This window comes from Pipistrellus kuhlii, unplaced genomic scaffold, assembly GCF_014108245.1.
Source record: "Pipistrellus kuhlii isolate mPipKuh1 unplaced genomic scaffold, mPipKuh1.p scaffold_m20_p_17, whole genome shotgun sequence".
Lineage (NCBI taxonomy): Eukaryota > Metazoa > Chordata > Mammalia > Chiroptera > Vespertilionidae > Pipistrellus > Pipistrellus kuhlii.
The window spans coordinates 8,137,525-8,208,563 of NW_023425482.1; the positions used below are offsets into that span (position 1 = coordinate 8,137,525).

Below are 71,039 nucleotides of genomic sequence, written 5' to 3' on the forward strand. Positions count from 1 at the left end.
GATATACACTGAGTGGCCAGATTATTATGCTTTCAGAGATCATAATAATCTGTCCACTCAGTGTGTACATCCTTTCTGGCTGACAGCTGCTCACGGGGCTAACCAGCCCACACTTCCTGCCTGCTGGGCCAGTAGGCAGAGCATGTTCTGTGAATCTGGGACAAAGCCCTCCACCCAGAGCTGCAGATATGGGCAGTTGGAGAAGTAAGCCTTGAGGGATATAGCATTTGCTATATCTTTCTTTAGGGAATTATTACTCCCAAAGCCCTTTACAAAAGCTTCTATCAAACCTCATAGGCCCCATTCACAAGTGTGGACACGTGACCCATGTCTAGCCAATCATAGTAGCTGATTCCTTGGCTACAGTGATTGGCTTCAGGGAGTGGGCATGTTATTCAAGCAGGCCCAATCAGAATTGTTCCTTGGGATTTTTATACAGTTTCTGAAAGAGAGTTCTCTATTTTCTCTGTCACCAACTGAGTAGAATGTAAGCTCAAAGTCCTTTGCATGGAAATAGCTCATCTGCGATGGAAGTGTATGTCGCCAACATGCAGTCAAACAACTGAGAGGAGAGAGACCAAGAGAGAGGATGACAGTGATTATGTTGAACCCTTGGTCCCATTGTACCTCTAATTTACATGTAAATTCCCCATCTCTCCCCTCCCCCAAAACTATGGGCTTAAGCTGATGTGATATCTTCTTCTTTCACTTGCAACAAGTGAGTCCTAACTAATGCAGAGACTATTCATATTTTAATCCCTCAAACTCAGAAGTGGCAGCATTTCAGGGGTGAAGATGTATTTGTTGATCAAGAATCTTGGTTGGATTATGAGTACGAGTACTCGAGGCAAGGCCATTCCTATGCCATTGGTAACTAGAAGGCTGAGATCAATTGGAAAGCTTCATATTTTTCTTTTCCAAGTTACATAATGCACATGATTTCAGAAAGTAGGAATGCAGATGGGGGTGTGAAAGAGAGAATCAGAGGTCACTGGGCCAGATATATACCAAGTTGTCCAATGCTGGGGTGACTGTGTGGTCGATCCTATGGGACCTCCTAGGGGCCCCAAGAAATTCATCTCAAAACTGTCCACCCAGGAGATGAAAGGGGACTCCCTTTTTTTTTTTTTTTTAAATCATTTCCTGCACCCCCACTGGTTAACAGTAGCCCACTGCTGAGTTCTGGGTTGTGCATGCGTGAGTCCCTAAAAGGCTCTATGGTACTGCATGCCCTGGTAACTGAAAAGCCCGGGGGCTGAAGGTGAGATGTACCTGGTCCTGGGTGGGTCTCCCTAATTTCGCTTTTGCACAAAGTATCTGAGGCTTCTGCAGAATTGCTAGCTGTGCAGTAACAAGGGTAAAAGGTGGGGAGAGAGGCTCTGTGACCATTTCTCATCCAATGGATTGAAGACCACAGTCCACCCTTCCCAGGGCTTCCCTGAGTCAGGATAAAGAGTGGAGCGTTGTCACTGCCACACCTTGTCGGACTTCCGTCTCTTGTAAATCTCTTTTCCGGTCGAGTGTCGCTTTCTGGGAGTCAAGAGGTTTGGCAGGCTTGAGTCTGACTATGGGTTTCCTGCCCCTGCCCTCTCCCTCTGACCCCCTCGGTGGGCTAGCACCAATACTGACCTTGCTGGGAGGTCCTCCCCCTGCCACTTCAGTCTCAGAGAACTCTTAACATTGTAAAGGAAAATCGAATTCTGACCCTATCAATTGCACCATCACCTGGGCTCCCTCCCTCATGACTGCCTGCTGGGTTCAGCCAGGCGATTGGAAGGCAGGAGGAGAGGTTGGTGCGTTTCTTCCCCGGCGCACGCCCGCTTTGGGCTGGGGTTCTGTGAGTGGCTGCTTCTTCCCCTGGACACATCTCCTGCCAGGAGATCCTGTTAAAGAGGAATTATTCTGACACTTGCTAAAGATGCAAGATAGACTGTATTTGAGACTCTTGCAACAAGGAGAGAATCTGAGCTCACCTATGACTATGGCAGAGACGCTGGGTCAGAGGGTGGAAAATCACTAAGAGGAGGCATCAAGGGTAGGGAGATCCTTGCTAACCTGACTTAAGAGGATTCTTGCTAAAGGCAGGCCAAGGATATCAAGGGTGGGGGGTTCTTTCTAAACTTAATTAGCATGATTATTTGCTAAAGCTGGGCTCAGCAGGCCAAAGCCAAGATGGGGCAAGGTTGAGGCCTCTTGGAGAAGAGGGCTGAAAGGGGCCTGACTGAAGTTCAGTTGTTCATTTAAGAAAGAGCCTGTGCAATCGCTCCTCCATGACTCCAGCACCCCCTCTCCCCCAATCCCAGGCTCCAGTCACACTCTCTTTCTCCTGTCTTTAGGCCTAGGGTGGTGACTGCTCCATTCTTGCGAGTCCCTGTGTGCCTCAGTAGGTCTTGTTGGGTCTCCTAACTCGATTCTCTAAATAGTCCCTTATTTAAATTCTCTTCAGAATTCCATCTGATGCGACTTCTCTCTGCTCTCAGCACTCTGGCTCCCTCTACTGGGAAAAATTGCCTTTCCATCCATTTATCTGTTGTTTTCCAAAATGGCTTTTAGTTGCATGCTTTCTACCTCGTACTAGCAATACAGAGAACCTGAACGTCTGATCTAAGGGGAAGATAAACCTGAACCCACAGCACTGCATAGTATAGGGGTGTTGAACTCAATCAGAGAAGGGGCCAAAATCTAAAATCCAGCCTAAATCGCGGGCTGAATGGTTTACTGAACAGTCATAAACTGACAATGTTAACCAGAAATGTGAATTTAAAATGAGTGGAACAATCTTTTCCTTAACAGTGCTGTTAACCAACTCACATGCTATCAAGCAAAACAGTAATATTGGAATGTACCTAAAATGCTCATTGTTTTGTTTTCTGGCTAGATGTCTGACACCGTTTTCCCCGGATCAATGAGTCAATGTTCGGTTTTATTTCTTGGGCTGTAGCAACCCGCCAAACAGCATGGAGGTTGTCATCGGTAATGCGTGATCTGTGCTTGTTTTTGTTCAGATTCATTATTGAAAACATCTGTTCACAAAGATAGGTGCTCCCGAACATGGATAGAATACAGGCAGCATGAAGTCGGAGCTCTGGCATTGAGTCAGGGGGCAGTAGAGGGTAGAAGTCCTCAATTTCAACATCCTGAAACCTTGATTTCAGGCCACTGTCAGACTGAAGCTCGATTATCTCCATCCGAAGGTGATGGGGCACATTGTTGACATCAACTGTAAAAGGATTGGCAAAGATGTCAAAGCCTGAGTGCTGTGTTCTAAAGTCAGAGAAGCGCCGCTCAAATTCACTTAGTAAATGGCTAACTTTGGTAGCCAACCGACTGCAAGGAAAAGTACCAGAAATAGTGGTTGAGATACTCAAACAAACGGGAAAGTGGGCAAGATTGTCCTGTTCCAGTTGGGACTTCCATAGTTGAAGTTTACACTGGAATGCTGTGATCATGTCAGACATCTTCGTGATGACTTGTTTGCGTCCCTGCAGCTTCAGATTCAGTTGGGCGAGATGCTCGCATATGTCACACATCATAGCAAAATCACATAGCCAGGCGGGATCCGACAGTTCAGGCAAGGGCTTTCCTTTACTTTCCATGAAAAGAGCAATTTGTTCTCTGAGCTCAAAAAATCTTTTGAGGACTGCGCTCTTGCTCAGCCATCTTACTTCTGTGTGGTATGGCACATCTCCATGCTCTGCACCCACCTCCTGTAAAAACTGCTGGAACTGGCGATGATTCAGGCCACGTGCCCGTATAAAGTTAATAGTTTTAATGACTGTGGTCATTATGTCATTCATGTCCAGAACTTTTCCACACATAGCCTCTTGGTGGATAATGCAATGATAAGTAATCAAGGGTGTGTGGCAGTGACTTTTTTGCATTCTTTCCTTCATTAGTCCAACCAAGCCTTTCTTTTCTCCGCACATTGAAGGTACGCCATCGGTAGTTAGCCCCACCAACTTTTCCCAGGGTAATTTAAAATTATTTATAGATTTCTCCACAGCCTCAAATATATTGTATCTCTACCAGTCGTCGTCCCATGCATGGCAGCTACATCCAAAAGTTCCTCAGTGACAGAGAGGTCGGTCTTCGTAGCACGTATAAAGATGGACAGCTGCGCTGTATCAGTGTTGTCTGTGCTTTCATCGATAGCAAGTGAAAAAGCGAGATAACTGCATGCCTGTTCAGCCAGCTGTGATGATAGATTTCCTGAGAGTTCTTGAACTCTATCTGCAATGGTGTTTCTTGACAAACTGACATTTTGAAAACTCTGTATCTGGTCTGGGCATACTTGCTCACACACTTTTAGCATGCATTGCTTCAAAAAGGCACCCTCTGAAAAACACCTTGAAGTACAGGCAATTTCTTCAGCCACTATAAAGCTTGCTTTCACTGCAGCATCAATTTTCGCTGTAGCCTTTGTAAACATTTGCTGCTGTGATTGTAGTTTGCCTTTTAGTTCTTTAACAATTTTATGCTTTTCTTCCAAAATATATTTGCCATACTTAACATTATGTTTGGTGTCAAAATGACGACGTATATTGTACTCTTTCATCACCGACACTGTCTCATAACACAATATACACACTGGTTTGCCCTCTCTAAGCACAAACATGTATTCATTTTCCCATTTGTCATTAAATTGTCTGCCTTCACCGTCAACTTTTCTTTTCCTGGACATTTTGGGATCAATATTGGCAGTAAAAGATGTAGTTTATTGGAAATCTGCGTTAGAAGGAAAAAGTTGAAAACTGCACAGGGATAGCTTGATTTGGCAGATGGAGTGGAGAAAAAAAAAAAGTCAGTCAATAAATGCCTGGCTGGGTACAGATAGCAGATTCTGTTGTGATTTTTATGCCTGCACTTTATGCCAGGAACTGGCAGCTTCTGCTGTGTATTTTTTATGCCCGCACACTCACTCTCTCCTCTGCTTTGCCACCCGCACAACCACATTGGATGCCGGACTATAGGTCACGCCTCCTGAATCTCGAGTGACTTGTTATCTATGCGCATGCGTAATAGATAGCAAGTATGGTGGCCGGCGAGGCGGCCGGCGAGATCACAAGCCTCCTATGTCACCGCGCGTCATTGTGATGGAACACAGCGGAGTGCAGTGATGACAGTGCGGTGCGGGCCACATTGCAAGGCCTGGCGGGCCGGATTTGGCCCGCGGGCCTTGTGTTTGACATGTGTGTCATAGTACAAAGCACCTGAAGATCTATAGTCAGGAGTCCTGGGTTTGAGGCCTGGCTCTATTACTTGCAATGTGTGGGAAAATGGACAAATGGCTCAACCTCAGTCTCTTCATCAATAAAATGGGCACGATAATACTGACCTGGCCAATCAGCCTGCAGCAAGCTCTGTCTAGAATTGTGAGATCAGGGAAGGAATATTTATTGAATGAAAGAATAAACGAATGGCTGAAAAAAGTAAGCTAATCAAATTTTAATTTTGAAACAAATCGTTTAAGTTGCTCTCTTGACCAACTTTCGCTTAATTGACCCACCAGATTAACATACTTGTTGCATTTCCTCTGGGAAACACACTAACAGGCTGAACTCTCCACCAATATATAATACTTCCTCCTTACCAGTTGGTCTATATGCTTATCTGGAGTTAGTCATGTTATTATTGTCATGAATTGGTTCAATTAAGTGGTACAGAAATTGTGGGAACATGAGAGTAAAAAGGAACGTTGTCTCTATGAAAATTAAGGTGAAACTCAGGAAGACTTTACGTGCGAGACTGAGGAAATTGAAATTGAATTCTCTGTGGAAACTGGGGAAGGCCTACGTGGAAGGGACTTGGGAGCCCTAGACGGAGGGAATGATTCTGCGCGTAGGTTACTCTGAAAGCAGCTTCTGGTTCTCCAGTCTTTGGAAAGAAGAGGAAACGGAGCATTGAAGCAGGAGGCTTATCCACATGGCCTGTGTGAGAAGAGAGACACAGGCCTATGTCAGCCAGCTGTGCCTGTAGAACATACACTCATATGTGTTTGGTCAAGCAACTGACATACAGTACGGATGGTTTACAGTATGTGATAGCTGCCTTCTCAGAGTCACAGTTAGCCGGTGGACAGAAGTCCTGATTTTGTAGGATAAGAAAGCTTCCTCATCTTTCTGACGTTCTCTGTCTGCTCTCTTTTTCCTATTGTCTCAGGTTCTCTTTTTCTCTGCTATTCCCAGCCCCGCCTCCATCTCTGGCTATTAACTGTCCAAATACGAAACAGATTTTCAAATTTATTTAATTCATTGCTTTTATTGAGTTAAATGGAGTATTCTCTGTTAATTAACTAAACAATATGTCTCTACCCACTGCATGCTGCTGTTATGGGTCAGTTAATGCCAACGGGATGCTTACTTTAACAAACACTGCAGACAATTGTGGCTTTTTGTTTGCATACTGTCCATATTAAGTTCTTCCTCTCTGTGGACCTGTAATAGTTCCCCTTCTCCAGCATGAATGAACATCTCAGAAAAAAATCTTCTATAGCCGAAACCGGTTTGGCTCAGTGGATAGAGCGTCGGCCTGCGGACTGAAAGGTCCCAGGTTCAATTCCGGTCAAGAGCACGTACCTTGGTTGCAGGCACATCCCCAGTAGGGGGTGTGCAAGAGGCAGCTGATCGATGATTCTCATAGGTGTTTCTAACTCCCTATTCCTCTTTTCCTCTCTGTGAAAAATCAATACAATATTTTTTTTTTAAAAAAAATCTTCTATAAACCTGAATGTATATTTGAGATGTCATACTGAAAATGATGGTTTAAAGGAATTCTGTGATAGATTTTTTGTTTTGTTTCTGGTTTGTTTATAGTAAAACCAAGGACCAAGATTTCTATATACTGTGTTTGCTCAAAGTCAGGCAGATCTACAAACACGTTCCTGTCTGTGAGGAATTTACAACCTGTTAAGAGGAAATAAGACAGAGGGTTTTTACAGAGCAAGTTGAAAAGATTCACAGATGGTGCAGGAGCTGCTGTTCTGAGACTTCAGTGGCATACCAAAACGGGGAAGAGTTCAGAACAGCAACAGGCCCCAGGTCAAGAAGGAACGCTCGCGATTCCTTTGCTGTGACGAGGAAAAACTTCTCTATGTCGACTTCAACTCTGTCGGCCTATCACCGGTTTTGACCTGCCCTCAGGGGGAGGGTAGTGGGGGTTCATATAAGAGACTATCATAGGCGACAAGTGAGAGTCCCTTCTAAAGGGAGAGGACATTCTCATGCCGGTCCTGAAGTTTCTCGCTGCAGGATAGCAGTGCCCTGTGGTGTGTGCTCCCCTCCCGGGTCTGACGCTGCCCTGGGTTGCCCACGGTCCTCCTCTAAGGATGACCACAGCCACCTCAGGCCACCGTTCTCACCGTGTGGTCTGACTGACCAGCTAACGGGGGAGCTTTTCCTTGTTTATTTCCTGCTGCTCTGGAGCCTGTTAGGTCTGCTTGGCCCTCTTGCCCTCCCCTGTTCGGAATCACTGAGGGATATGGTGGACTGGGGAGGGGCTCCCCCTGCAGGCTGCAGTTCCCAGGCTCCCTGGTCAGTGGATTTGGCCAAAGGGAGACATCGGTGGGAGACTGGAGGTGGGAGGGAAGAAAAGATTGGGGTGTATCTACCCTTCTCTGAGCAAATCTCTCGCAGCCACATGTCCTCTGTGCTGCAGCTTCCCCTGGGTGACCCCAGCCTCAGGACTCTGATATCCCCTCCTCCCCGCTCTGTCCCTCCAGCCAGTCTTTGTGGGGCTACCTCTTGGGGCCTTCACCAACCCGCTGGGCTTCCCAGCTTGCCCCTCCCTGGTGCAGTCAACACCCTGCCTTCAATGTACCTGACCCTGCTTATGCACCTGACTCAGTATATCACATGGTCTTTTTCTCCCAGGGGAGCTGGTGCAGCGTGCTACTTCTAGTAACGCCGTGTAAGATCGCACCCGGATCTGAAGGCTGGCGCTGAAATACTGGCTGTGGGTACGTCCTTTTACCTGCATTTTCCCCATGTGCCCCCACCATTGTAGCTGTTCCACGGAAGGGGAAACTGAGGCTCACGACAGGGATGGCAGAGAAACTGCTGTCCAAACCCATCACCATGAGGGCACACTTGGAACCACCTGCCCTTGCTCTCCGGCAGCCAAAACTGCAGGTGACATTAGCCCTTCCCGGGTCTTCCAGCTGGACGCCTGGAGCTGGAGCCCCAGTGGGCTTCTCCCTCCCAGAGACTCAGCTCCTGAGGCAGCCTGGGCAGGGGCGCTGCTTCCGCTCCCTCAGCCAGGGGCTCAGCACCTTTGCTTTTCAAATGTTCCTGGGAGTCTCTTTTCAGAGATTTGACAATGGCAATTCTATAAATACCCCTTGCTATAAATATCCCTTCGGCGTGAGGCACCTGCTTTGCAGTGACATCCACCTTGCTGAGAACAGCAAGTTTGGGTTCTGTTTTATTCCCATCTCTAATTACTGCTGAGGTGGGATTTCTTTCTCTCTTTCTTTTAAATCTGTAGCCCCAAGGAAAATGTGGAAACTGGGACATGGATCTTGAAGTTTCTGTAAGGTTTTTTGCAATGAAAGAAATAAAGTCTGAAAAATAAAAATAAAATAAAACCGATGGGAAAATGATGGTCTTCAAAAGCCAGCACTGGTTTTTCTAGTTGTCTCAGAGCACAGGTAGCTGAGCTCCCCTGGGTCAAACGTCTGCAAACGCCGCTTCCTGGCGGGGAGGCTCAGAGCCAGGCCAGGCTGCCTGCACTCAGATAGCATCTCTGCCACATTCCAGCTATGCAGCCGAGGGAGATGGCTTCACCTCTGGGCTCCCAGTTCCCTCATTTAGGCCAAGAGGTTAGTGGCAGTGTCTCCTGGCCTGATCAACCATGGTGCTATACAATTGTTCTATCACCATTTGTTGAGAGACATATTCTTTCCCTGTGAACTTTTCTTGGCACCCTTGTCAAAAATCAATTGACCACAATTGTAGGAGTTTATTTCTAGATTCTCAATTATATTGCATTCATCTATATGTCTATTCTTTTTTTATTTTTATTTTTTAAAAATGTGTTTTATTGATATTTTACAGAGTTGAAGAGAGAGGGATAGAGAGTTAGAAACATCATGAGAGAGAATCATCGATCAGCTGCCTCTAGCACACCTCCTACTGGGGATGTGCCTGCAACCAAGTACATGCCCTTGACTGGAATCGAATCTGGGACCTTTCAGTCTGCAGGCCGATGCTCTATCCACTGAGCCAAACCGGTTTCGGCTATATATCTATTCTTATATGAGTATCACCTTCCTGACCCTTCTCTCTCCCTCATTCCACATCCATGCATGCATTGTGTATCTGTCAGGAGCGGGTGCTGTGGCTGGAGACAGGTATACAATTGTGAGCAGGATGGACACTGCTCTTGCTCTGATGGGCCTGCCATTCTTCTGGAAGTAGACAGGCAGTGGATGAGTAAAGAGACAAACCAAAAAGGTGGCTTCAGGTAGTGGTGAGCGATATGGAAAACCAAAGAAGGTTGTGTGATAAAAGAGTGACGGTTGGGTTTTATAGAGGGGGCTACTTTATATTGGGATTCTAGAAAAGACCTCCCTGAGGGGTAACGTTTGAGGTCAAAATTGGAAGTCAAACATTCAGAGTTTGGGGTAGGTGGTGCCAAGCAGAAGGGTGAAGATGAAACTGATGCACACAGGAGGGCAACAAAGAAACATACAGAAAGACAGAGGCAAAACCCTGGTGAAAACGTGCCTGAATTTCACTTAGCTCCGGGCTTTGCAGTCATTGAGCCGTTACTTTCCCTTTGATATTGTTTAAGTCTATTTGAACTGAGGGCTCTGTTGTTAACAACCTATCGTGTCCACAATTGTATTGTCTCCCTCATTAGACTGTAAGCCCCAGGAGGGTAGGCAGAGGATATGTTTAGTTCAAATTTATAAGCAGGCAGCTCTTTAAATACTTTCATGTTATTTGATTGATTTTTTAGAGAGACGAAGCGGGGAGGAGGAGAGGGAGAGAGATAGAGATGTTTCTCTGTAGCCTCCTGTCCTGACTGAGGGTGAAACCTGCCATATTTTGGTATGCAAGATGATGCTATAAACAACTGAGCCGCACGGGCTAGGGCCAAGCAGGCAGTTTTTATACGCAACTTTTACTGACCAAGTTTAAGAATCAAGGGATTTCAGCCCTAGTCAGTTTGGTCCAGTGGATAGAGTGTCAGCCTGTGGACCAAGGGGTCCCGGGTTCAATTCTGGTCAAGAGCACATACCTTGTTGCGGGCTCCTCCCCGGCCCAGGCCCTGGTCAGTTGCGTGCAGAAGGCAACTAATCAATGTGTTTCTCTCACATCAACATTTCTCTCTGTCTTTCCCTCTCCCTTCCACTCTCTTTAAAAGATCCATGGAGAATATCCTCGGTGAGGATTAACAAAACAAAAATAAAAACACCAAAAACAAAATCTAGAGATTTCAAAAAGAGATCCAGACTGTTTGAGCTCCTTAGACTATTGGAAGGCTTGGCACATTCAGACTAGGATTCCTGCATGGCAACTGGGGCGGAGCTGCGAGCCAGCAGCCCTCTTTAGATGTCTGTTCTGAAGAAGAAACTGACGCCCAGAGAGTGCCCCTGAGAGGATCACTAAGCTTCAGAAAATTTTTTCTTACAGGCTGCATTCTTGGCTCATTTGCAGTACGTGTCTGCCCCCTACAGGCAACTGAGTTTGTGTGCCCCTTGGGCATATAATAGGCCCAGCACCAGAAATGAATGAATGAATGAATGAACGAACGCATAAATTTATACCCCTCCCCCAATCTTTAATACCGTACCCAGCACATAGTGTCAAATATTTCCATTTCTTTTTTAAAGAAACAAATTGCATTAGATTGCTTTTATATTGTGTGTATCTCAATCTAAACAAATATTGACACGTAGTATTTATTTCTGATGTGCCCTTTATTTTCTGCCTTAACTAGGCAAATTGACTTCAGGGTCCACAAAATCAGGGTTCTCCCTAAAACCAACCCTTTACTTTTTCAGTCCAGCAGAGGGCAACAGCAATGCTGACTAGAACAGCAGTTACAGGTGGAGTACATTCAAGGTCTCTAGTCATGCTGAACCTAGGAGTCAAATTCAGGATGGGGCCACATTTTTCGCTTGTTGTTTAATATTTTCAATAGGTAATGCACTTACATGGTTAAAAAATAAAATAAGATAGCATGTGGTAAAAATTCCCTCCTACCCCTCTCTCCCTGTACTACCCTTCTCTTACTAAGCTCCTCCATGGTACAACTGTTATTTTCCTCTTGCATGCTCCTCCAGAGATTTTTATGCACATGCAAACAAATGTAAACATCTCCTCCACTTTATCCAAAAGGCAGTGACAACAGGAGGTGTTCTCAATATACTGTTCTGTACCTTGCTTTCCTTTGTTCATGCTGTATCTTGTAGAACGTTCCGTATCAATACATAGCGAGGGCGCTCGCTCTCTCTCTCTCTCTCTCTCTCTCTCTCTTTCCTCTCTCTCTATCATAGTTTTTAATGGCATACTTGCAATATTTTCCGTTTATCCAGCTCCCCTACTGATGGGCATTCTGGTTATTCCTAATCTGCTACTAGAAATAAAGCTCAGTGCATAACACTGAATATATTTTGTGATTTTTGCTAACTTGCTAACTCTCAGTCCTGCTTTAATTTGCATTTCTGTTATTAGGGGTTGATACTGAGCATCATTTTGCTTTTACACTTTACACATGAAGTAATATGATTTTTTTCCTTTGAAGACGTTTATTTTTTTATTCTCACCCAAGGATACGTTTTTGCTTTGAGAGAGGAAGAGATATATATAGAGAAATATCAATTGGTTGCCTCCCATACTCACCCTGACTAGGATTGAACCCACAATTTAGGTAGATGCTCTGATTGGGAATCAAACCTGTAACCTTTCGGTGTATGGGATAACATCCAACCAGCTGAGTCACACGGGCTAGGGCAAGACTTTTTAAATATTTGAATATATCCACCTTTTGTTATAACTCTTGAATTTTGGTCATGGTGTTACTGGCTGGGACCTTGGTTCCTCAAAGGAAATATTTTAAGGTCAATGAAAATGAAAGTAAAACGAAGTCGGGTTTACTGAAAATACACTGCAAAGAGGAGCTGCCACTCTAGAGAGACAATGGCTGGGCTGCTTTCACTCCCTGGGCAGTCAGAGAAAGGGGGCCTTGGAGACAGGGGGTTAGCTCAGGACGAGCTGCCGCTACTCATTGCTCCCCTGGTTGCAAGTCTCATGGGGTCCCTTAGGGGTTGAGGGACACGTGCCTATGGGGGAATGGCATGGCATGCTCCTTGGAGGGAGAGCTCACGCTGGGTCCTTTGTCCAAGTATTTATATCTCTCTTACAGGTGGAATCTTAGGGGAGGTCTCAGGGGAGGGCCTCAGTAGACTATCCACCAGCTTTTCAGATGTGCTCTTTCAGGGCCTGGCCTCCACTGATTAGCCGGTGCCAGGGCAGAGGGTCATTAGTCAATGTAGCTGGTCCTGAGGCAACCACAGAGTCGCTGGTCTGGTTTTGCTGCTTTTCTGGGCCTAGACCTGAAATACAACTGAGGCTTAGATGTTATCTTTAGGGGGGAAAAGTGTGGGGGGTTGGGGAAGGATCTAAACCACCTGACCAGATATATGAAAGGTCAGGGGTCCAAACTGCATAACTGGTGAAATGCTAGGGGAGGATGGGTTATTGGCTGGTCCTGAACCTGCCCGCCGGCGGTCTGCCGGCTGCTGGGCCACCTATGGAGAGGCCGTCTGAAGGCAAAGTTGGTCCAACTCCTGTTCAGGACCCCAGGGCAGGTCCCACCCCAGGGGCTCAAGTCTAACTTCCTACCTAACAATGCTTAGAGTTTTCCCATTCCAGACTTACAATGGGAGCTCTCCTTGTTTCCTTCTGCAACTTTCTGGTTTCAATTATTTGCACTTAAATTTTTGATCCATTTGGAATTTACCAGGATCGCTGGTGTGATGTACAGATTCATTTTTGTTTTTCTTTCCAGTGGCCAATTGTTTGATTACCTTTATCAGGGAGTAAGGTAGGAACTGCTTTGGGCGGCATCCAATTGGAATTTTTGTTGTCTTTTGTTTATAGAGTAGGGGTTCAGAACAAGTCACCCCAAGATAGGCCTCTGTGGTGTGCAGATTATTTTGAGCTGAAGGCAATTGTAGCCTCGGGTTCAAGAAAAACTCCTACCCATCCCTTAACTACCTAGAACCGTGGTCAGCAAATTGCGGCTCGCGAGCCACATGAGGCTCTTTGGCCCCTTGAATGTGGCTCTTCTACAAAACACCATGGCCTGGGAGAGTCTATTTTGAAGAAGTGGTGTTAGAAGAAGTTTAAGTTTTAAAAAAATTGGCTCTCAAAAGAAATTTCAGTTGCTGTAATGTTGATATTTGGCTCTGTTGACTAATGAGTTTGCTGGTCCTAGAAGAACTTGAATTAAGGTCCTTGACCACAATAAGTCATTATCAGACATGACCTCTCTGACCTATCTAGAGGGCAGGACAAACTCTATTCGTCAAGCATCTGCTCTTCTTCTCATCCTGCAATAATCCTTTGAAGCCTCTTACCTCACCCCTAGCTCAGAATGTCTTATATACCCAGGATTCCCTTTCTGTCTCTGAACCTCTCATGTATGTAGGGTCCCCATGCTTATATACTAGTATGTATTACATTTGGTTATTTTCTCTTGCTAAGCTGTCCGATGCTCATCTGATTACTAGGTCAGCCAGAGGAACCTTTAAGGTGGAAGAGTGTTTGGTCCTCCCTCACAAACAGCAACATCTGTTCCTACTTTCCTGGAAATGTGGCCCCATTCACCCATTGGGGTCCTGAACAGGAGTTGGACCAACTTTGCCTTCAGACGGCCTCTCCATGGGGGGCCCAGCAGCCGGCAGACCGCCGGCGGGCAGGTTCAGAACCAGCCGGTAATCTATCCTCCCCTAGCATTTCACCAGTGATGCAGTTTGGACCCCTGACCTTTCATATCTCTGGTCAGGCGGTTTAGATCCCCCCCACTTCCCCCCCCTAAAGATAACATCTAAGCCTCAGTTGTATTTCAGCTCTAGGCCCAGAAAAGCAGCAAAACCATTAATTGCTTTATTGATTTATTATTATTGTTGTATGCCACTGAGAATTTTATTATTCCCTGACCTTTTGGGAATGACCTTTGATTGAATAGCTAATATATTTGTTTGCACATATAATTTCAATTAACGATAAATAAACCTACAATGTGTAGTGCTTGTATTATTCTACTAGAGATCCAATGCACGAAATTCGTGCAAGGGGCTCAGTCTTCGCAGCCCCGCCTGCCTCGAAAGGCCCTACCCCTGCTTTGTTCAGAAGGTCGTCTGGACAGTTGTTCCGCTGTTTGGTCTAACAAGCACATTAGCGCTTTGTCATATAGGATTCCAGGAAAGTAATCTCAGAGTTTTTGAGGCTTGCCCAAAGATCCAGTTAGAAAGTGACAGCGCTGGGTGCAGTGGGACAGACTGGTCTCCAGGGTCCAGCCCTCTTACCTGCCTTGAGTGTAACTGGTCTTTGTGGGAAGGACTGGATGAGGAAATGAGGAAGACAGAATGAATGAGTCAGCTCTTGTACACTGAGAAACCCAAAGGGGGAGATAAGACCTGAATGCAAATAACCAGAACACAAAGTAAACAGTGATCCCACCAACAGTTTTGGAAGCAGTCCACTTTCTATCGCCTCCTATTTAAAATGCTTAATTCCTTCCAATTCCTCCCCACCTAGAAACCTCGGAGCCAAACATTGGGGTGGGGTTGGGGCTGTCTCCTTTGGTTTGATGCATTAAGTCATCCACTAAGAGGTCCCCTGTGGCGTTGTGGAGCTCGGCAGCTGGGGGCGGGAAAGGGGGGAAGGAAAAGAGGGGGGGGGAGGAAGAGGAGGGAAGTCGAAGGGAAGGGAGGGGAGGAGGAATAGAGGTGGAGGAGGAAGAAAGAGCTGGGGGTGGGGATAAAGAGAGGAAAGGAGGGGAGAGGAGGAGGTTGTAAAGAGAAGAGGGAGGGAATAGGTAGAGGGAAGAGGAGAGGAGGAGGAGGGAATAAGAGGAGAGGGAATGAGAAAGAAGGAAAGGGAGAGAGAAAAGGAGGAGGTCGGAGAGGAGGAAAAAAGCCCCTTCTTCAGCCCCCACTGAGGAGTTGCGCAACCCGCCCGAGCTGAGATTGGTTGCCAAGGAGTAACTATGCCCCGCCCCTGAGGCCCAACGGCCAATGAATATGGGGGGCGTGGCGGCCGCGGCCTGGGCCGCCAATGGTCGCAGGGGACCTGGGCGGGGCAGCCGGGGGGGCGGGGCGGCGCGGCCTGAGTCCAGACGCGTTCCTGGTTGCATTTGCACCCGCCGAGGCGCTGGGAGTTCGGAGCTCGCCCCTCCGCGTTGCATTCGCCGCCGCCGCCGCCGCCCGCCGCCCCCCGCCGCCGTCTCTCGCCAGCTTCCTGCGCATCCCATTTCCGCCCCGATCACTGAAGCCGGGCCGGGACGCGCGCGGTCTCTCTGGGCAGAGTGTTCCCCCCGCCCTGCGGCTCCGCAGTGATGGCCACCAAGATCGACAAAGAGGCTTGCCGGGAGGCGTACAACCTGGTCCGCGACGACGGCTCGGCCGTCATCTGGTGAGGAGCTTTCCATTGCTCGGCAGGCCCCGCTCCCCGAGCTCGCTCGCGGTGGGCCTGGTGCACGGAGCCGTCTTCCAGATGATGGGACGGAGTGAGGGTCATCCTGTGCCGCCTTCCGCAGCCTTAGCCCGGGACGGCGTGGAGAGCCGGCGCTGGCTTCCCCCCAGCCTGAGCATCTTATAGATGGTCCTGCGGGAAGCCCGGCAGGCACCGTGCGGCTTCCAACGCTGACGTGTATGTGTGTGTTTTTTCTTCTCCCAATCCAAAGGGTGACTTTTAAATATGACGGCTCCACTATCGTCCCCGGCGAGCAGGGAGCGGAATATCAGGACTTCATCCAACAGTGCACAGGTAGGAGACGCGCCTTTTGGGGGGCAATTACTGATCTCTTGGGAAATTGTATCGATGGCTGCGAAGGAGAGGCGAGAGGCCAACCTGGGAGAGCCTGTGGCCACCTCGGGTGCCTCCCGGCGCTGGAGGAACCAGGTTTGAGCGTTTTAAAACCTCCAAGAGCCTTCTCCCCTCTGGCCATTCAGAGCAACCGGAGTGACCTCCTGGCTTCCTGGGCGCGCAGTACCCTCTCCAGCCAGCACAGCTCCTTTGCTCCGTGCGGATCACTGGTTTTCCACAGCCAACTCCCTGGGGTCCCAATGCCAGTGTTCATCCCTCTCTCTCTCATCTTCCCCTTTGATGGGTCAGTGAGCCAAAATAAAGACAGCCCTGGAGCTCACTGAGCGAGAAACAAACTCTCCACTGCACCATCCTTTCAGCCACATTCAGTGTCGGTGTGCGGGCTATTTATGTGTGTATTTTTTAAAAATTTTTTACTGGGAGAACACAGCCACACAGAAAGCCCCCTACGACTCGATTTGCATGAAGTTGTCGAAGAGGCAAAGCTCATCTGTGGTGTGAGAAGTCAGAGTCGCGGCTACATTTGGGGACGGCTTGAGATCGCCGCTCACAGGGAGGCCGGGATGAGGGTGGGAAGTTCCTGTATTTCAATCTGGGGAGCGGTGGTTACCGTGGGTGCACAGATGTCAGCAATCGTTAAGCAAAATGCGATGTTTAAACTTAGTGCACGTCCCCAGTGTGTTAGATCATTAAAAACCTGGCGTGTGGGACCAGAAACCCTCAATGGAGGCAAAGGCGCCGCGTTACTGGTGCCAGGACTCTGTAGATGAGTTGAAAGTGGGCTCCCTGGTCTGCCTCTAGCTTGAAAACAGATACATTCAGACAAAGAGCATGCAGCCTGAAGGTTAGGGCGGAGACTCCCAGTCAGCCTGGTGGGTGGGTTTGAATCCCCAAGTGGCCACTGCTTAGCAGTAAGGTTTGGGGCAAATTAACCTCCCAGGGCCTTGATTTCCTCACCTGTAATCTTGGGGGGCTGTTGGGAGTATAAGTGAGTCAGTGGGTGCCACGTGCTCAGGACCGCGCCCATGCTCACTGCCTGGTCACTTGTGAAATAAATGCACAAACTGTGCGAAGCATCATGGGACTGCTCCTTCCCTTCATCAAACGATATTTAGTCTATTTAAAATAGTATTTTTGAAGTGTGTGCCTTGGGCTGCGAAGTACTAGGGTTTGTGCTTTAAAAAAAATATTTTTCCAAAGAAAATGTCTCCCTGAGAGCTGCCTCTGGATAGTTACTCGTTGCTTTTGTAAAGGATTGGTTTGAAATACTGGGTACATAAAATGCTACAACAATTCAGATTTCCTAAGGCGCACTCTTCTAGAGAGTGAGTGGGGTCAGGATCTGGGCTCAGAAGCCCTGTCTCAACCACTTCCATCCTTCCACCACAGTGGCGGATGCTTTTGCAAGTAGAATAAGTGCAAACGCTTGACTTTTCTCCCGATTTGGTGCCCAACGAGGAGACTCAGCAGTATTTTTTTGTCTTGCCGCCTCTGAGACTTCTGTCTCACAGGCCAGCTTCCCTCGTCCTGAACTTGGGGCCAGTCAGTAAGCAGCTTCTTTCCTCCTGCTGGCCATCCATCACGACCCCGAACCCCTTCAACCCCCCATCAGACAGTTCCCCCTCTGAAGCTATTGTTCATTCCACCGAGTAGGAGAAAATGACCTGGGGCAGACAGACCATCCGGTCCATAGATTCCTAACACATGCTCCGGGCCCTTGGGCCTGCAAAGCTGGAAGGACTTGCTCCGGTCAGAGAACACTTCCTTCCTCCCTTGGGCTTTGTGGGTTTTTCTGCTCTGACCCTTCCCCCAAGCACAGGCCTGGGAGTGGGGAGTGTCTGGCTGGGGAGCTAAAAATGCTTTCCCTGCAGCTTGTTGATCTTATGAATGGACCACGGGATCCGAGAGCTCCCGTCTGCTTGGGCTGGACGTCTGCCTTCCTTCCCTGTCCATCTGTTGGACAAATGGAAAAGCGCGTTATGGGTTGCTGTGTCTGCTCTTGCTCCTCTCTCAGAAGCTTGTTCCTTCCCACTGCTCTGTCCTCCTAACCCAGGGTCCAAAGGATCGGAACGCCAACCAGCAACTTTATACATCAGTCCCTGCACTTGGCGTGCCTTGTCTTTGTTCTGAGATTGTTCTCCTGCCGCAGATGGGTACACAAAGCCCAGAGAGGTTAAGTGACTTGCTTGAGATCACACAGCTAAACGAGCTCCAAGGCCCATGCTCTGGGTCTCTTCACTCTAAGGAAGTGGTCTAGGTTCTCCTCTCCAAGCCTTGAGGCTTCTTCAGTGAGTGGCCCAGCAGGTTCTGATGGGAGGTTGTGGGGTTGATCGCAGTTACAGAACACACGTTCACCCTTTGCAGGATGCAGGGAGGGCACTTTGTGGTCCTAATTTCCAGCCAGGTGTCCTGACAGGCCTGAGGGTCCCTGTAGGACAGACTTCCTGTTTGCAAACATCTCACAAGGTGCACAGAGGCCTGGGAAGGCTGCAAAGCGCACCTGGTCTCCGCCTCCGTCACTCTGGGGCTGTAGGGAGGGGAGTGTGGGCTTCCTCCTGGGCTCTCTCTCCTCTCTGACAGTCCCTCCGGAGTCGTTATTTCTCTGAAACACCCTCCTTCTCCTTCTCTCGCCTCTCTGGCTACTATCTTCCTTCTCCTGCCCTTCCCTAGCATTTTTCAGAATGGAATCTGCCTATCCAACCTCCCGCTCTCTCATCTCTCCTTGGCCCCCGAACCTGGCCTCCTTGTCCACGGCAGCTGTTTTCTGGAAAGTTCTGCGTTCTTCTCTCCTGTTTCTTTCTGCTGGCAGGGTTTGGACCCTCTGGGGCCCTGCACTGGGTCTTCTGGTGCGTGGACACACCCGCCCCTCCTCCTTCACTCACCGTTCACCATCTCCACTCTTGCTTCCGCCTCATGCTTCAGTCTGTTTGTGGCCAGAGGTCTTTCAGGCGCAATGAGAGAAGCCCTGTGCAGATTGGCTTAAGCAAAAAAAAATTGGTCTGTAGCAAGTCCAGGGAAGTGCTTCTTCAGGTGGGGGTGCCCACACTCAAGCCCCCTTTCCTCCCAGCTCCGCCCTCCTCCTCTATCACCCTACCTGTGTCCAGAGAGGAGGCTCCCCTGAGTGATGGTAGGTGCCACCAGCTGCCCCAGCTTCCAGGCCATGGATAGAGCCATCCCGCTGGGAGGAGGGGGGGAGAGAGCCCCTTTGCCAATGATTTTGGAAGTCTCCAAACTCTCCTTAGCTTGGCTGGTTCATGTGCCCATCCTGAACCGATCCCTGGAACTGGCTGCCTACACCTGGGTCAGTGCCCAGCCCTGGAGTGGGTGAGGGCACCCCCACCCAACACCCAAACCAGGAGACAGAGTTCGGGAGGGTGGCTTCCTAAGGGAAGAGTGTGGGGGTTGGGGATGCATACTGACTCTAGAAGAGGGGCAAACCAAAAGCAATCCCTTGCCCCTTACCCTCACCCTTCTTTGCAAGAGTCTCAGCCTTTGCTCTTTCTTGTCTTACATTCATTCTACACTCCCCCATCCCCCAATTGCTAGATTAACTCTGCTCATTAACCTTCTGTGACTCCCCTCTGCCCATTGATAAAAGCACAGGCTGTCTAATTGGCATTCCAATCAGCTTGTCTCCACCCCATCTCCTGCCCAGCAGCTCCCCATGCCCTTCTGTGTGCACCTGCAGTCCACACGAACACTCTCGGTCTTCAGGACTTTGATTTTGGAGATTCTCTCCCGGTGGAATTCCCCTGTTAGTCTTCAGCACATCTAGGATTCAGCCACCCACCCAGGCTAGTGCTGGCCCTTTATTTCATCAGCCAGGACACCTGGGAATCAGAAACGCTCTAGATTCACATCCCAACTCTGCCTCTCACTTGCTGTGTGTCCGTGGACAAGGACATCCCTTACTCTGTGCCTCAGTTTTCTGATCTGTAAAATGGGGATCCTGATAGGCCCTCTTGCTGAGAGTGACTGGGAAGGCTACAAGTATTATGTCTAAAATGAGAGCACAGGCCCCCACTGCACATTGGCTATCGTTAATATTACTTTATATCACCGTTTTCACTTTTATAGCACTTATGATGACATTGTGCTTTCTGTTCTGCATGCTCCAGCTCAGGTCACAGTAAGCCCTCAATCCCGGGTTAGCTCACAGTAGGTGCTTGGCACTAGGCTGGCATGCAGTAGGCATCAGGCTCTATGTGGGCACACATTAGACCTTTGACCCAAGTTCCATGTGCAGCATGGTAAGAGATGGTTAGCACTGTCACCAGAAGTTTTGGCTGCACTGGACGGTCTGAGTTCCAATCCTTGCCAGTCACGTGAGCTGGAGCAGGTGAGGTAGCCACCTGGTCATCCTTCTGCCATCATGTGGTCATTAGGAGGAGTAAGGAGGGAAGTCTGTGGTACCTAGAACATAGTAAGTGCTCCATAAATGCTAATTACTATGGTTCTCTTGCTGGTGGAATGTGGTCAGTGTTGAAGTAGTGTATGTGCTCTGAGAGCACCAGAAAGGTGGGAGGTCTGAGCTGCTGGGTGGTCTCTGTTTCCCCTGACGGAGCCACTGAACTAGGAGAAGCCAGGGCTCCGCTGACAGGTCACAGGAAAGGAGCCATTTTTCATACTGACTGGACTCGACTTCTCTGTTCAAAGCAGAAAGGGCTTATGGATCACCTACCAGTACATGTGATGAGGCAGTGGCATGGGCTCTCTATGAAATCTCGTTCTGTTTTCCTACCTGACATGTTATATCTGTTTGTTTTTTTTTAAATATATTTTTATTGATTTCAGAGAGGAAGGGAGAGGGAAAGAGAGACAGAAACATCAATGATGAGAATCATTGATTGGCTGCCTCCTGCATACCTCACACTGAGGATCGAGCCCACAACCTGGGCATGTGCCCTGACCAGAAATTGAACCATGACCTCCTGGTTCATAGGTTGATGCTCAACCACTGAGCCATGCCAGCCAAGTTGTAATACCTGTTTCTTGTAGAATATTCAGAAACCATGAGTAAGTAAAAAGAAGAGAATAAAAATCAGATATAATTATTATGCAGAAATTTATTCATTCATTTGTTGATTCCTTCATTCATTGTCTCCTTCCTACTTTTCCCCTCCATTTCTATCTCCCTCCCTCCAGTGGACATGACCAGCTATTCTGTAGGGTCCCGAGAATAAAGATAGAAGCAAAGAAGGTCCCTGCCCTCATGACGCTGATTGCCCTGTCATTGCCCTGCCTTTAAAGTGGCTGCATAATGTCCCCTCATATAAATGTAACCTTGTTTAATCATTCCTTTATGGATGGACCACAGAGTTCTCAGTTGTAAGCAGTTTTATTTTGGAAAGAATCCAGGCATCTGGGAATGAATCCAGTTTTCTGTTGGTGCAAATTTTAGAGCCGATTGGTTATAAGCATTAATGGTGGAACTAGGGTGTCTTGCCTTGACTTGTACCCTTGCTGTGTGACCTTAGGCAAATCTCCCAGATTCTCTGTTTCTGCATTTGTAAGACGGGGATGATGATTGCGCATAACGTCCAAAGATATTGTAAAGATAAATTGACATGATACATATAAAACTTGCAGGGCAATGCTTGCTATCAAGTCAGTGCTCAGTGAATGTGGCTAATATAGCACCTTGTTAGAAGGTGTTGTACATTAATGAACAAGTTGAAATAAACTCGACATGTGGTGTGGTTACCAGAAAAGGTGCATTCATAGGGTGCAATGCCAGCATGAAGCTTGATTTGGTTCTAATACTTGCCAGTCATGTGATCTGGAGCAGGTGAGTTACATGCACTGTGATGTTGGCTGGGAATGGATGATATTCCCATGATGCTCTGGTAAGCCTAGAGTGTTCAGCTTAAAATGTCACTCAGAGAGAGATGTAGGGTTTTATGTTTTTGTCTGCTCAGCATTCCATTCTTTGGTGGAACTTCTCCCTCCTATTTGCAATAATACTGCTTAGCTGATGTAGTTTCAGTGTGGCTGACTCCACCCTCCCCCTCCCCTAGGGAGGGTACATCAGAGTAAGCTATCCCATCTGTTAATTAATTGGGTCAGGGTTGGGCCCACGTGACTCAAGTCAAGCCAATCAGATTCACCTTTGAGACTTTGGATAGAGTTGTTGGGAAATAATCCCTTTGTCTTTCTCTGGGGTTAAGATGTGTAAGCATAATAAAAGCTTGGCACTTGCAGGAGAGAGAACCTCAGGAATAGAGCCAGAGATAGGGAGTGGAAACCACATGACGTGGCTTAAACTCTTGGATCCAGCCATTTGAATTATTTTTTGAGCCAATTGAATTTTTTCTTTAAGTCACCTTGGCTGAGTTCTTTATCATTTCCATCTAAAAACGTCCTGGCCATAGTCCCTAGGGTAGGCAGGTCATAACAGGCCAAGAGAGGAGAATCCAGGCTGGTTAAGGAATTCAAAACCTCTCGTGTGAGAATTGATGGAGGAAATTGGGCATATTCAGCCTGGAGGAGGGACATCTCAGGGACATGAATGTTGTCTTCAGATGTCTGCAGAACTGTCATTTGGAAGATAGGAACTTCTTCAGCCCCATGTGGTAGAGGAGGAGCAAGTAGTAGAAATTTCAGGGATGATTTTTGGGTTCGTGTGAAGAAGAACTGTCCTCAAGTTAGGATGGCTGTCACTGGAGGTAGTGAGACCCCATCGTGGCAGTTATATCAGGAGAAGTTACTTGGTCACTTGACATAGATGTTTAAGACAGGGATGGAAAGCCCTGGCCTGCCTATCAAAGAGTTGTAGGTTTGATTCTGGTCAAGGACACGTATCTGGGTTGCAGGTTTGATCCCTGGCCCTGACCAGGCCTCATGCAGGAGGCAACCAATCAATGTGTCTCTCTTACGTTGATGATTCTCTCTCTCTCTCTCTCTCACTGTCTCTCTCTCTCTCTCTCTCTCTCTCTCTCTCTCTCTCTCTCTCTCTCCCTCCCTTCCTCCCTCTCTTTCTTCTTCCATCCTTCCTCCCCCCTTTCTCTTTCTCTCTCCCTCGTATTCCTCCCTCTCTCTCCTTCCCTCCCTCCCTCTCTCCTTTCACTTCTACCTAAAAGCAATGAAAAAATACCCTTGGTGAGGATTAAGAAGAAAAAAAAAAAAAAAGGAAGGAGTTGAAAGAGGCCCTCCTTGACTGTGCATGTTCCTCTCTCTCACAGCCCCTCCTCTGGTGATTTACATCAAGAAGAGTGACAAAGTGCATTAATGTGGGCCTGGTCAATTCCCCTCTAGCAGGGGGCCAGCCTTTCATGGTACTAAGAGTGGCACTGGGATGATTCCTAAGGAAATGGGGATGTGTTTACTGTTAACGAAAAAACCTATTCATCCTGGCACTTGTTAAAGAGTGGTAAGGCAGACTTTATTCAGGGGCACTGTTGTGATGGGTGTAGGGGGCCACTGCAATGAGATTTCACAGTAGGGGAGAAAAATTGGGCTTACCTCTGAATACAACAAGGAGAAATTGTCTTGTGAGTCTAAGGGAATATGCAGTCAAAGGAAGCTTTAAATCTCTGGCAGTGCTCTGGACATTGTAAACTGCTAAACTGCCTGTCAGGTAAGCATTTAACAGACATTCACTGAGCACTGGCTTTGTTCCAGGAACAATGTTGGGTTATGATTTCTCAGTAGAACTCCAGAGGGCTAGAAGCCGTTGCCTTCGGAGTGTTTTGCAACCTTCAGTCTCCATGCCTCCTCTCCCCACACATCTGTTACCGGAAGTCCAGAGCCACATGGTGTGGTTTGTGTCATCGAGTGCATGGGCGACGGCAGCTCTCCTTTAGGTTGCCTCTTGGTGATGTCTGTGCTTGCTTCTGAGTTTGTGGCCACATGTCCCATGAGGAAGGTTGCTAGATGTCTATCTTCCTGGTAAGTAGGTGTCCCTTGTTCAGAAAAAGTGTTCAATTAATTGAAATTGAATTGTTTGATCCTTGAAGTTCGTTAGGAGTTAACAGACTTTTTGGAAAATTGCTTGTGGGTCGTTTAGATATTATGTCCACCTACTTGCCTCCCTTCCTTTCTTTATCGCATTATATTCTGACGGACCCTGACACCCAGAGCGTGGAACCCCATGCATAAGTCTTTGGTTATCTTCCGGTTGCCAAATTTAGTGGCAGCTTCTTTATCTTTACTCCACTTTACCCTCCTTAAGCATTTATCAGTGACCTTTAGATATCATTTCCTTCCCTCTGTTTCTGCCCTGCAGTGCTCCCTGCACACTCCCTCTGTTCTCTCATTTCTGTTCTCACTTCCGCCTGCCGGTTCTCCTTTCCCCTGCTGCCCCCCAAGTGTAGGTGTTTCCTGGGGCTCCACCCTTGTTCGTGGTGTTCCCTTTTCCAGGACGTTTGTTGAGTGTCTGTTGTGTGTCTAGCTCTCAGTATGGACACTAAGTTGGGCACTTTCCCTGTGCAGTCCAGGCCAGAGGTGCTTTCTAAATAAACTATGCACCAGGCTGCATCAGTTCCTCACCCCATAAGGACCCGTTTGTAATTTTTGCCCATAAGGCCCACATGCATAGAGGTGACATGACGGCCCTTACGGCGGGATACTGTTAGACAAAATGGCTTCTGGTGCTTGATGGGACCAATGCTGTCTTAAGAAGCAAGTTTCTTGTAGTGACTTCCAGGTCATCCCAGGAGGGGTGGGCTTTGGAATATGGAGCTCTTAACAAGCATGTGTCCGTGGGCTACAAGCCATCTGTGTTCCTGGAGGCTATATATATATATATATATATATATATATATATATATATATATATAATTTCAAGCCCTCATTCCCTTTTGGGTGCAGTCATCCACCAACTTGCCCAAGTCGTCTCCAAGTTCCTTTAATAAACTCTTCGGTCGAATTCTGGAGTTGTCACTCTCTTTCTTTGGTCCCTTGGCCTTGTTCTCCTTTGAAGCTCTATTCCAGGACACCTGGGGAAATTTTACGGACAGATGGTCATCAGCTAACGTTCCTCCCAAAAGACATGTTCCCAACACAAGGATTCAGACCTCATGGATGTCCTAATGCCAGGTGCTAAAGGGAGCTTTGCATATATTATCTCATCTTAAATTTTCCTCATCCCTGAGGGATATCATGGAAAAGGACAATGACACCTGTAAGTAGGAGTTATTCCCATTTTACTGATGAGGAATTATGGTGTCCCTGGAGTCAAAGTGACTTGCTTGAGATGGCAGCACAGTGCAGTGGGAAAACTGCACTTTGAAACCAGATCTGTATCCGAGGTTCCCAGCTGCCCCCTGCACTGTGCTGCCCTCCCCTCCCCATTTCTTACGACTTGTGGGCAGTGTTCCTGCCCTGTCCGCATCCATTTTGCTTTCCGGGAGGACTTCTATATGTCCCTCAAGGCCCATCGTAACTATGTCCTCTGCTAGATGCCTTTGTGATGCCACCTCATTGTGCAGCCAATTGTTGCCTGCTTGTCCGTTCTTTTCTTTCTCCCCCCCCCCCCCCAATGTATTTTTATTGATTTCTGAGAGGAAGGGGGAGGGAGGGAGAGATAGAAACATCAACGATGAGAGAGAATCATTGGTCGGCTGCATCCTGCATGCTGCCCACAGGGGACCGAGCCCACAACCCCGGGCATGTGCCCTTGACCAGAACCAAACCCTGCACCCTCAGTCCACAGGTTGAAGCTCTATCCACTGAGCCAAACCCGATAGGGCTTGTCTGTTTCTTTAATTCCATGGTGTGGTCCTGGAGAGAGGGATTTTGGCCCTCTGGTGGCAGCATCCTCCGTGGAGAAGCCCCACTCCTCATGGTTAGCCCGTCCCAATCTCTTTTTCTCAGTGGGTGTGTTGCTCCCTGGTGCGGGCCCAAGTCATGGGCTGCAACACTTATAATTCCCCAAGTTATGTGCCATGAACATTCCTGTATCTGTCATCTGTCTTCCTGCTAGAGTCGGCTCCTAGGGGAGGGGCAGAATCCAGGTCTGTTTGTTTTTTTTGCTCTGCTGTCAGCACCTAGAACAGCACCTGGCATCCTCCCCAGATGCTGAATCTATGAATGAACATAGATGAGTGAATGCCAGTCCCCTGATGCATGCAGGAGGCTCTCTGGCTGATGCCCCCTCACTAGCCTTTGGCCCAGGTCTCCTGCCCAGAGCCACTGCATGGCTACCTTCCTCACCGATTTAATTTTATATGTTTGGCGTTTCAGCTTTAGCTCAGTGGCCACAGCAGGGAGTGGTCCCCAGAGGCCTGTGTCTGAAGGTAGGGCAGGTACTTCAGCATTTTGTATTTTATTTCATCAGTGCATTTTCAAATTCACCTGCTTTAGATCCTGTTTCAGTTCTGGACTTTGTTTATGGTCATCTATCTCGTGTTTTTTTTTCTTGCACACGTATTCTTATTTTATTGTGTGTGCATCTGTGTAAGCTTCTCTGCCAATAATAGGTAATCATAATACTTTAAAAAATAATGGTGAGCACTGCACCTCTTATGTGCCAGGCATTGTATGAGTTTCCTATGGCTGCTGTAACAAATTTTCACGAACTTAAAACAACATAATTTTATCATCTACAGTTCGGGAGGTCAGAAGCCCCCAATCAGTCTCACTGGGATAAAATCAAGGTGCCAGCAGGGCTGGTTCCGAGGAGAAAATCCATATCCTTGCCTTTTTCAACTTCTAGAGACACCCACGCCCCTCAGATCATGGCTCCTTCCTCATGCAATGGCAGGTTGGGTTCTTCTCACAATGCTTTCTTTCTGGTTCTGATTCTCCTGCCTCCCTCTTCTCCCTTTGGGGATGCTTGTGGGTCTGCCTAGATCAGTGGTTGGCAAACTGCGGCTTTCGAGCAATATGTGGCTCATGAGCTGCGGTTTGCTGCTCTGTTGACTAATGAGTTTGTTGACCATTGGCCTAGATCATCCAGCATCATTTCTGCATGTTGAGGTCCTTACCTTAGTTATATTTGCAAAGTCCCTCTTGCATTGCCAGCTCACATAGTTACAGGCTCCGGAGGATGCAGACAGCTCTGAGGCCACTGTTTTGCCAGCCATGGTCATCTAATCATGATTTCATTTCATCTATGACCTAGTCGGGTAGACCCTGTTGTTATTCCCAATTCATAGATGGGAAAATTGAGGCCCAGAGCTGTGAAAGCATAGGCCCAGGGCTGCACAGGGGCTGAGTTGTGTCCAGTGCCTGCAATCCTGACATCCTGCTGCTTTTTGAGACTTACAGCTGGAATTCTTTTGAAACAAGGAGAGAAGACCATAGTCAAGCTCCTTTTCCCCTCTGTTTTCAGTTTTATTGAGAGATAATTGACATACATCATTGTAGAACTATAAGGTGGACAGCATAATGGCTTAATTTTCATATACAGGGGTGGGCAAAGGTAGGTTTGCATGCAGGTTATGATTTTAATCATACAAGAATAAACTGTGTTTGGCGCACTCACAACTGGAAATCTAATTTTGTCCTCTCCTGTGAAATGCTTACCATGATAGGTTCCGTTAGCATTCATCGTTTGATATAGACACGATAACCAGAAAAGGAAAAAGCATTTCTCCTTGTGATGAGAACTGTTAGAGTCTGCCCTCCGAACACCTTGCCTCAAGCTCTTCCTTGATCCCTAAGGAACAACCCTCAGGCCAGGGCCTCTGGCTGGTGTCATATTTGTAGGAACACGCAGCTCAGAGGCAATTTTTCTGCCTTTGTTGAAGTGGAAAGCCTGTGATGGTCTCTGGGGAGTATCACTGTAATTCAAGCCTTTATCCTTCCCAGCATGAAATTCTGACTTCACTACTCTTGTCTGAAAGGGTGGCCCTTGGAGGTCATCTGATATGACCTATGAGCAGTTTTCTTCCCTTTTTTTGCTATACTTCTACCCTGACTATAGAATGGAGTATATTGTTCGTGGTTTGCAAATGAAGGAAGCTGCTGCCTCAGGCAGGCCAGGGGCCCTGTGGGTCACGCAGGGGCTTCTGGGGAGGAGTGTGAAGAGCCAGGCTCGTTGCAGCCCCTGTGTGAGCCCAGGCGGTCACAGCCCCTCTGGCCCTGCCCACAGAGGAGGGCCTGCGTTCACTCTGCAAGCTCTCGCAGCCCCGAACTGTGCCGCTTGCTCTGTTCCTGATTTGGCAAAGCCTACTGCACCTGATTCCAGAAAATAACTCACTTCCTTGATGATTTGTAATTATTCATTCATTCCACAAATTTAGATCGAGGACCTATTATGTGCCAGGAACTCTAGGTCCTGGGGAAGTTGAGTAAGTTAAGCCACAGAGTTTGCATTCTGTTGGAGTGGGACAGATAATAGACAAGATAGCAAGTGCTCGCTCAGAAGATGAGCAGCACCATGAAAAAGTAAAATGGGCTACAGATGGACTACAGGGAAGCCACCGTTAGCAAGGCTGGTCTGGAGAGAAAGGAGGTGACAGCAAGGAAAGACCTGAATGAGAAGGACCCAGGCCTGCAGGTATCTGGGTGAGGAGTTGGCCCTCAAACCATCTGTATATTTAAAAGCATAAGTGACCTGTTGACTGAATGACCAAATGACTGGTTGACTGGTTACTATGATGCACATTGACCACCAGGAGGCAGACACTCAGCGCAGGAGCTGCCCCCTGGTGATCAATGCACTCCCACAGTGGGAGCGCTGCTCAGCTGACCTATGGGTGCCAGATGTCCGGGCTCATGGCTGGTGAGTGTCGCTGCCACGTGAGCCTCTCCTGATCGAGACTGACTGGGTGCAAGCCAGCCATAGGCTCAGCGGGTCCTGGGATGAGTGGGAGCAGCAGGCAGGAGTGGAAGCTGGCTGGTTTTGGCCCAATCCCTGCAGGCCACGTCAAGGGACCGCACTGGTACATGAATTCGTGCACTGGGCCTCTAGTATAGATGATAATGGCATGGTGTCCAGAATTATATAAAGAGTTTTTATAGCTCAACAATAACAAGAAAACAACCCAATTAAAATATGAGCAAGGGATTTGAACGGACATTTCTCCAAAGAAGATGTACAAACGGCCAATGAACATATGAAAAGATGCTCACTATCGTGAGTAACAGGGAGATGCCAATCGATCCCCAATGAGATATCATGTCCCACATACCCGGAGGCTGTCATAGCAGGTGTGGGTGAGGATGTAGAGAATCGGAACCCTCTGGTGGAGATGGAAAGGGTACAGCTGATGTGGCAAGTCAGTTTCTGAAAAGGTTAAGCCTAACAATTCCACTCCTTAAATACACTCAAGAGGAATGAAAACACGTGCCCACATAAAAACTTGTTCATGAATGCTCATAGCAGCATTATTCATAATAGCCCAAAACTGGAAACCTCCCAAGTGACTATCAACTGATAAATGGATAGACAAAATGTGGCCTATCCACACACTGGAATATTACCCTATATAATAAAAGGGTAATATGCAAATTGACCCTAATGGCAGAACGACCGCTGGACCAGTCACTATGAGGCACACTGACCACCTCTTGGTCCCTTTCCCTGACCAGCAGGTTCCCATCGTCTGATGGCCACCCTTGGTGGAGGTGGGGCCCATGAGCGGGCGGGAACAGTCCCCGATGGTGAAGGGGAACTGGGGGTGGGCAGCTGGGGAAGATGGCCCTGATCGCAGGCCAGGCCTAGGGACTGTACCCGCACACGAATTTCATGCGTCAGGCCTCTAGTTCCGTTGTAAACAGGAATGAAACACTGATTCACCTGCAGCATGGACAGGCCTCAGAACCACTACGCTGAGTGAAAGAAGCCAGACATGAAAGGTCCCACATTGTCTGATTCTGTTTACTTGAAGTTTTCGGAAGAAGCAAATTCATGGAGGTAAAAGGCAGATTAATGGTTGCCAGGGGTGGGGACCTGATGAGGAGAGACAATGAATGGGTACAAGGTCTCCTTTTGGAGTAATGATGTGTCCTGGAGCTAGACAGGGGTGATGATTGCACAACCTTGTGCATATACTGCAGATGAGTGAATTGTACACATAAAGGGTACAACTCACAAAAGGGATGACTTTTATGGTATGTAAATAATCTCCTTTTGGTTATTCTTCACTCGATATTTTTTTTCCCCATTGATTTTTAGGGACAGTGGAAGAGAGAGGGAAATTGTGTGAGAAGCACATCAATTTGTTGCCTCTTGCAGGAGCCCTGACAAGGGTCCAGGATGGGGAGGAGCCTGCAACTGAGGACATGCCCTTGACCAGAATGGAACCTGGGACCCTTTGGTCTGCAGGCTGGCGTTCTATCCACTAAGCCAAACAAGCTAGGACAATAACCAATTTTTAAAATATAAAGAAGAGAGGAGGTGAGCAGGAGGACAGAAATTGAGAAGGCTCATGGTACCAGGTGTTCAGGGAGGCGGTGGGGTCGGGGAATGGGCAGGGCCCAGAGCATGGCGGGCCTCGCAGGCCACCGTGAGGACACAGCATGCATTTCATTCCCACCACTTCTAAGACCTTCTAGAATTTCACCTTGGTCCTTTTTGTGGCTGTTTCCTAGGTCAGCATTTTCAGTTTTGTCACTTTCCCCTCCATTTCAGACCCCTCGGCCTGTTCTCATTTCCCTCACTGCCTCCATTTGTTCCATAATGGTTACCATCGCCTTTGTCGTAATCACTGTCTAGCGTTTCTGTTTTAAATATATTTTTATTTATTTTAGAGAGGAAGGGAGAGGGAGAGTTAGGAACATCAATGATAAGAGATAATCATTGATCAGCCGCCTCTTGCACGCTCCACCCTGGAGTTTGAGCCTGCAATGTGGTAAACCGTGACCTCTGGTTCATAGGTTGATGCTCAACCGCTGAGCCATGTCGGCTGGGCTAGCTAGCGTTGTTTGCCACGTGCCTAGGTCTGAAGGCTTTACCCATCCACTAGTTCTGGTGAGGACTGCCACCCAGATGCAGTACCTTACCCTTGACTGTGTTTTCATCCTCCGATCCAGCCCTGCACGGAGCAGGTGCTGAAATGTCTTTCATTGCCGCAACCCCCTGCTTCCGAAATGAGGACTTAAAGAAAAACAGAGGTTCTGTCTTGGCTATTCGTGTGGGCTCCTAAGTGAGTTAATCAATAGAGCTAGATGAGTCAGCTGTAAATGTGCGGGCAAACTCAAGGGCTGGGAATGCGGTAACAGCCAGGGGGGTGGGAAGCTGTCTGTGCTTCACATACTTCCCCCACCACCCCTGGAGCGCTGAGTCAGGGGCGGAGAAGCATCTTCCAGCCCAGGGAACGGGATCAGAGAGGGAGAGGAGGGGGGGGGGGGGGGACTGGCACACAGACGATCTCTTGGCTGCTGAACTTAGAGTTGGCTTTGCTCCTCTGGGTATTGTACTTGGCCTTGTGAGCCAAAAGGTAATGCAGAACCCCGCACATTATGCAGGCGTCGCTAACCCTAGGGACACCCTGCTGTGGGTCTCCCCTCCCCATATGCTTTGTTAATGGGCAGGTTTGTCCAGACCAGTTACTTGTGACCTGTCCGTCCATATCAGCTCATCTCTGCAGGTCTGTTCATTCCTGCTCTCTGCGGGTGGAAGCCACAACTTTAAAAATCCAGGAAGGAGGTTGGTGTTATCCTTATAAAACAGCATTTCCCACTGAACTGAGGGACTGAGACGGGGCTACAGGAATTGGGGCATAGGCTCTTGATTCACTCAAGAAATGCTATGGAGCATGTCCCGTGGGTCAGGCACCATGTGGGCACTTGAGGTATCAGGGGAGATTCCTGGCCTCCTGAAGTAGGTGTGAGCGAGCTAGAGGAGCCTTTAATCTCATTTTAAACACTGTAATGATAAGCTAATGATATGGCCCTCTAGCCTGTGGTAAGGCAAAAATAGAAGGGCCGGTGGAAACAGGCATTTTGAACTTGCCCGCAGAAGCCGTTGCTTTTGTCCGTGGAGTTCTGTCAGAGCCTCACTCGGGTTGTTAACATGAATCCCCTTTGTCCCTTCCCTGGTAGCTGGATGAACTCCTCGTCATCCTTCAAATCCCACTTCAAACATCACCTCCTCCCTGAAGCCTGCCTTGATCAGCAACCCCAACAGAGCTCACTTCCTTCCTTTCTTTACGTCCTTATTCACCCTGTGATAACTCTCACGGCCACGGCTCTATAACTGCCTTGTGTTCACATACTTCCCCCACCCCCCAGGCTGGATTGTATGCTCTTTGAGCATAGGGATTGTCTTTTTCAGCAAAGCCTCTGGATCTCCGAGTGTTCATAAGTGTTTGGCAAATGACTACCTGACGGCAACAACAAAACTATGAAAAGCAGATGCAGGAATGCAGAGCAATGCACACCAGGGGCGTTCAGTGCTCAGGCAGCCAGCCCCTGGCTCCTCGGGCCCCGCTGTGTGTCTATGTAGGTGCCGTGATGTTGTACTCAGAGCCCCCAGGAACTGCCGCAGCCACGATCTCCAAGTCAGAGGTGGAGAGTCGGCTGTCACACGCTGACTTCCTTTTAAGGAAGTAAAAGTCATGGTTGTAAGGAAGGCCCGGGTGCTGTGTCATGAGGGGAAAACCACCGGCTCTCCTGATAATTTGGGTCTCCAGATCAGCCCATTCCCGGAGGGGCTTCCACAGAAGCAATCATCATTCCCCTCCTCCTCGGGCTCTCCTGTACTCCATTTCCTGGTGCTCTCTCTCCGGAGGCCAGACCAGGAGAGCTGGGTCACCCCACATGCAGCGAGGTGGTGGGGTAAACTGTGAGGAAGGAGTCACTGGGGAGGCCTCTGCTCTGAGGAACGGGTGGGACAGAGCAGCGAGCTGCACACACGGTGTGATCTCCGTGCGGACTGGTCTGCACACATGCGCACACCGAGTGTGGATCCCGGCAGAACCCCCGTCCTGCTCTCTGAGGAAGGAGCACACCGCCATGGACACAGGGCTTTGATTCCCGGGATGGGTTTTCTTAATTTTTTATCCTTCTTAAGGTTTCAGAAAACTTTTTTTTTTTTTTTAAGTGGGACAGGAGGGGTTGTACCCACCAGGGAGACCATAAAAGTCCCTTTGAAAAAGAGAGCGTGAACGAGATGGGGCTTTTCAATACCGATAGCTCTCCCTGCAAGGGAGGAGCCCGGCTTCTCTGACCCTCAGCCTTTCGCCTCCTGGTGGGGTGGGGTGGGGTGAGGGCGCCCGACCAGAACTCTGCGTCCTCTTGAGCCCCAGGGGACATTTTCTGTTCCTCCTGTCATTCAGTTGCTGCCTGGGCCCCCCCTGCAGCCTGCTGGGAGTGAGTGCTGGGGTGGCCACTGTCCAGCTGTCGCCTGGCCCTGGGTGGCAGGAGAATTCTTTCCGGTTCCCCTTCAGACCTCCTCTGGGGAGCTGGCTGGGTGGGAGCTGACAGCTCTGTGGTGTGGGGGTCATTTTCTCCTCACAGATCCTTGTTTGCATAACTTCTTAGGGAATCTGTCCAGGGCGGGGCCAGCCTCAGAGAGGCCAGCAGATGGTTATTGGGCACCTTCTAGGTGGGATATGACAGGAAGTAGACAAATGTGAGAGTAGGTGAAAAGATCAAAATGTTTACAGGGCTTACTTAGGCGGTGAGACCCTTATTTTTGCTTATTTATATCTCTAACTATTCTATACCCAGTATGTATTTTGTGTGTAACCAAAAAAAATTATCCCAAGTATTGGCAAAAGCGCGGGCCATTTGTACACTGTTTGGCCCGTGGCAGACCCTGTCTCGTCTGGGCGTGTCCTTCTCCAGCCAGGCTGGCTTTGGGGACAGACAGAGGGGAGACTAGGTCCCTGTGGATCCTGTGTGGGGGTCACGCTGGTGAGAATAACAGGGAGGATTAGGCAGAATCTGCCCCTCAGGGGTTCCCTGAGCCTCGGGAGCTGTCAAGTCTGGCTGGGGGAGGCAGGGGAAGCCCTTGAAAGGTTGGTGTGGATTATATGCCCTTCGAATTTTGGGGGAAATATTAACGCAGCTCATCCTGGTGGCCTTGGTGATTCCAGAGCAGTCTGACCTCCACCCACTTTCCCCTACCCTTCTTCTCATGCCCCGTTGCGGTCACCTCTCCTCTCTGTGTGATTGTTTCTTCCCACATTCCCTGCTCAGCATTGCTCCTTTGCTCCTCCCGCCTTCTCTGTCCTGTCTTCCTGAATTCCTCCCTCCTTTCTGATCCTAGACGGAGAGCGCAGGGGGAGGGGAGAGCGGAGAGAGAGGGGAGGAAAAGGGACAGATGGAGCGAGTGAGGGGGTGGTAAGGCAGGAGAGAAAGAAGGAGAACGTAGGGTCTCAGAGAGAGGAGGCTTAGAGGAGAGCCAGAGGGAGGAAGGGGCTGCAAAGGAGAGAACTCGACACCATGGCCGCTGGGGCTCAGAGCCCTTGCTCTGAGAGCTTTACCCGTGACAACTTGACGCTGTGTGTCCACTTACTTAGTAAGTGAAGGCGAGGAGCCCTGCAGGGGAAGTAGGACACCGGGCCTGGTGAGCCCTGCCCTGGGCTCCCAGGGTCTTTAGGGCTGTGGATGGGCTGGTCCAGGAGCTCTCCGTGCTGCTGGCCTGCTGGGGAGGCTTCCTAGGCCAACCAAAGGGCAGGTTCTTTTGAGAGTGGCGTTTTATTAATGTCATGTGAGGACCATCTTTTCATGAACAAGACTCACGGGATGGGGCGGGGAGGGTGTCCCCAGCCTCAAATCAGGGACCCCTAACGTGCAGTCCACCTGGACTCGGAGCTCCTGGCGCCGCCGAAAGGCCCTGCCATGGCGCCGACAGGCCTCAGGGACGGGACTTCTGACCTTGGTTTGTCGTCGTTTGGCATCTTCCCTGGAGGAGGCTCCATGGGGTTTGGTGATGCATTTGGGAATCCTTGTTCATGATGTCGTATGTCAGTGGTCGTCAAACCGCGGCTCGCCAGCCACAGGCGGGTCTTTGGCCCACTGAGTGTTCTGACGCCACTTCTTCAAAATAGACTCGCCCAGGCCCAAAACCGACTTCTGTGCATGGGCCACGAAGTTTCAAGCGCACTGTACGTTTGTGCCCGTACGTGGTGTTTTGTGGAAGAGCCACACTCAAGGGGCCAAAGAGCCGCATGTGGCTCGAGAGCCGCGGCTTGCCGACCACTGGCTTATGTCAAATGGGTGACTGAGAGGTCACAGAAAGAGCTCCCCGATGCCCAATGCCATCGTTCCGTGGCTCTGCTCGCTCTCGGGCTGTGGGATCTGGGCGGAGAGAGCGTCTCTGGGGGGACAGTCCTGATGGCCTCTGATGGTGAGATTCGCGGGAACCACACCTAGACACCTCTATTTCAGTAAATGGTACCGTTGAGAAGCCAGGCCACACAGGAAGCTCCTTTACGTGAGCACTTCCTTCAAATGAAAGGTGTGCGGGTGGAAAGATGGGGCGGAGGCTAAACTTTCGGTGCATCAGCTTTTCTGAGGCCTTTTGCCTCACCCCCTCTCTCCACGGGGAGTGGAGCGGGTTCTCCGTGCTCAAAGCCCCATCGTTTCCCCTTCTCACCTCCTCCTCTGGGTCCGGGGTTCTCAGGGTGTGGAGGCCTCAGAATGCCCCGGGGAGCTCACTGAGGCTCCGTGTGCGGCCCCAGTGGCGGAGCTTGTGCATTCACGTTCCGGTGTGTTGTTGGGTGATGCTGACGTTGCTGTTCCGCGGACCACACTTTGAGAACTGCTGGTCTACACTTCCCTTCTCCAGGGCAGGAGTCACCTGGCTCCTTATCACCTCACCTCTGAGCCTCTGTAAGTGTGACTGTGAGCGGTGCTGACCTCAGAGGGAGGTCAACAGAAAACATGCAAACACGTGTAAGTGTGATGTGCCCAGCACATTGTAAGCACCCCGTATACGTCGGCCCCTGCTAGCCTTAGGACCCTCGTTGGTTTAATCTGTGCCCTCCAGTGCTTAGCTGGGCTTGGCACATAGTAGGTCCTTAAGAAACACTCATGGTAGGAGTGACTAAAGGGCTGTGGGCCCCCCGAAGTGCCCCTGCTTTGAAACCCAGAGCAGTGAGCACAAACTCGGTGGATATAGAAAGCCGGTGAAGAAGGCGGAGGCTAGGACAGCTCTCTGTTGGGCTCAGCAGTTGGGCCCCTGCAGACCTGAGAGCAGTTTCACTGGAGAGGAGGGCTGGGAAGATAACCTGTTCCATCAGCCAAGGCCTTCATGTTACTCCCCCCCCACCAGCCCCCATTTAATCCTCACAACCACCTTATGAGGCAGGTATGCGACCCATTTTCCAGATGAGGAAACTGAGGCTTAGAGACATTCAAAGTTTACAGAGCTGGTACAAAGTAGGGGCGATTTTCTAGTGGGTTTTGGAACTCGGACGCAACCTGGCTGCCATGGAGCCAAAGGTTGAGGTGTTTTGGACAGCTGTGCTGAGGCCTCCTGCAGGGGGGACTCAGGGGTTCTGGTGTGAGTGTTTGGGCTTCTCCCACTGGGGTCATCTGAAGCTACACCCTCAACTCCTGAACCTCAGTCTGCAAAGATGTGCCATTGGCCCATTGGAGACAAATGGCACCCTGAGGGTGACAGCAACCTCAAGTATCAGCTCTCTCCTGGCCAGTTTTGTCATCTTAGTGTCCACATATATACCTGTGCACAAACATGCACACACATCCAGACCCATGCATGTATCCATGCACATGCACACACACTATACATATATGATCAGGTATAGCTATGCCTTTTACAGTCGATATACCCGCATTTTCCTGTGTGTGTGAGTGATATTAGCAGGAGATGAATGAGGGGAGGGGATGTTTCCACTTCTGCCGGTGCCGTGGCTGCGTGTTTGTGTTTGGTTTGCCTACTTTGTCCAGAAGAGGGAAGGCAGCCCGAGAGTGTCTGAGAACTTGAACTTTTCCCTGCACAGACTGGTTGGAGGTCAAAGAGGCTTCTCAGCCTCTTGCAAGGTGAATGGGGGAGAGAGGCTTCAGGTCTGCGTGGGCTGCTATGAAAATGGTGCTCAGAACAGGATTTTCATCTTAGACTCAGATGACGTTTCAATGTTGGGCCAAATCTATGCAGACATCTGTAAGCATAAGGTGACTGATGGGTTTTCAGAAAGGTCAGCCGTCTTGTTGAGCAAACCATTGTCAGATAAGCACCCAACAGCCACACAGAAAGCAGCCTCGCCTGCCATGATAATTTCTGCGCCATTGGCTGCAGGACCAGGCCAGGTTCCCCGTGTCCTAGGGGGAGGGAGGTGACTGACCTGGATTGTGCCCGGTCCTGAGCTGGTACTGGGGACATACGATTTGCAACTTTCCCACATGGAGGCTTTGGCCAGAGATGGGATGGTTGGAATCCAAATGCTGTCACAGAACCCAAATATCCAGGCCGACCCACCGATGTGGAAATGGTAACCAGAGCGGTTCCCATGGAAACAGACTGCCTGTTCTTTTGCTTGTGTTGCCTTGGCATCTGATGTGCGGCCCGCCTCCCCCTCGGGTCAAGGCTGCAATTTAATTAAACACTTTGGTGCTGGTTCTCCTTTCCCCCCAGTAACACTCCTCAAAACAACTCGCTGGCTTCCCCAGCACAGCGGGGCTGCTGGGAAATGCTCGGCAGCTCACCCCCACGCTGTCTGCAGCAGCCTCCTGTGGCTGTGCGAATTTCAGTTCCTCATTTCCTGTACTTCTCCCCCTCTTCGTCCCCTCCACCCCCAACTCCGCCGGGTGGCTGCAGCTTCTGGGGGAAGAGTCTATCATGTCCGAGGCCTGACACCCAGGCAGCTTTCACAGCGTTTGTACTTAATCCTCATGACCCATTACCGAGGGCGGAATAAAACCACCCTGCTCTGCCAGCATCCCAAATGCCCACCGGCAGATGAATGGTGAACAGACTATGCCATATCCATGTAATGGAATATTATTCAGCCATGGCGGGAATGCAGGACTGACCACGCCACAGAGTGGATGAACTTTGGAAACAAGCTGAGTGAAAGAGGTCAGACACAAAAGACCACATGGTGCATGACTCCATCTGTGAGAAATGTCCAGAACAGGCCAATCCAGAGACGGGGGCAGATTGGTGTTGCTCAGGGAGGGGAAGGGAGAGTGTGGAGTGACTGCTTCTGGGGGTGGTTTTTTTTTTTTTAGGGTGATGCAGATGTTCTAGAGTAGACAATGCTGATGACCACACAATACTGTGGCTGTACTAAATGCCACTGAATCTTATGCTTTAAAATAGTTAAAATGGTGAATTTTATGTTATGGACTTTTACTTCAATAAAGAAAAAAAGTGAGAGGGACAAGAAAAAACAACCCACCTCGTTTTAGAGAGGAGGCAGCTGTGGCTCAGATGTCAGGGGACTAAGCCAGGGTCTTGGGGGTAAGACACAGAGGCCTCCCTCCTGTGGGAATCTGCTGGACTCCTTTGCTTCCCATGGCCGGTTGGTCACCACATCCTGTGGATTTGGCCTGTGAAGTGTCCCTGAGACCATCCTTTCTTCTCTGTCCCCATGGCCTTGTCATCCACTGACACCCCCCCAACCCCCATGGTCAGGTCCCACGATGGGTGCCCCCTGGACTTGTGTGGCCAGTGGGCAGACACACCTGAGTTATCCCGGTCCTTGGCTTCAAGTCCAGCTTTGTCATTATTAGTATGTGACTTTGGGTGAGCCACATGACTTGGAGCCTCATCCATCAAACAGTGATTGGATGCTGATGAAGGTGATGACAGTACCCCCTCCCTGCCCCCCACCCATCACCCGCTATACAGCATCGTACGAAGACCAAATGAAATAGTAAATCAAATGTGCTTTATAAATAACGATGCCGTGCCAGTGTGAATGGTCGTCAAGATGGATGTTTCCTTTAAGAAATTAGCGTTGTGGCCTGGACTGTAGAGCCCGCGGCAGGAGGCTGGACTGCTGAGAACTGTTTCCCAGCGTCCCTGGGACAGATGGGTCCCTCTTAGACAGTAGAGTTGTCTGACAATGCTGGGCTTTGAGGCAGGAACCAGGCAATGAACTTGATCAGTTCCATACTGTGTCTCCATGACTCTCAGGGGGCTAATGGTATCAGTATCTCACTATAAACCTATACATTGTGTGGGATTCAGCATGGAGGCACCCAGAAAGATTATAGGAAGAAAGGCACCTTGATTTTAAGAAGAATAAATTAAACACCTCAAATGCGTCAGCATTACCTCGGCTCCAGTTAGAAAGGCAGACGCCAGGGCCCCACCTAGATCTGCTGAATCAGAATCTGCTTTAGCGAGACCCCCACGACTCAAATGCACACGAGAAGCACAGCTCTGCACTGTCAGTGGGTCCCCGAGAGATCCTAAAGCTAACAACTAAGAGCCATGAAGAGAGAGCATCAGTGCTGAGCAGAGCAGCTCATTAATAACCCAAACCAGTAGCATCCCACGCGCCGCCCTTGGCCAGTTAGGGACTGTAATGAGTTCTCACTGGTCAGCATAGTTACAATATGAACTCTGTTGGGATTAAGCAGAACAAGGATATGTGATTTCTCAATGAAAAGCACCGAATTTCAGTGGGAAACACAAAGGACCCGATTAAGTGAGGACACAAACTGTATCTAGAAATTCATTCCCAGCTAGGGGTGGTTCTGCCTCCCAGGGGACTTTGGGCCATGTTTGGACCTGTTCTTGGTGTCATAATGGGCTGGGGGAGGAGTGGTACTGGCATCTAGCGGGTGGAGGCCAGGGTGCTGCTCAGCGTCCTACAGTGCCCAGGGTGCCCATCACAGAGTGATCCGCCCCGAGTGCCAGGAGTGCTGAGGTGGAGCCAACCTAGTCTATCCTAGTGGGGCATATACACACACGTACACACATGCACACATGTGTGCACACACCACACGGGACTCTTAAAAACTCAAGAATGCTTTGGTGATGCAGAGAGTGGTGGTTGGGGAACTTAGCAGGGTGGACTGGAAGCGATTCTGAGCTGACGGCAATGAGAAAAGTGTGGTAACGAAATGAAATGGAAACATAGATCCATGGAACAAAGTAGCCCCGAGAGTCGTTTTGTAGAAATGAATATATAAGCTGCAACACGCAGAACACCCCTAATAGAAGGATATTAATAATTCTTTTCTTTCTGGAGAATGGTAAGAATTCTTAATGGCCCAACTCTCCAGCCATAAGCTAGACATGCCCAGAGGGCCCAGAGCTGTATCCCAGGCCAGCCCTCCCCCCACCCCGGCCCGGGTCCCGTTGCCATGTGGCTCCCCCATTCCTAGTCAAAGGCTGGGGATGAAAAGGGTTGAGGAACTTCTCCCTGAGTGGGATCCAGAGCATGAGCTTTGACATGAGGGATGGGAGGGTTGCAGGTATAGCAGCCAGAGAGGCTGGGTTCCCAGCCAGCGTGGCTTCCAGTGATCTCTGCGGCCTTGGGAGTGTCAGATGACCCCGCTGAGCCTCCATTTCCCATCCGTGGAATGGGCATCAAAGCCTGGGTGCTGTTTTCAGGATCACGTGACAGAATGCTGGCCAAGGTCAGTGTTGGGCCCCCGTCGCACTAATCGGGGTGCACCTGTGACGTGCAGCCCCTCCTCGGAGATGTGTTTTTGGGGTGTTTTAACCAAGCCCTTTGCCCTCTCATTGCCGTTGGCCACAGATGACATCCGATTGTTTGCCTTCGTGCGCTTCACCACCGGGGACGCCATGAGCAAGAGGTCCAAGTTCGCCCTCATCACGTGGATCGGCGAGAACGTCAGCGGGCTACAGCGAGCCAAGACCGGCACAGACAAGACCCTGGTGAAGGAGGTTGTGCAGGTAATTGGCCTCATGCTCCTTCTAGCTCTGGGTGCCGCACCCAAGCAGGGACAGAGAGGGCCCTTTGGCTCCTGGGGCTGGGACTTAGCTGGGACTTCAGCATGCAGTGCTTTGTCTCGAACGACGGGGGAAAGGCTGCCATTGCTTCCGGAGTGCGGGCGAGGGGGCAGGTAACTGTGCTTGAGACCCATCACCCACCAGCAGCATGGCAGCTGGCCGCTCACCTTGGAGGTTGGGGCAGATGGCTCGGAGAGAGGGGACTAGAGGGATGGCTGGAGTGGTGGCCACTACCCGTTTAGATCATGACTGAGCCTGGTTGACTTCCAGTGGTGGCCATGAGGACCCGAGGTGAAAAGTCACATGTGCCCTCTCTGAACAGCGCCTGGCACACCGTAGGTACTCCGTAACACTTTTTGAATGAATAAACGTCATTATGAGGGCCAGCGGGAGCTTTATGAAAATTTTGGTGGCTATGGAATGACAGAGGTTCTATCAGCAACGGCACAGATGCCTAGACTGGGTAGCTGGGCACTGGCCCAGGCTGACTTATTCCCAAGTCCCTACCTGGCTGAAAGGGAGGAGGGATAGGCGGGCCCTTGGTTTTGTCTCTGGGCTTCTGAACTGTTCTCCTGGTAGAGCTCTCTATTGTAAAGTTTTTTTCCATTCTGGACATAATGAAAATGGACAGTATTGGAAACTCCCCAGGTTGGGGCTAGGGCGTGGCGTCATGCTGAGAAAAGAAACTCTGAATTCCAGAAAGAAAGACTAAGGAAAGGGAGCTGACTTAGCAAAGGGTTCTTTTTTTTTTTTTTTTTAATCATTGATTTTTTTACAGAGGGATAAAGAATTAGAAACATCAATGAAAGAGAAACATTGATCAGCTGCCTCCTGCACACTCCCTCCCCACTGGGGATGTGCCTGCAACCAAGGTACATGTCCTTGACCAGAATCAAATCTAGGACCCTCTGTCTGCGGGCTGACGCTCTATCCACCGAGCCAAACCACCCACGTCAGGGTTCTCCATTTTGCAAAAGGATTTCTCGAAACCCATGGTAGGGAGGTGTGGTAGCTAACCGGCAGGGGTTTCTTTTTCAGATGATGAGAAGATTCTAAAATTGACTGTGGTGATGGTTGTACATCTGTGAATATATCCAAAGCCATTGAATTGTAAAACAGAACAAAACACACACACACACACACACACACACACACACACATAGGCTGTATGCCGCATGGTATCCTGGGTTGGCTCCTGGTACAGAAAAACTGGGGAAACGGGGATGAAGTCTGAAGCTGAGTTACAGCAATATTCCAGTTCTGGCTTCTTAGTGGTGGCGAGCATACAGTAACACAAGATGTTAATAATTGCGAAGTTGGGGTGCAGGGTAGATGAGAACTCTTGGTACAGTCTTTTGCAACTCTTCTGTAAATAGAAAATTGTCCCAAAATAAAGCTTTTATTTAAAAAATAGTAAGAAAGACAAAAATTCCTGTCATTCCATTACCTCGGCCTATTTTTCCATCTTCCCTACCAGCTGTGTAGGCGAGCTCCCCCACCTCTGTGCATTGATGCAGCCATAGCCTGCTAATCACGCTCTAGTTGGTTTCTTTTTTTTCTTTTCTTTTTTTTTTACTTAACATAATAGCATAAATTATGCGCTGCAGAGCCTCTGTGATGGTGGCTGGCCTCCCGTTTCACAAGTGCTCTGTGATGCACTAAGTGTTCCCCTTTTGTTGGCCTCTTGAGTTATTTCCCATTTTTATTTTTATAAGGAATGTTTCAACCAACATTTAAAAAATATATATTTTATTGATTTTTTTTTTTTTTTTTAAATAGAGAGGAAGGGAGAGTGAATGGAGAGCTAGAAACATCGATGAGAGAGAAACATCGATCAGCTGCCTACTGAACACCTCTCACTGGGCCTATGCCCACAACCAATGTACGTGCCCTTGACCAGAATCAAACCTGGGACCTTTCAGTCCGCAGGCTGGTGCTCTATCCATTGAGCCAAACCGGTTTCTGCTCAACCAACATTTTAGTACAGCTTCCTTCTCTCTCCCAATGAAGTGTTTCCTTGGAATACATTTTCAAGAGGTGGGGTTCCAGAATTAATAGGCATGGTTGTCAGGGGTTGTCAGACTACCTTCTGAAAGGGACATAGTAAGTGCTCAATAAGTGGTTTTAATGGTTAACCATCTTTCGGGGCAGAGAGTCTTCTTTATGGCAGCAGAATGAAAAATGCAATAGAATGCATGTTCCATGGCCAAGGTCTCCTGCTGAACTCTGCCATCTACTCTTAGCTCTCTTTGTCGGCCAGCCCAGTGGCCAGGAGGAAAGGGAACAAGCAGGGAGAGAATATTTGCCAGGGTATGTCCAGGAGGGCAGTGCTTTGAATCTTGCAGATTGCCTTGATAAAATACAATTACACAAAATGGATCATTTTAGCCATTTTGAAGCAAATGACCCAATGGCATTAAGTACATTTGCAGCATTGTGCAATCATCACCATTGTCTAGCTCCACAACTTTTTATCACCCCCAAAGCAAATCCTGTCCCCGCCAGCCTTTGACCAAGTTCCTTTTAATCTAGAACTCTCCTCAGTTTGGTTAAGTGGGCCAGTGAATGAGGGTGATTTGGGGAAATACAATTTTTTTGGGTGGGAACCTTCAGTTGGGAGTATTGGTTCTAATTATTTTGTTGGCAAACTCACTTCCATTGCAGCAAAAAGGGAAAGCCTGGCTCTGGCCTGGGCAGTGCAGGGGCTGCTGGTGTTAGGTGTGGCTGCAGCCAGGGCTGAGGCAGTATTTTCCTTCTCCCTTTTCTCTGGGTTGGCCTCAGGTGGCCTCTGTACAGCAGGAGAAATGGTCCAGGCATGACGGTTCTGCTGGGTCTCGATCCCAGGGGAAGAGAGAGTCCTGGTTCCCTAGTGTCAATCATTTCCTATGACCTTGATTGGCCCACTTTAGGTCACATGCACATCCTGTGGGGCAGGGAGGTGGGGCTTCGTGATTGGCAGCTCTGGCCTGATTCCAGTTAAAAGGATGCTGGCATGTAGATGAGAAGCACAGCTGTCTGCTCCAGTGGGGAAGCTGGGATGCATTTTGAACTGCAGGTGCAATATAATATTTTGACCATTACCTTTTGCATTTAAAAGGGTTTAATACCTGAAGCTATTACAAGACCTCACATTTATACTACGGTTGCAAATATAGCCATTTAAGTTACAGAGGGTTTTGCTGGCATAACAATTTTGACGGTTACTATAAAATCATGCTGATGCTGGCAGGTGTGTATGTTTTCCCTTTGTTTAATGGGGACTTGGACCAGATGTCCTCTGAGGGGCCTTCCAGATGAGCTGTTCTGGATCACATGTTTTGGGAACTGGATCACTTTCCCAGCTGCCTTTTGCCATGATTTCCACATGAAGAATAAGTTGATTGGTCTTTATTGTAGCTGTAGGCCGCATCCTTATGCTCTGTGTGAAATGGACAGAATGTAAATTGATGTAGATAAGTTGATATCTTTAGACTATATTCAGAGCCAGGCTTATAGACTGAGCCATGTCAGTGGCTGGGGGGAAACAGGACAAAATTAGAAGCTGCTAGGCCAGTCGGGCTGGGTGATGGGGAACAGAGTCCTGGGAATGTGGTGAACAGACGCACACATGGCTGCTTCTGTCACTGTCATCCACACAGAAGGGCCAGGCGGGTGCACCTCTGCGGGATTACAGGGACGGCACCGTCACCGCGGTTCCAGACCTGCCTGTGCCGGGCCCGGCCGTCTTGATTGGGAGCCAGCCAGGAGGCCCTGCAGGATGGCTTTATTCACATGATCTTTTACTTGGTTTTTTAACATTGTATGAATGTCCATGGAGCCAAGTAGCCAGAGGGCATGTGTCAGCTGTCGGTGTTGGGAAAAGAGAGGAGCAGAGTATTTCCCCTAAGAAGCAACGAAGGCAGGAGGATGGGCACTGCAGTGACGGTGTGCAGTGACCAGCTCACTGTCTTCTGATGGCATCCACACCCCAGGAGCTGGGTCAGCTTACATTCTGCACCTCAGCCCCCACCTCTCCCCGGGCCAGATGTACCCAGCACCCCTCCGGCAGGGTCCCTTTTGTGTGGCACTGTGGTATAATATTACTATCTATGGTTGTATTGTGTCCTTATGATGCGCCTGACACTTTTAAGGACTTTACACATATTAAATCATTTCTTTTTTTTTTTCAAATTTAATAAATCTTTATTGCTCAGAATATTACAGTTGTTTCTCCTTTTCCCTCCCATAGCTCCCTTCCACCCGGTTCCCACCCCACCCTCTGCTCTTACCCCCCCCCCCCGCCCCCCCACTTGTCCTCATCCATATGTATACGATTTTAATCCAGTGTCTTCCTGGGAGAGGGATAGAGCGTTAGAAACATCCATAAGAGAGAATCATCAATCAGTTGCCAAGGTACATGCCCTTGACCTGAATTGAACCCGGGACCCTTCAGTCCACAGACCGATGCTCTATCCACCGAGCCAAACCAGTTTTGGCTCGTGCCATATATTTAAATCACAAACCACCTGATAGCAAATATCGAGCTCCTCAGATGCCAGGTGTCGTGTGTGGAGGGCCAGGCGTATTCATGATGACCCACATGCTGTTGCTACCCCCAATGTTCAGATGAGGAAATGAAGGCTTGGAGGGACGAGTCCTGAGGCTCAGGGGGGTGTTGAGTCAGAAGCCCGCTAGAGGGAATCGGCGCCCTCTTTAACGTGGGATGTGGGCACTCGCAGCCCTGTAGCCAGCTCTCTGCTCCAGAGTCCTTTTAACCAAGCTCTCTGAACGTTTGGGATGATGGCATCTAACTCAAGAATTGTAAAAACTAAACAGGGTACTGCATATAATAAGTGTCTGCTGTGTATACAGTGCTCAGTGTGGGTACTATTAACTTATTTATTCAATTTTCGATGAAGGTGAAAACAGTCTGGTATTTACCGGCAGTGAACATCTGTGAGTATAAGTTCTATCTAAAAAAAAAATTTTTTTTTAATCTGTTGAATGATTTCTTTGGGAAAACTTCCCCACAGTGAGTACTAAGAAACAAGAAATACTATGTATAGTTTTTGACCAGGCAGAACTCGAAGGCTTAACCCTGGATTTAGTCTTGCTGGTCAGCTGGTGAATAGCAGGGGCTCGGTGGAGCTCCGGGTTAAGAAGGATTCTGAGGTTCAGTCTAATCCCAGAGGGAAAAGTGCAGGATTGATTTGTGACGTCTGCCACAGATACGGAGGAGAGTTGAGTGTGTTCTTCATTTTCTTGCCATCCCTGATCGAGATGGAGCCATAGTCAGAATCAGGCCCGTAGTGGAGTCAAGGCTTCCGTAGATGTCAGGGGTCAGGAAGGCAGGGGTCAGATTCCAAGTCCCCCAAATGCTAAAGATGTGGGTGGCCCTGCAGGGGTGAGCATTCGAGGCTTATGGACGGCTGCCCTTACTAGCTGTGGGCCCAAACCTATCCACAGCATCCTGTCCTCTCTCTGCATCCGCCTGCTATCCTGTGTCCATCAGAAACGCGGCGTATGCCTCTTCTTGTCCCTTGTTCTCTCCTTGTAGTTGGGCCTCATCATTCCTGAACTATGATGGCGACACGGATGCCTTTGTTACTGAGTCTGTCAAACACGAGACCACTCCGTCTTGATGTTTGTTTTTCGCTTTTCTGTGATGACTCATGCCTTTTGTAAGAACCTGTGTGTTCTTTTTGAGTAAATTACACCTTGCTGGAAGGGTTTCTGAAACCTTGGTCTCTGAAGCACTTTTGAAAGGTGGTAGGAGGGAAGTGTAGGAGGCCCAGGAGGGGCTGGCAGCTGGGTGCCCAGCAGGCTTGGTGCTGTGCACTTTCATCCGGCTCAGCCGTGTTCCCGCTGCCGGAGACCGCCTGCTGCTCTCCCGCACGCCAAGGTCATTGTTTATAATTAATCTTTGCCCACTTGGGGAAGAGATACATTATTGTGGCCAGCGTGTGTCTTGCCACCACCACCACCCCCCCACTCCCCACTCCATCGATCACAAGTGGGAGAGTCTATCTCCCTGCATTACTTTGCAAGCATTTGGGATAGGCCTGTAGCTAGCACACAGCTTTCTTTTTGAAAGTCAAACTCTGATTCCAAAGCTGACTTTTCTGTGCCAGTTTCCTCCAGTTGCTCCTTGGATTCTGGTGTGCAAATGGGAACTTTGTCCTATGTAATCTTAGGTGCAAATCCATGATGACTGGTGGGAAAAGGCCACCTGCTATCCAGCCCTCTTCTTTCACGGAGATGGAAACCAGGGCCCAGAGCCATTGGCTGCTTCCTTCCGGGCCTTTTAGAGCCCCCTGGTTCTCTCCTTCTGCTCTCAGATACCCACTAAATACCAGAATGTTGACCTCCCTGGGCTTGAAAGAGTATCTGATGTGTAATAGGTCTTCAGTAAGCACAAGTTTTTTTGTTTTGTTTTGTTTTAATATATTTTATTGATTTTTTTACAGAGAGGAAGGGAGAAGGATAGAGAGTTAGAAACATCGATGAGAGAGATACATCAACCAGCTGTGTCCTGTACACCCCCCATCGGGGATGTGCCCACAACAAATGTACATGCCATTGACCAGAATCGAACCTGGGACCCTTCAGTCCTCAGACCGACGCTCTATCCACTGAGCCAAACCAGTTTCGGTAGTAAGCACGTGTTTGCTGGAAGGATAACTTGCAGAAGCTCACACTGCTTTTGGATACAGTGAAGGCCATGTTTCCTACCTGGCCCTGCTTTGTAAAGTGTGTATGCTGAAATCAGTCTTTCCTGCCCAAGACTCCCCATTCATTTTTCTTCCCAGACCTTCCCCCACATGCTCTGCATAGGTTGGCCATCCACGGTAATCCTAAGGTTCTAGGTAGAAGACCTGACAGTTCACTCCAGCAGTCCAGCTCTCCGTCCTTCATGCTTCACCCTGGCCCCAGCTTTGGGGTGTGCAGCTGGCTTTGCCATCTTCTCTCTGCTCGGGCAAGGAGATGGCAGAGTCATGGTCCTGGTTATTCTGAGGGTTCCCAGTCTTCCCGTCATTAAACAATAAATGGTGGGGCTGGGGGAATCAGTGTGGGGTGAGAGAGGAGGAACCAGCCACGCCCTGTGCCTTTATTTGAGTGTTTCAGAAAACTCAGAAATACTCCCCTACTGGTAAGTATCTTGAGAATGAAGGTGAACCTAGGATCATTTAAAATATCACCTCATCATCCTTGAATACTTACTCTGCACCAGGCACACCCATGGAGTGTCCACGCCCTTTGCACGCTCATCAGATCTTCACAGCAGCCCTAGGACGTGGGGCTTCTATTGTCCCCATTTGCAGATGAGGAGACTAAGGCTCAGGACAGTCAGTTGGGCTGCTGGACATGCACACAGACACCTCTCCCTATTTGTATTTGGCCCAAATATTCTCCCAGCATGCTTTAGGACTGAAACTGGGTTTAACTTCGGGCAGCTGGGAGCCATTTAAAAAATGAAATGAGCTGAAACCGGTTTGGCTCAATGGATAGAGCGTCAGTCTGCGAACTGAAGGGTTCCAGGTTCGATTCCGGTCAAGGGCACGTACAATTGGTTGCGGGCACATCCCCAGTACGGGGTGTGCAGGAGGCAGCTGGTCGATGTTTCTCTCTCATCGATGTTTCTAGCTCTCTATCCCTTTCCCTTCTTCTCTGTAAAAAAATCAATAAAATACATTAAAAAAAAAAATGAGATGAGCGCTGGCCAGGTTTTTCAGTGGCTTGAGCTTTGGCCTGCAGACTGAAGGGTCGAGGGTTCAATTCTGGTCAAGGGCACATACTTAATTTCAGACTAGATCCCCACCCCCAGTCGGGGTGCGGTTGGGAGACAACCAATTGATGTGTTTCTCTCACATTGATGTTTCTATCTCTGTCTCTCCTCCTCCCTTTCATTCTCTCTTATAAAAATCAATGAAAAAATATCCTCAAGTGAGAATTAACAACAACAATTAAAGAGATGATTTAAAACAAAGGATAGGAAAATATTGATGCCCATTTTGAACCAGCTTTGCAAACAGATTCTTGATTATGTATAGATCTCGGTGCCTATCCTCAGTCCTTCTCTCCAGCTGCCTTCCTCAGAAGCAGACTGACTATCTGTCTCAGGTCGAGGGACAAAAACATGTCCTGAACTGTGCTGGTGTGCATTTCCAAACCATCCTGGAGTCACATTGAGCTGGAGGGGGATTCTTCCTTTGACAAGCCCTGCTCTGGCAGAAAAGGGAGAGACCCCCCCTGCAAGCCCTTAGCCAGGGGCAGCATTCCTGGACACGACAAAGATCTTTCTAGAACCACAGGTGACAGTGTCCCCAGACAGGCACACTTTGCTTACAGTGTCTGGCATTGGGTTTAGGCAGCTTTGCCCATGAGGGCAGGACAACTTGGAGCAGCCAGGAGGTGGGTTGCAGAGGACAGAGGACATGGGAGAGACCAAGGCCAGGACCTGAGTCCCCGCCCGCCTGGAGGCTGTGTGTGCCGTGGGGAGGACTGGTGCACCTCTGAGTCCCCATTGCTTCTCTATCAAATGAGGGGGTGCATGCCAGGGGTTCAGAGGCTCTTTCGGCCCCATCCCCTCCCCTTTCTTTTTGTGAAACAAGGTGTAACTTACATAAGGAAAACGCACAAATCTCAGGTGGACAGATGGCTATGTTTTTGAATTTTCAAGTTTTGAATTTTCGTACATACCGGCGAAACACCACCCAGGAACATTCCAGCCCCCGGGAGGTTCCCCTCCCCCACTCAGGCAGCTCCAGTGCTTTAGGGTTAATGTTCTTTCACACTCTTCTGTTCTGTCGAGACCGGCAGTGTCACCAGCCACCTGTGGCTGCTGAGCACTTGAGAGCTGGCTTGTGGCCATGGGCCGCACGTGCCCAGTACCACGGCCTGTGAGCCAGCGTGGAGGCAAGGATGCAGCCCACCTGGTGACTGCCTCGCACGTGAGCACATGCTAACACAGCAGCATTGTGAATACACAGGGGTAGACAGAATGCCAGTGCAACTAATGCCATCGATTTCTCTCTTGCTTTCCTCCAAGGGGCTCCTGGAAATTGGAATTCCCTCTGTGTTAGTGTTGTCCCAGGACCTGACAGTCCCCTTCCTGGTAGGGAACTGCCACTGGAGCACTGCCTCCGCATCTGCCCCTGTAGCCATTTGGTGGCACCGGGAGAGCCGGGGACAGTGTCAGAGTGTGAGGTGTGAGGTGGGGGGGTGGTGGCCGTGCTTTGTGCAGACATGTCCTTGTGGTTCAGTCCTTGCAGGCTCCTTCTGGTCTCGGCCTTGCCTCAGGTCAGGGTCTGGCTGCCCACAGCGTCCGCTGTGCTCCTTTAACAGCCCACAATGAAGCCTGGGCTGCCGGTGTCTCCCTGGCCAAGTCCGAGTGCGAGTTCTGCTGGAATTGGAGCCCGGAGAGGGTCTTTCGAGTTGGGTTTAGGTCGACTCAGACCTTTCAGGGACTTTTTACAGAGTCCACACCCCGAAGGGAAGAATCGTCTCCCCTTTGAAGTCTCTGGGAGGTGCGGGAGCATCTGTGTATATTGGGGGGAGGCCCGTGAGACCTCCTGGGACCCCCTCCTGCCTGCCCATCGGTGCTGATCCCCACAGTGGGGGTGCATGCGGCTACTTTCCTATGTACTTTTGTTTGATAAAATAAGTTTTTGCTCATCTTTTGATTTTAAACACGTCTCTGATAGGTAGCACAGGGTTTGGGGTTGCTTCTTTTGTGGCTTGAGACAAGCCTTTTTTACTAGGCAGTTTTGTCCATTTACATTTATTGTTATGTTTTTAGTAGATTCTGTTATCCTGTGTTGTTCCTTATTTTTGGCCATAATTTGATTTCCCACGCTCTTGTGGCTTTAGGCTGTGCTGTGTTCTCCATAGGTTTCTTAGCCCTTGTCAAACACACTTCTTTTCAACCTGAATCTTCTAATGGCTAACAGACACAACCAGGAGTGTTCGCGTTGCTTTAGATTGCCATATATAGCTATCACCAAGCAGCCAGACTTTGAACTTCCTCCTACAGGCACCTTCAGCTGCTGGCTTCCTTCTCCTGGGTCTGCCCCCCGCCCCTCCCCCACGCCACTGGGGCTTAGGGTTGAGAAACACATTCATTCTCAGTTCCCCTTTCTGGCTCCTTCGTCCAGCTCCTGTGTTCACTCCTACGGATGACATATGCAGACCCTGAGCAGCACAGCAGGGAATAGAAAGGATATTTAGTCATCCTGGGAGAGTTACACAATCTTTCTTTCCAGGCCCGATTTGCTGGTCTTATCATAAGGGAGAAAATGTGTGAGGCAGTGCCTGACACACACTAGTTGCTTGATAAATATTAACCTCCCCCTCCTCCCTCCCTGTTCATATTCTCAGTGGGTTGACATGGCAAACAGTTTGTGTTTATACTGTAAAACTTGACCTTGAGTGCTATCCTGGTTTAGTCATTCTTCTTGGAGGCATGGTGACTTATTTTACACTCGTGGTTTGTTTTTTTTTTAATTAAAGTGAAATTAACCACTTTAAAATACATAATTCAGTGGCATTTAGTACATTCATAGTGTCGTGCAACCACCACCTCTATCTAGTCCCAAAACATCTTCATCATCGCCCCAAAACCTCAGACCCATTAGCAGTCACTCCCTATTCCCCCTCCAGCCCCTGGCAGCCACTCATCCACTTTTTGTCTCTGGATTTGCCTTTTATGGACATTTTATATAAATGGAATTTTACAATATGTGGTCTTTCATGTCTGGCTTCTTTCATTTAGCCTATGCTTTTGAAGTTCATTTATGTTGTAGGATGAACCAGTACTTCGTTCCTTTCTTTGGCTGAGTAATAGTATTCTGTGGTGTGGATAGGTAATGTTTTGCTTATCCATTCATCTGTTGATGGACATTTGAATTGTTTCCACTTTCTGGCTGTTTTGAATAATGCTGCTAGGAATATTCATGTCTAACTGTTTGTGCGGACACATGCTTTCATTTTTCTTGGGTTGATCTCCAGGAGTGGAATTGTTGGGTCATATTAAAGGGTTTTAAGAATTAAGTTTGCTGCCCTAGCCAGTTTGGCTCAGTGGATAGAGCATTGGCCTGCGGACTGAAGGGTCCCAGGTTCAATTCCGATCCAGGGCATATGCCCTGGTGCGGGCCCTGTCCCCAATAGGGGGTATGGGGGGAGGAGCCGATCAATGATTCTCATTGATGTTTCTCTCTCTCTCTCTCTCTCTCTCTCTCTCTCTCTCTCTCTTTCCCTCTCCCTTCCTCTCTGAAATAAATAAAATTATATATTTTAAATTTTTTTAAAAAAGAATTAAGTGTGCCAACGTTTGGCACCATCTGGTACACATAGGTGCATAATAAATGGTGGCCATTGTTTACGTTATTTCCTTGTGGAGTTTTATTTTATTTTATGTGGTTGACTTTCTGACCCTCAGACTTGTTATTTATATTTACTAATAGGTAAAATTTTCTGTCTCTGTCACTATTCTGAGATTGTTTTGTTTATTGAAGTCTATGACCCACATATTAAAATAACTATTGATTCCTCTGCTCAGAGTTATCTGACAAGCCAGGTCACCTGCTTTGCTCGTTCATGCCACTAGTATTTACAGTGTACCTCACGTGTGCCAGGCTGGTGGGCTTTTGTGGTTGAAACTTGTGCACCCTGAGAGGGCAGAGTTTCCTGCATGTAGCTTATCACTGTAGCCCATCACATCGCATGGTATTCATTAAATGGATGCAGGCAAGCCTCCTGCCCTCAAGTAACATACTTTGTGTATGCAGTGCCTGGGCTGACCACGCAGACCTGGGACTAGATGCCCTGCACCATTATGCCAGGGATGCTTATACCAGCTCATGAGAGCCAATCATATGTCTCTTCCCAGCTCCATGTACAGTGATGTCATTTGGTAGCTTGAAATCAACCACTGTGGGAATATTTACACCGTGGAAATGGGCAAAAGCTACAAATCAGTGCCCTGCTTGCACTTCGCCCCCACCCCCACCCCTTCGGTGTTAAACATTTACCAACACAACAGCCTGTCTTTCCAACCTCAACTCCTATTACTCTCTCGGGCTGATCACTCAGCCCAGGAGGTCTGAGCAGTGATTTTTCACAGAGGAGGCAACTGAGGCACAGAGTGTTGAAGGAACTTGGCCAAGGTAAAGAGCCAGAAAGGGACAGAGTCGGAATCCAAACCCACATCTGATTTGGCCCATCTCCATTGTCTTGGGTCTACACAGTAACCTGACTTTACCCATTTTCTTATCTCTAGTCAAGTTTTTTTTTTTTTTTTCCTGCCAAACCATTTATTTTTATCATTTCTTAGTATTTTAGGTGCCAAGACTTGTGGTATGTTGTCTGAGCAAAGCTTAGTAGTAGATCTTGTCCCTTCTTACGGGGAACTCTTGTTTTGTTCTTGCAGAATTTCGCCAAAGAGTTTGTGATCAGTGATCGGAAGGAGCTGGAGGAAGATTTCATCAAGAGCGAGCTCAAGAAGGCCGGGGGAGCCAATTATGACGCCCAGGCGGAGTAGCCCCGCCCTCCCCCTGCCCCTTGCCAAAGCCATTTCTGCTCTCCAGGGGAGGGGACCGCGGCCTCTGCTCCCCGCCCACCAGCCCACCAGGGAGAGGAGCCGCAATGAGAGGCAACGCCCGCCACCCTGTCTGCCACCCACTCCCCTTCCCCGCTGTGTCCTGCTGTGTCCTCTCTCTCGCAAAGCTCATGGAATATCTTTCTCTTCTCTTCTTTCCTCTCGTCCCTCTCTTTCTTGTTCTGAAGAAAAAAAAAAATCATTGTGATGCCAAGACCATGCTCACCATCAGATCTGAGGCACCTCCTGTGGTGACCCCTTTCTCTCAGCCGGCCTGGCCTCCTCCTCCACCACCTCATGTTGCTTCTGGGCCAGCGCTGCCACCCGGTTCCCCTCGGCTGGCCCGCCTGCTTCCCGCCGAGCAGGCAGCTGCGCCCGAGCCACATCATCCACGCGGCCTTCATCAGCACACGCATCCACCCACGTGTCAGGCTCAGACCCCCCTCGATGTGCTCCCGGGCCCTCCCCCACCTCATTCAGGGTTGCCTAGGCTACAGAGACGGGGCTCGGTGGTGCAAAGCCCAGGCCTGACTCAGACGGAAGGAGAAGGGAGGAAATTTGCCTTAAACGTTGCCTGGCGTTAGCTTTGCCACGGGGTCTGCCCCCACCCTCCTAGTTGGAGTCTCACTGTGGCATCGGGTGGGGGCAGGGGTCTGAGCCCAGATTAGACGGGAGTCTTTCAAGGTTAACGTCCGAGGCTCTCAAAGCGACCAGGACGTCGGGGAGAGAGACCCGGGGCGCGGAACAGGAACTTCCATAGAACTGGAACGGATTCTTTACTCTCGGGAAGGTCCCCTGCGGACGGCAGGGACAGCGCGGGCCGGTCGGCCGCTCTGCCACCATTGCTGTGTGCGCAGCGGGCCCGGCCCTGGGGGACCAGAACACCTGCGGGTTTAACCCCACGTCTGCACCACACATTCAAGGGATGACGTTTTTGTTTTGTTTTGTTTTTTTTCAGAGAAAGATGAGATTGGGTTGGTTCTTCATGAGCACGTTTTATATTGTTCTTTTTCTTTTTCTCTGCTCCTTTCATTTTTGGGGGGAGGAAGTCTGTGCTGTCTTGGGGTTGTGAGGAACATCTGCACTCAAAACAGTTTACAGAAATAAATGTTGTTTTTTGTTTTTCAAAAAACCAGCTTGTCTGATGTTCTTAGAACGTTTCTTTCGGTAAAAGGAGGCCATTATCACCTTCAGATGTAATGGGCATTTATGGAACTACTGGGGGTAGGCACATTCCTATTGAAAATCTCATTTAATCTCTAGCAAACAGCTTAAGAGACTAAGTGAGTCCCCGGAGGCCACCCAGCTAGAAAGAGGCAGAGCTGGGATTTGAATGTAGGCATCTTGCTGCCCTGTACGGAGGCCCGTGAGGGAGCGGGGAGGCCCCGGGATTGAGAATGATGGGACAGCAGGATGTGGGTAATTCCCGAGTGGCCAGAAGCCTCCTTTCTTTTCGAGGAAAGCTGAGCGTCCACATGTGTCAAACACAAGGCCCGCGGGCCAAATCCGTCCCGCCAGGCTTTGCAATGTGGCCCGCACCGCGCTGTCATCACTACACTCCGCTGCGTTTCCATCACAATGACAGTTTATGACTGTTCAGTAAACCATTCGGCCCTCGATTTAGGCTGGATTTTAGATTTTGGCCCCTTCTCTGATTGAGTTCGACACCCCTAGTTTACACCCTCCTTAGCGTGGCTGTGACATCCTTTCTGAGGTTGTCCTGGAGCTTAAAAACCGGACTGCCAGCACATCAGACCTGGTGGGAACTCGGAACCCGGCCGGAGGAGTGTCAGACTCAAGACAACTGGATTTGGAGGAGCTGAGTGTGGGGTGGGGAGGGTGCGGGGAAAGGGCAAAAACCAACGTCCGAGTGAGAAGGAGTCCTGCCAGGTGCTGGTGAGGCCATGATCAGGCTGCCCTTGAGCAGCGCAGAGCTGAAGGTCGACCCATAGCCCATGCTCCTAGGACCTGCTGCTCTGTCCACAGCTGTGTGGCTTTAGGAAGGTTAGCTAACCTCTCTGGGCCTCAGTTTCCTCACCTGCAAAATCGGCAACAATATGACCTACTGGGATAGGTGGGAAGGCTTAAGGAGCAGCGTGATTCTGAGGGTGCCCATAGGGGGCTCGGTGGTACATCATGCCTGCCTGCCCTGGTTGTTCCTGAACCCAGAACAGAGGGAGCCAGACTGGGTCTCTGGCTTCCTGGCCTCCAATCAGAGAACTTGGGACAATTACAGACGAGGATGGCTGAGTTGCCTCCACCACCACCACCACTGGAAGGGAACCTCGGTTCCATGAGAGAAATGACAAAGGGACGAGGCCTAGTCTGAGGCAGCCAAGAGGATTTCCCCGAGGAAGCGACCCCTGGAGGACTGAGGAGAGGAGTGAAGCCGGCAAAGGGTGGAGGGGTGGGGGGCTATGGACATAGGTTGTGGGGGGAGGTTGCTGAGGGAAAGAGGGTGGAGCTGGGATTGTGTGTTGAGCTTGGTTTTAATGGAGAGTCCAGCTCAGGGCTTTGATGGAATCATGAGGTCTTCAGGGCCGAGAGGGACCTTGGCTTCACCATCTTTCTCTCTGGACCCTAGCACCTGCTAGGTGCCTGGTGTTTTCTGGCCTCCACCTGCTCCTATCTCTGCCCAGTCTGTCCTCCATCAGAGCCTGGTAGGGGTTAGGGATGGAGATCTGGGTAATCGGTCTCCTTGCTTAGATACACTCTGAGTTACTCAACGCATTGGTTATTCAGTAGCTGCTCTAGATCACCCAATGTTGAAGAGTGTCAAACCACCACCATGGGCTTTTGTCCTTGATTTTCTGGGGGAGGAATTCAGGAAGAGTTCGACGAGGTGGTTCTCGCTGGCCGGGGTCTTTCATTGGTTCAGATCGACTGGCTGGACGTGGCCAGCAGCTGATATCCGGTCCTCTGGGAGGCCAGCTGGGCTGGGGTCGGAGCACCCAACACAGCCTCCTTCCTCTGCACAACAGGTCAGGGTGTGGACGCCTATGTGGCTGCTGGCTTCCCACAGAGCAAGTGTCCCAGAGGTTAAGGGAGAGGCTGACGGCCTTTTCTGACCAATCCTCGGAATCCCATGGCAGCATGTCCACTGCACTCCGCTGGGGGGAGTGGCCATGAGCTCCCAAATTCCGGCAGGTGCTCCCAGCCCAGTCCGTCCCCAGAGAAAGGATAGGCTCCCAGGGCTATACCGAGAGCATATAGAGGTATTTTGTGTGCCCTCAAATTCACAGGTTGGAACCCTAACACCCAATGGGATGGCATTAGGTGGGGCTTTTGGGGAGGTGACTAGGTCATGAGGGTGGGGCCCTCCTGACTGGGATCAGTGCCCTTATTAAGAGACCCTATAAGGACACTGACCCCACCTCACTGTGAGCAGGCCCTGGGCGAGGCCTGCGTGCCCTCATGCTCAGGGCAGAGGAGATCCGCAGTGAAACAAGCCAGTAATTGCAGGGTGCTCCTGCATTCCCTGGAGGGGAGGAGGTAGCTAATCCCAGCTGATTGATCCCAAAGGAGGCATCTCTTTCTCAACTTTGCCGGCCTCCCTGTTGGGCCTTTACTCTCTAGGGGGCTCTGTGAGGCTGGAAAGGAGGGCCCAGCCCATGGTGGGGGGAGACCTCCTGCTGCCCTACCCCTGGTCAGGCTGTCTCCCAGCTGCTTCAGGGAGCCTCGGAGAGAGGTAAAGACAGGAAGCAAATGGTCACTGCAAGGAGATGACTCATCGAGGGACGGGAGGCAGCTCAGCGTGTAGGTTGGGTCAGATCGGAGGTGGCCAGCGAGGGGTCAGCCTCCGTGTCCTCCTCCGAAAAGGTCCATATCTAGTCTGGTGATGCTATAGCAAAACACCATAGACTAGGTGAGTGGTCACCAACTGGTGGTCCATGGGCCACTGGTGGTCCGTGAGGTCCAAAAGGTTGGCAACTGCTGGACTAGGTGACTCAGAAGCAGCAGAAACTTACTTCTGAGAGTCCTGGAGCTGGAAGTCTGGGATCTGGGTGTCTCATGGTCAGGAGTGGGCCCTCTCCTGAGCCACAGACTTCCTACGGTATCTGTCCTCACATGGAAGGGGCTAGGGAGCTCTGTGGGGTCTCTTTATAAGGGCACTGATCCCAGTCAGGAGGGCCCCACCCTCATGACCTAATCACCCCCCAAAAGCCCCACCTAATGCCATCCCATTGGGCGTTAGGATTCCAACCTGTGATTTGGGGACACACACCTGCAGACCACAGCCTTACCTCATGTAGGCACATGAGGACTAAATGAGACGAGCTGTGCAAACGGCCTAGCACGATGCTATCGTAACAGTGTGGTGGCTGCTCTCGGCATAGCCCTGGGAGCCCATTCTTGTTCTGGGGACGGGATGGGCTGGGAGCACCTGCCAGCCTAACACCAAGACAGTGACGGAGCAACTAGATCCTGCTCCCCCTGCTTGTCAGCACCACCACCCGTGGGCCCACCATTACAGGTCTGGGTTTGGCATTCCATCATGCTGAGAATGCAAATGCCTCAGGGATGTGTTTGCAGAGCAGGCTGACACCTGGGTGAGCCTTGGGAAGGGCTCTCAGACCCTTGGAAAGGGGAGGGGGCAGGTGTTGGTAATGGGTGCCAGCACAGGGTGCCAAGGAAGGACTCAAACCCCAACTCTGCCACTTACAGGCTGTGCGACCTCAGGTAGGACTTTCGGCCTCTCTGAGGTGTACCCAGGGTATGTCATATAACCAGGCAGGGGCTATCACCAATACCTGTGAACAGAAATACAGTCCCACACACCCAGTAAGCAGCTGAGCCAGGATTTGAACCCAGGCAGTTCTAGGTTCAAGCATTTCTTCATTGGCTCATGTTGTGAGTAGATATGGGTCATAATACCTCTGACCCCCACTCCCACACCTTACCCCATCCCACAAAAAAACAAACAAACAAAAAAAAAACCAAAACACACAAACAAACACACAAACAAACAAAAAAAAACACCTCAGGGGCAGTTCCAGCCTCAGGGACAAAGAAAGAGACAAAACGGAAGCATGTGGGCTACAAATACCAGAATGAGTCAAGGATCCTGTCACAGGGTAATCAGTGCCCTTGTAAACCTGACCATCACCGCACCCCCACCCTCGGCTCCCCATTGCTTTTTTTTTTTTTTTTTTTTTTTTTGGTTACTCCTCACAGGAGGATATATTTCCATTGATTTTTAGGGAGTGGAAGGGAGAAGGAGAGACAGAGAGAGAAGCATCGATGTGAGAGCTCCCCTGGCTTTGAGCTCTCACATTCCTCCCAGCCTGGAGGAGCCCGCCAGCGTGGGGGCCTGCAACACTCCATTTTTGTTTGAATATAAAATTTTAAAGTCATGAAACTAGGAGAAAAAGATTCTTAGAGCTTATTTTGTTTCAAGATTATGCTTTAATTCGGAGCCTTTTCTTGCTTATCAGAAAAGTTCATCCTAAATCTTAGAAGAGCATTTCGATCTCCAAACTATAGCTTCTTATCAGCCCTTTGCTACCCTCCCCCTACCCCTACCCCCTCTCCCCCCAGGAGCTTTTCATGGCACTGTGATCAAGTTTAAACTCCCCACAGGGGCCTGGGGCCCTGCATGTCTCTCCAGACAGAAATGGGTCCACTTCCCTCCTTGGACCCCTGACCTGGGCATCCTCACTCACTTTCCTGAAGGCCCCTCTCTTCCTCTAGGCCGGGAGAAACTGGTCTCTGCTCTGACCTGCTTCTTCTGGAAGGTCCCCCCACATCCCACTTAGTGGGCTGATGGTGGTTTTCAAAAGATCTGCCCCAACCCTGTGCACAGGTCCTTGTTTGGAAACAGGGCCTTGGCCCCCAGAGGTGGAGGCCATGTGAAGGCGGAGATAGAGACTGGAGTGATGTGACCACAAGCCAAGGAGCACCGGGAGCCACAGAAGCTGGAAGAGGCAGGCAGATCCCCTCAGGCTCGCTAACTGCTGAAGGGGGCTCGGCCCTGCCAACATTTCCATTTCGGATTTCCAGCCTCCAGAACATATTTGTTGATGTAAGAAATGCAGATAATTTTTATAAGAGTTTATTTGAACCAAAATGATGTGCATATGTTGGAGAGCAAGATCTCAAATGCTCTGGAGAACAACAGTTTTGCAGCTTCTTTTATGCATTTGGAATTAAGGAGGGACATAAGGAAGATTGGAGAAAACAGAGCAGAGATTGGGTCACAGCAGCAGTTTTCAACCGGTGTCTGCAAAAATGTTTAAATCATGCAGGACCTGACTATTTAGCCAGGGCACTGACCTCTGAGCCCTTAGATTGTCAAATAAAAAAGCGACAACACAGCGATATCTATCTGATGTGAATGAATAGAAATTACACCTTTTTTTTTTTTTTTTTTTTTTTTGTCAGATCGGCAAAGAAATACATTTTTTTAGTGTGCTGCAGAATTTTAGTAATTAGTTTATTTGTGCCATGAGATGAAAAGTAATATCCCTTTGAGGGATATATCCCTTTAAGGGCTATTCTGCCATGTCAAAGGTGTGCTAACCTAGATGCCCAAGGACAATGGGCTTACCACCTTCCACTGAAGAAGTCAGAGGCCTGGGGCATGACTACCCCCATGGCCTGCCCAGTTGGAACTTACGATCACCACCTGCGAGGTTGCTTCCCAGAGGGCCCTATTTTCACCACAGGTTTCTGTTGTTGATAGCCCCCTCGTTGGCGGTCATTTGTTACAGGCTCCCGGGAACTCCCTCCCTCCGGGGCCCCCCTCCCGGCTCACTGTGAGCCTCTCTCCAGGGCAGCATGTGGGTGCTCAGTAAACAGTGGGTGAGTGAGACTTCCCTGGAGCCTAAGGGCCCTGCCCGGCTCTCCATGCCACACACAGGACCCACAGCTCTCTGAGAACTGGACCAGGCCTGCCCAGTGCCGAGCTAGGCAGAGGCCAGAGGCTTCCCCGCTTCCTCCACTGGGCCGCTCCCACCGCTGTCTCTGCTCCCGGTGGACCTGGAGGGTAAGTGTGTGTCTTGTGTACCCGTCCACCTGCTGTGAGCACCTGTTCAGCTCCTCCAGGGGCTGAACTGATTACTTTCACTACTCCCCCTTTTAATTGTCAGGGGGCTGGGGGTAGGGAGGTTGGAGCGTGCTGCAGGCTGGGGCAGGTGTGAGGCCTTGGCCAAGGGCCACACCCGGGAGTCTGGGCTCCGGAGGGCTGGGCTGCAGATCTCCTCAGGGAAGGGGACCCCTTCTGCTGTGTGAGGCTGGGGAGGAGGCTCAGTCTGCCTGTGCTGGTTTGGGGGGGCTGGCCCTACAGCTGGGGGGTAAGAGAGAAAAGGCCCCCTTGAATGGAGGGCTAACAGTCTGCCACAGGTTATTTCTGGTAAATCCAAAAGAACTGGTGCAGACTCGACATGGATTGCCTCACCTCCCCGCCCCCTCCCCCTGGCAATTCCCATGTCTCATGTCACTGCCGAGGACACACAAAGCCGTGGTTGGCGTGCACAGACAAGAGACTGCGATTCTTCCGATAAATCCCAAGGCACAAAGGTGATGTAAAAGGCAATTTGCAAAAACGGTGATGATTACAGAATGAGTACACCGAGGCTAAATTTTCAAACAAAGTAATATGACTATGTACACTGGGAGCAAAATGACACCAATGCCATGCGAATGAGTGGGGAGCCCCGGGGAGGGAGAGGGAGTGTCAGCATGGGGCTCCGGCTGTGTCTGTCCGTTCCGTTTGATTTTAAAGGAGCTGAAGGAAATGCCGACAATGAAGTGTCATTGCCTGTGTCAGGGGCAGGCGGGGATTTGTTCCATTCGTTTCTGTTTCCCTGCTGGTTTGGAAGTTCAGAAATGGTTTTGAAACTGGCCAACAGAAGAGTTCCCGCAATGCGTCCAGCAGCCACAGGGAGGAAGGCAGGCTGGTCCCCTGGCTGATGGCTGTTGGAGGAAGAACTGATGGCAGAGGCAGGTGGGGGCTAAGGAAAAGCGGCAGGTGCTTGTGGAGGTCCAAGCACATGCGAGCTTCTCAGAAGAACCAGGTCTGAGTTTGACGATTCAAACGCCAATGGGAATGGGGCTGGTTGGTACAGGCATCTTCAAACTACGGCCCGCGGGCCACATGCAGAGGAGTCTGATCCGGCCCGCCAGGTTTTTTGGGCAGTGAGCGCAGCCGAGGTGTTACAGTAGGAATTAGTAGTTCATATAGTCCGGCCCTCCAGCTCTCTGAGGGACCGTGATCTGGCCCCCACTTTAAAAAGTTTGAGGACCCCTACGATGAAGAGTGTTCCCACGTGCTCCGAGCGCCCTCCTTCAGGGTGCCTCCCTCAACAGAACCCTGGGGAACCCACCGCCCAGGCCCCCCATCTCCTGTAGCCCTGCACCCCATCTCCTCAGCCTCCTCAGAAGCCTGCCACCGGGGTGCTTGCTGCTCTGGCACCCGTCCAGCTCCTACAGCTCCTGGCACAGTGCCTGGCATAGTGTAGAAGCCCTGTGAATGCTCACTTAATAAATAAATGGATGCTGCTTAAATAAATGGGCTTGTGCCACACAGAAGTGCCCTGCTTCTCAAAGGGTGTCCCTAGACACCCACAGCAAAACCACCTGGCATATTTGCTAAAATGCATATTCCCGGGCCCTGCCCCAGACTTACTGAGTCATGCTCTTCGGGGATCATCCCAGAATCTGCATTTTTAGCAAGTTTGCCAAACAATTCTTAGCCCCTCTAACGAGAAGGTCTTTACAGAGGGTAGGGCCAGTGGTTCTCAGTGTATCTGGTCCAGGACTGCATTAGCCTCATCTGGAACCCCTGCCCAGCCCTTTGAGTCAGAAGCCCTGTGAGAGGGCTGACATCTGTGTGCAGACACACCCTCAGGGCAGGGCTGCTGCGTGTTGGAGCTGGACGCCACTATTTTGATCACACTCTCTCTCTGGCTGAAAAAGATTCCATTTTAGAAGAATTTTGGGAATGGACTTACATTTTTTCGTTTTATAAGTATTACTTGACATAAAAATATTTAGAAAACAGAAATAAAGAGGATAAAGATACAAATGGTCTGATAATCTACCTCCCAGAGGTAAGTATTGTCACACTTGGGGTACAGCCTTCCAGGCTTTCTAACACAGCATACACAATTTCATTTCAAAAAGGGAGGGTCTGCTGGGCACATGTTATGGCAGCCTGCTCTTCCCACTCACCAATACGCCACAAGCACTGCTTCACAGCAAAGGCTACTGCAGCCATCACTTCCGGGTGCGGCTTACACTGGATGGCTGCACAATCCTGAGCGGAGCCAACCCTCTGTGGCTAGGTATTTAGAGTGTGAATTGGCAAGCTGGTGACTCCTAAGCCAGACCTGGCCCCCACCGTGACTGGACTGCACGTCCATAGCTGTATGATGTGCCAGTGCACCACGGCAGGGGGCTCTGTTCACTTGAACTTATATGAGACTGGTGCCCCCAGAAAGATAGACTGCACAATCTACACAACAACACGATCTACACAACAGCATGACCTACACAATAGCACGACCTACACACAGCATGACCTACACAACAGCATGATCTACACAACAGCACGACCTACACACAGCATGACCTACACAACAGCACGACCTACACACAGCATGACCTACACAACAGCATGACCTACACAACAGCATGACCTACACAACAGCACAACCTACACACAGTATGACCTAAACAATGGCACTCAGAACCCCACCCCAAATTTTGAATTGGTTGCTAATGTGTAAAAATGGAAAGATTTCACATAAAAACCCAGCTCTCACATTTTTATTTATTTTATTTTTTTACAAATCTGACGATCCAATAACATGTGGATTACATTCCTGCAGAGCGAGGAGGGGCTGGGACTGAGTTATGACGGCCCATGCAGATCGGGGGATGGGTACACTCACCAGGGCCTTAGAGCCCCCAGCTCTCCAGTTAATTCCCAGCCATCCTTTTACATGCCCCCCTTTATGTTAGCGGTCTGATTTCTATAGGCATTTGTTTGCCACCCTGGATGACACTTTTCAATGTTTGTTGGATGAAGGAAGGAATTCCTCTTCAAAGCTACAACTGCCTGGAGGCAGAGGATGATGCTTCCTCTCTTTTATTTAAACAGCCCAGATGGGGAGTTGCTATGGCAACTTGGGACCATAAAGTAGGTTGCTTTGGGATGATCAGAGTGTCCTCTGAGAAACAGCAGGCCTGCCCCCACTCCCTGCCCCACGGCAGTCCCTGTCGAGTGGATGTAGTGACAGCTTTGAGCAGGTAGCTTGCTTTTAGAACAGAATGTTCGCTCTGAATGGAGCATAGGGACTGTGTAACACTGTAGATTCTGGTTTCTCCCCCACTGAAGGTTCCTTTTATTATTCACTCCCCATGCATTCCATATTTTGGAACAAACTACATTTAGGGGAGCACAGATTTGTTTTCTCATTTAAAAAGAAAATCAAAGACAAAGAGGGGTAGCTAATGTCTGTCATGGTTAAGTAAATGGGTTCTAATTGGGCCCTGCTGTGTGGCCATGGGCAAGTTACAAAACCCCCTTGAACTTCAGTCTCATCCCCTTATAAACAGTAATAATGACAACAGTTCCCATCTTATAATGTTGTTGCAAAATATCTGAAACATGGTCATGTATGAAGCATCAGCACATGCTTGGCTAAGAATGACTGTCACTCAATTCAGAAGGAACGTCACCCAATTCAGAACGACCATAAACCCCCAATGCTATGAAGGACCACTGGGGTTATCCAAGAAAGCTAGACGGGGGCCATGTCATGGCTCTCCTTGCCGCTAAGACTACGAATGTGTTGTTGGGCCTTGGGCCCAGATTCTGCCCTATCTCCCAGGCCCCCATCTAGGTCCTTGACCTTCTGTGGTGTGTAGTCCCCGCCTGGGTAATAACCCTTGCTACTCAGCATTCACTCTCACCTCCTTCTGGTGCTGCCAATACTGAAAAGTTAAAAATAAATTCCCTAGCCAGGCCAGCATGGCTCAGTGGTTCATACATTGACCTATGAACCAGGAGGTCATGGTTTGATTCCTGGTAAGGCACATGCCTGGGTTTGGGGCTCGATCACCAGTAGGGGGCATGCAGGAAGCAGCCGATCAATGATTCTCATCACTGATGCTTCTCTCTTTCTCTCAATCTCCCTTCTTCTCTGAGATAAATTTAAAAAAATATTTTTTTAAAAATGGCCCAAACTCTCTTAGAGCTAGGGTCTGGGTGTAAATGTGGTTGTGCCCCTTAGAGGCATTTACGAGAGACTTGGAAGGCAGGAGAGAGGGAGGTCCATCTCTCTGTTTGTCTACTTTCATGAGGCAAGCAAGCTCACCGGGATGCTGGCGTCCAGTGTCCAGCCTTGTGGGTGTCCAGAGCACGTGCAGGGCAGCCGTGGGGCGCTGACCCTGGGCTGCAGCTCTGGGGGGGTGTTCCCTCAGCAACTTTCTGGTTCCCTACCCTCCCGACCATGGCAGCTCCCGGTGCGTCAGTCCTGTGGTGTGTGGGCTGATTCCCACAGGTGAACTTGGAGTTGCTCCGGCTGCATCAGTGTTTTAAGCACCGAATCTTGTACCGAATTGCTTTCCGCTGGAAATACTTAGATCATTTCTGCATTGAGCCTGACCCATGCCACCTCCCTGTACCCATCCCTCTGGTTGCCTGGTGTGTGCGCTGCCCGGGCCTTTCAGCCCCTGTAGGGGCTTGACTCTGACCCCAGGGGCTCTGCTTACGGCCAGTGTAGACAACTCACTCAGGCTGCGGTCCGCTGCAGAGAACAGCCTGGTTCCAGGTTCTCCCTCTGCTCTGCCTCAGGGACCTCTCACTTAGCACCGAGTGAGCTCAAGAGTCATTAAGGAATATTTCAAAACAGCAAATAAGGAGTTTGTCTTGAAAATGACTCCCAGGGTCAGTACATCAAAAGGCCTGTGAGGGCGGACCAGTTTTCCTTGAGGTTCCTTAAAAAACATAGTCGTTACACTAGTGGTTACACCGTGAGCTTTTTCCTTCCTCATGTGATCTTTTCTAATGACGAGAGTGGTGGCTATCCCATGTGGGCCGAGCACTCCCCCCGTGTGACAGGGAGATGTCCCAGGCGGGGATCGTTCTGGTGATTTATGATCAGGCCCGAGCAGATGCTGGGGGAGGGCTCTGACCTCCGCAGCCTGGTGAAGTGCTGAGATGGCACTGGGGGCTGGGCTGTTGTTGGCCTGAGAGGAAGAGGGAGAGAGGAATCCTGACCACAAGGCTCAGCCTTTAGGGGGAGGTGGGGGCGGGGCACACCAGCTGTCAGGGCGGGGCCTGAGGGGAGTTCCAGGGGGTGCAGGCCCCTCCCCAGGGCTCTCACAAGCTGGCCCTCACAGACCTTCAGGGATCCAAGCTGTCTCCAGTTTAGAAGTTTTTCTAAAAGGCTCCTGACAATAGACATTAAGCCTCAAGGCCTGCAGTCACAATTTAGGGTCTCAGGTTTCATCTCTGCAAGAAGGAAGGGTCAGGTCTGGGCCTGCCCTGGAGCCCACAGCTCTAAAGCCTCTGCGCAGGTGAGAGGTTGCTTGGGTGGTTTGGGGAAGGGGAGCAAGAATCCTTTCCTTGCAGGAGGAGCTTCCATTTTCAGTGAGGGCCTACTAGGTGTCAAGCATATATCATTTTTATGTACAAGGGGTATGAGGTTGGACTATTTTACAGATGAGGAAACTGAGGCTCGGAGAAGTGAAGCCACAGCCTAAGAGCACAAGCTAGGAGGTGGCAGAACTAGGATTTGAGCCGACGTCTGTTGGCTCCAAAGTCTGTGTTTCTGTCTTCATTTCCTTTTCTCCCCCCTTCTTCCCTTCCTCCCATCAATTCTCCTCTTCCTTCTCCTTCTCTGCCTCCTTCTTCCCTCTATCTCTTCTCTCTCCCTGTCGCTTGCTCTCCCTTTCTTTTTCATCTCTTCCTTTCTTCCCTCCCTCTTTATGGAGGCAAGCTACTGGCAAGCTACTGGCAAGCTACTGACGGGGGCAGAAATAGAATGTTGGGGAACCAGCGAGAATGGTAAGAAATATCAATCATGCTTTGTTAATGGTGACTGTTTTATTCTGATTAAAGAAGGCACGTTCTAACCTGGCTGACAGTTCCTCCCTCAGGACCTGGGGCTCTCCTGGAAATGCAGCCCATCCTCCCCGTGTGGAGTTGTGTATTGTCATGGAGAGATGAACAACTTCGCTGCAGAAACCAGCACAGCCAGCCCTTTGAAGATCTCCGGCCTGCTTACCTGTTAACTGCCCGTTTGGCATACCCTTTGGCTACTTCCCTATGTTATCTTTGTCCTTGTACCCAATATAAGCAGCCGACTTACAGTGGGGTGCAGAGCAGGTTTTTGTGGATGACCTGCTGCTCTCCCATACTGCCGGCGGTATTGGAATAAATGCTCATATACATCAGCCCTGTCGCTGCTTGATTGGTTCAAGTAGTGAGTGACCGACGGCATGGACCCAATGTTTGCCTGGTTACAGAAGCCATGCTCAACCCCCATGGTGCTGGCCTCCAGACCTCTCTGCCCCTCAGACAACTTTCTCTTCCTCACTGTCCTGCTCCCTTCCTTTCTCTATTCCTAGCACATAGGAGGGCACCTGGGCCATAATGGGCACTTAGTAAGTGGAGCTACTGTCTTTGTCCTAAAGCAGTGGTAGTGGGAGGGCATATGGAAAATTTCCATAACTTGTGTTGATTAGGCTTTGTGAGATGGGCTGTGTAGATTTCTCCAAAGGCCAAACTGGTGACTTCAGTAGTTATTTGTACTGAAGTAAAAAGAATCCTATATAATAAAGATGTAATATGCAAATGGTCATTACCTATATAATAAAGATGTAATATGAAAATGGTTGTTACGCCTTGAAGCGTACAACTGACCATGTAACGACCAGATATGGGTCATCAGGAGTGTGGGGCAGCGAGCTATAAGTGGGCGGCAGAGAGCTACAGGAGGGGGCAGGGCAGCGAGCTATGCGGGGAGGGTAAGGGTAAGGGGGAGAGGGGAACTACAGAAGGGCAGGGCAGAGGGCAGAGAGCTACTGGAGGGCGGCAGCGAGCTACTGGCAAGCTACTGGCACACAGATTCGTGCGCAGGGCTACTAGTCTTTAACAAACCTGGCAAGAGGGGGTGGGGATGGGTAAGGGCACCAGGTGGGGAGGAAGATGCTGCAGATGCTTATAATGAATGTTCTCCCTTGGCACAGTAACAGCCCCTCTTGGGGGCCCCAGGAGTGATGACTGACTCTTGGGGACTCCTGGTAGTGACAACCCACATCAGCACCCCCTCCCCCCAATGCTCTGGGAATCCATCATAAGAACAGGACACAACACCTCTTTTTTTAAAAAAAAATATATTTTATTGATTTTGTACAGAGAGGAAGGGAGAGAGATAGAGAGTTAGAAACATCGATGAGAGAGAGTCATCGATCAGCTGCCTCTTGCACACCCCCTACTGGGGATATGCCCGCAACCAAGGTACATGCCCTTGACCGGAATCGAACCCGGGACCCTTCAGTCCCCAAGCCGACACTCTATCCATTGAGCCAAACCGGTCTCGGCAACACCTCTTTAATTATTCATGACTTGCACTTTATTTCAGTTAAAAAAAAAGCTAATGCCAGAGGCCATTTTCATGGCATCCTCCTGTTCCAGTCCTGAAACCCTGCTCTGGTTTCAGAGTTTCTCATTTCAGCCCTGTGGTGACCTTATGGTCACTTTGCCTTCGGTGCCAGGTGTCAGCATGAGCAAGGCGTCCCCACGCTGGCGAGGAGCCCACATTGGGAATGGCCAGCCCCCCGGGCAGGCTTCACCGGCCAGAGTGACATCACTGGCTTGAGGTCCCGGACCTCTGCTTTTGCACATGCAATCGTGTTGCCTTCACCCATCAGGCTTTTGAAAATCAACCAACCCCACCAACCAGGGGAAGTCTGAATGCCCAAGGCCACCACTGGAGGTAAGTCCCAGCAGAGAACAGGGTGTGTGGGGACCTGGCCCTCCTGCTGGCTCTGCCTCAGGCGAGCAGTGTGGCCCTGGGGGAACGCTGCTTCTGTGGCTCTCAGTGTTTCCTGGGATTCGGTCCATCCTCCCAAAAGGTGACGGACGTGAGGCTGGCCATGCTCCCTGTGATGCCGGGACATGCCGAGGAACAGTCGTGGTGTTTGCTGCTGTGTATTTATTGAAATGTATTAAAATACTCAGTCATAGCCAAGACCCGTTTGGCTCAGTGGATAGAGCGTCGGCCTGCGGACTGAAGGGTCCCAGGTTCAATTCCGGTTGGGGGCATGTGCCTTGGTTGCAGACACATCCCCAGCGGGGGGTGTGCAGGAGGCAGCTGACCGATGATTCTCTCTCATCGATGTTTCTAGCTCTCTATCCCTTTCCCTTCCTCTCTGTAAAAATAAATAAATAAATAAATAAATAAATAAATAAATAAATAAATAATTTAAAAAATATATATGTATATAAAAAATAAAAATAATAAAATAAAATACACGGTCACAGAAGCTGCCCTCCCATCAGCATTTCTGTAGAGATGCACCCTGTGTTGTGCCCGGAAACGGGGAGATCCGTCAAGGGGACCTTGAGTGAAGAGGTCTGTGGGAGGCCACGCACTTCAGGCTCTGTTCGTTTGCGAGGACCCTACTGGTAGGTTTCCATGGGGGAACGTCAGGGCAGGCCCAGAGCCAGGGCTGATGACATGCCTGGATGGGCTGGGCGTTTTGTGGGCATGGACGGCATACCTTACACTGTATGGACTATCTGCTGATGGAGGCTCAGAGAAGCTAGAAGGAGAGAAATCAGGAATTCCAGAAGTCAAACTCAGGGCGACTCCCCGACCTCAAATTCCTGTGGATGGCGAAGTGCAGGCTGAAATCTGAAGGCCGAGGAGGCGTCCGTACAAGACTTGGCCATTGTGGGGAGATCTGTGGTAGGTTGAATAATGGCCTCCACATCCAGTCCTAACTGAGGGGACCGGTGACTGTGACTTTCTATGGCCACAGTGATTGTGAGTGTGATTATGTTGAGATTCTTGACCTGGGGGTGGGGGCAGGGCGGTGTGTGCCCTGGGTTATCCAGGCGGCCCTATGTAATCACACATGTCCTTGTAAGGGAGGCAGAGGGAGATCTGGCCACAGAAGTAGATACGGATGGTGGGAGGGGAGAGAGGACACAGGAAGCAAGGTTTCCCCTTGGCCACAAGCCAGAGGCTCAACAGTCATGGATTTATCATCTAATCACTCACCTCCTCATTCACCCCTTGCGTCACCACCGTCACCACCGTTATCAGCCATTGACTCATTTCATTCATGTATTCCTTTGAGCCACACGCAGAGACAGGCCCTGGGAGGTGAGAACGCACTGTTCCTGCCCCCCAAGGAACCAGCTCATTCTTTTTTGGTGCCGAGAGACCACTGGGGTATGAGGGTGTCTGAAGGATACAGGGGTACAGGGGCCCCGGGGGAGGCAGCAATCAGAGAGGAGATGCCATTTGAGGCCAGCCTTGAAAGGTTCGTTCATTCATTCATTCATTCATTCATTTAGTGTCAGCCAAATACTGTCAGCCATGGGCAGGCACTGCGTTAGCTGCCGGGGATACATTGGGGAGATACCAAGGTTCCCATTCTCTTGGGGCTTCTAGGCCAGGGGACTGAATTGGCCAAGTAGAGATGGGGTGTGGCCAGCTGCCAGTGTCTGGGCCAACAATACATAGCTGGTAAGACTGTTCGTGGGAGCCACCAGGCAGGGGCCAGCCCTAGGGGCAGCCATAACCCCTCCTCCCTCTGGCATTTATTGAGCACCCACTTGGTGCAGACACTCTGACTTTCTCATCCGGGCTTACAACAGTCCTCCTCAGTGGCCATTCATAGTCGCCTCTCTTTGCAGCTCAGGAAACTGAGGCTTAGCATGTTAAGCAGCTTTTGACACTTCTTCCCACCTGTTTTGCTCTCTCTCCCGTAAGCCCAGGGCATTTGCCCATCACTCCCTTATAACCCTCCGTCCCTCCAGCGCCCTCTCTGGAGGGCAAGAGCCGCACGGAGCACAGAACGTGCCCAGTAGCTGTGTGTGGAGGGACTAGTGTCTTCCCATGCCCCCTCCTCCAGTCCTCCCTCGGCCCCAGATCTCAGGATCTGGCCTCCAGCTCAGAGCACTGGCTCCCAGTTCCCTTCTCCACGTGAGGGGCCAGGGACTGATCATAGCGAAGCAGTGCCCTTCCGGGGAAGAGCTGTGATAACGGAAGGCAAGCTTCTGCCGTGGAATTTCAGGCACCAGGGAGGAGAGACTCTTTGACGCTCCCACTGTCTTTGCTCCGGGCAGTCATCCCCATAGAACTGGCGGCAATGACAGGACAGGTCATGGAAGGAGCCAAACAGTTTCCATTTCTCGGTCACTGTGATACCCAGGGGACACCTGCCTACAGTAGTACCCACGGGTCTCCCAGACCTTAGGAAGGTTCCCCAATGTTAAGGTGACCAGACGTCCCGCTTTTGGAGGGACAGCCCCAATTTTTAACCAGTTGTCCCGCCAAAAGCAGGACATCTGGTCACCTTACTCAATGTTCCTGCTCTCAGCAAAGTCACCCGTCAGCTTAGGCCTCGCCAGGGGGTCACGACCCCTTTTCAATGGGTTCCAGTTACTTTAAACATGAGAGAAAACTGGCTTGAGCCCAGCTCGCGCCCAGAA

The 71,039-nt window shown here is 49.9% G+C and overlaps 1 protein-coding gene across 1 annotated transcript; it reads left to right on the forward strand.

Annotated features, from left to right (window-relative positions):
- Positions 1 to 15,365: 15,365 nt before the first annotated feature.
- Positions 15,366 to 54,494, forward strand: COTL1 (coactosin like F-actin binding protein 1). Its single transcript, XM_036440709.2, has 4 exons — positions 15,366 to 15,644; positions 15,916 to 15,998; positions 40,574 to 40,731; positions 53,195 to 54,494. The coding sequence occupies exons 1-4, from the start codon at positions 15,568 to 15,570 to the stop codon at positions 53,303 to 53,305; spliced, it is 429 nt and encodes a 142-aa protein (XP_036296602.1). The 5' UTR covers positions 15,366 to 15,567; the 3' UTR covers positions 53,306 to 54,494.
- The last annotated feature ends 16,545 nt before the right edge of the window (positions 54,495 to 71,039 follow it).

What these genes read in the sequence shown, in the direction of transcription:
- COTL1 (XM_036440709.2), top strand. Translation starts at nt 15,568, where the DNA reads ATGGCCACCAAGATCGACAAAGAGGCTTGCCGGGAGGCGTACAACCTG. An exon ending in GACGGCTCGGCCGTCATCTG is followed by an intron (nt 15,645 to 15,915) that starts GTGAGGAGCTTT and finishes CCCAATCCAAAG; the next exon opens with GGTGACTTTTAAATATGACG. An exon ending in CTTCATCCAACAGTGCACAG is followed by an intron (nt 15,999 to 40,573) that starts GTAGGAGACGCG and finishes CGTTGGCCACAG; the next exon opens with ATGACATCCGATTGTTTGCC.